This window comes from Aegilops tauschii, chromosome 5, assembly GCF_002575655.3.
Source record: "Aegilops tauschii subsp. strangulata cultivar AL8/78 chromosome 5, Aet v6.0, whole genome shotgun sequence".
Lineage (NCBI taxonomy): Eukaryota > Viridiplantae > Streptophyta > Magnoliopsida > Poales > Poaceae > Aegilops > Aegilops tauschii.
The window spans coordinates 575,049,727-575,121,815 of NC_053039.3; the positions used below are offsets into that span (position 1 = coordinate 575,049,727).

Here is a 72,089-nt window from a genome sequence, read left to right on the forward strand (position 1 = left end):
AGAGAGGAGCAGGAGTGATTAGCTAGCTAGAATGAGTTTGAAGATGATGATGTGCTACACTATGACTATGATGATTAAATAGCTAGTGTTGGTGGTAATCACTATGATGATTGTTATTAGCTAGTGTTGGTGGTGATTAGATAGCTACACCATGACTATGATGATTAAATAGTGTTGGTGGTAATGACTATGATGATTATTAGCTAGTGTTGTTGGTGATGATATGATGCAAGAGTTTTTATATTAATATGATGATGATGATGATGAGTTATTATATCATTGGGTGAAAGAACCGCAGATTAGTTTCAAGTTAATCCATGAATTGGTCACTTAGGATCCATTCACTTGAAACTAATCCGCGGATCTTTCATCTAGTGATTTAATAACTCATTATAATGTAAAAAAATCCTCTAAATTGCTACTGTCTGAAAAATAGTATAAAGCTGTATGAATACGACATAAAATAATAAAGAAATAGAATACGGAATAATAGTAGTAGCGCGGGCAGTGAGACGCGCTACTAGTAATTACCAGTACCGCAGTTTGCTGGAAGCGCTACTACTAAGTTGATATAACAGTAGCGCGGGTGTGCAGACGCTACTGCTAACCTTTAGCTGTAGCGCCGTAGCAGTAGCGCGGCTCCCCGCGCTACTGCTAGGCCAAAAACCCGCGCTACTGCTAGGCTTTTCCCTAGTAGTGCTTTTTTGTATTGTCTTCCATTAAACCTCATCATTTTTTTAGTGTTTTTTGTAATACAGTCTTCAATACTAGATACCTAATAGATGAAAAGAACAATAAAATTAACTATACGATTTTAAAACAACGAAATAGTTGGCGAAAATCACAAATCAAAGTAAAGGGCTCACAGGATCACTGGTTATTGGCGCGACGACGCTTTAAAACTCGGAGATCGGGAGATTGGCCTGGACTTTCCTCCCTGCCGGTTGCTGTGCGGTCGTTCCTACCTTGTGCCTTCGTGCTCGGCTGCTCGCCTGCTCCTACCCTCATGAATCTTGAAAATGATCTACAATGTAGGAAGTTGGAACGGAGTTGCTGGATAGGAGATTCTTGAGCAAGGAAAGGAAGGAGGATTGGAGGAACCCTATCCTGCCATGGCGAGGGCCGTCTGTGCCACACGAACAGACCAAGAGACGTCTCGGCGCTTCGCTCCTTTCGATGAATCGAATAGATTAATTGTTCTTTTCTTTTTGATTTCGATTTTGAGGGAAAGACTGCCACTATCGCTGGACGAGGCAGTTCTAGATCGGGGGGCTGCACCCGGTTGCCAGTTGCCAGGCCGAGCGTCTCACAAGCCCAATAGGTTAGATTTTTTTCAGAGGCCCAAAAGATTACATGAGTAGTAGATTTGGAGGCCCCGGAAAACGGGGGGCCCTGTGCAGGCGCACAGGTCGCACCCCCCAGGCTCGGGCCTGCATACAAGACGTTGGTCTGGTTCAAGTTAAGGCAGTTTTGCTCGTCACTGTTTGCGATAACGAGAGGCGTCTTGATCAGGAGAAAATGAAGGTTGAATTAGAATCATAATTTGCTGCTGTGCCAAAATACACAATGCATGCTTCGATAATAGAAAAAGAAGTAAAATAATTCAAACACATACACGTTTGAGCAAGGCATGCGTCAACTAGGTTGTTTCTTTTGGTTGCCACGTCCACAACAAGAATATACAAGTACATGATACCTTTTGATTGAGACTAACGGAAGAATCCTAATTGGTTACTACTTCTCATGATCAAAGCTATAGGAGATTTATGTGTTCGTGAGCTGGTTTAAATGGTGGGATTTAATGTCCTTGAGAAACATTGGATGGGGGCTTCCAGGAAATTATGTTTAATTACTTTAAGTATTTAAATTTTAATGATCGATTACTTGCTAATTTAAAGCTTGTGAGCAGATTAACTTCCTTAGGTGTTGGTCGAGAGTTAGAGATAAAGAAGTTTTTGTTCAGTCGACTTATTAGGCAAGTTGGAGTCGGCTAGCTGTACTGGTATATATAGTCATGTTACCCTCTTTGTAAAAGCAGGTTATATTTTGTAGTTTAGACAGCGTCGTGTATCGACCATGAATCGCCCGTCTTCGGGTGTCGCTGTTATTTATTTTGTATAAATTTTCGGTGTGGAAGTTACACTTGGCTCGAGGTCTATCGTTTCCGACGGGTTGCGTGCTGGTTACGTCTACTTCGGCAGGAGGTTCTTTGTGTGTCGAGGGATTGTCCGTTGGTTATCGTTACCCCATCTTCCGGGTACATGTACTGCTCGCGTAATTGGGAGATATTATCAGCTGAATTCAGAGGAGTACATTGTATTGTGAAAGATCGGGCCAAATCAGTAGCACGACGAGGTTGTGCTTTCATCAGTTGGTATTCGGACCAAAGATTGTTCACGGTAAAATTGTTTTCTTTCAGTTACGACTGATATTTTTATTTATCATGAGAAATGATTGTAGTTCGCAAATAGTGATGGCGATGGAGAAGGATCCATTGCGTGCCTTGCCTTGGTACCAATGCTTTATGCGTGTGTGTGTCAGACCAGCTAGTTGTGCCATGTTAATTAATTGCTATTCCAGTATGAATTTTGTGAGTAAGACTGTAGTTGATGCCTTGAACTTGCCGTTGATTGAACATTCAGAACCATACGAGTTTTGGTTGACGGACAAGTTTGATCAAGATCATGCATCACGTCGAAGTAGTTTCCCTTTATGCGGATATGGTGATCTAGTCGTGTGTGATGTGCTTCCTATGCATATGCATGTGTGTTCTATACTGTTGAGAAAACCCTGGACAGACTTGAGACAATTAAGTTAGCATTATGATGGTGAATTTTCTTTTGTATGGAAGGGTCGACTTATACTACTTGACTCATATACCCTGGAGCGATACAAGGCATATCACCAAAGGCGTGATCATGCTCAGGAAGCAATTGATGTGAAGGTACTCAATGACCAAGACAAAGCAGGCATGGACATTCAACATGCTGAATTTTTGGCATCGACAGTTTCTGCGGATGCATATGCTGAGAAGATAGACTTGACGCCGAGGAGGGTTTCGTTTCAGGGAGGAGAGGATGATATGGCAAACACTAGATCTATTTGTACCGTCGAGCACCATTACATAGAAGAAGTTGGTCTGGTTTAAGTTAAGGCCGTTTCGCTCGTCACTGTTTGCGATAACATGAGGCGTCTTGATCAAGAGAAAATGAAGGTTGAATTAGAATCACAATTTAATTCTTTGCCAAAATACACAATGCATGCTTGGATATTAGAAAAGGAAGAAAATAATTCCAACATATACCCTTTGATCAAAGCATGTGTCAACTTGGTTGTTTCTTTTGGTTGCCATGTCCACAACAAGACTATACTACATGGACATGATACGTTTTGATTGAGACTACCGAAAGTATCCTAATTGTTTACTACTTCTCACGATCAAGGCCACAGGAGATATATGTGTACGTGAGCAGGTCTAAATGGTGGGTTTTGCTGTCCTTGAGAAACGTTGGATGGGGGCTGCCAGGAAATTGTGTTTAATTACTTTAAGTATTGAAATTGTAAGGATTACTTGCTAAGTTAAAGCTTGTGATCATATTTACTTCCTTAGGTGTTGGTCAAGAGTTAGAGATAAAGATGTTTTTGTTTGTTTAACTTATTAGGAAAGTTCGAGTATGCTAGCTGTCTTGGTGTATATAATCCTGGTACGGTCTTTGTAAAAGCAGGTTATATTTTGGAGTTTAGAAAACGTCATGTTTCGACCATGAAGCGGCCATCTTCGGGTGCCGCTGTTATTTATTTTGTATAAATTTTCTGTGTGAAAGTTACACTTCGCTCGAGGTTTGTCTTTTCCGACGGGTTGTGTGCTGGTAACGTCTAGTTCGATTGCAGGTTCTTTCGTGTGTCGAGGGATTATTCGTTGGTTATCGTTACCCCATCTTCCGGTTACGTGTACTGCTCGCGTAATTGAGAGATTTTATCAGCTGAATTCGGAGGAGTTCATTGCATCGTGAAAGATTGGGCCAAATTAGTAGAACGACGAGGTTGGGCTTTCATCAGTTGGTATTCAAAGCAATGGTTGTTCACGGTAAAATTGTTTTCTTCCAATTACAATTGATACTTTTATTTATCATGAGGAAAGATTGTAGTTCGCAAATGGTGATGGCGATGGAGAAGGATCCATTGCGCGTCTTGCCTTGGTACCAATGCTTTATGCGTGTGCATGTCGGACCAACTAGTTGTGCCCCGTTGATGAATTGCTATTCCAGTATGAATTTGGTGAGTGAGATAGTAGGTTATGCTTTGAACTTGCCGTTGATTGAACATCCAGAACCATACGAGCTTTGGTGGAAGGACAAGTTTTATCAAGATCATGCATCGCGTCGAAGGAGTTTCACTTTATGCGGATATGGTGATCTAGTTGTGTGTGATGTGCTTCCTATGCATATGCATGTGTGTTCTATATTGTTGGGAAAATCATGGATGGACATGAGACAATTAACTTATCATTATGATGGTGAATTTTCTTTTGTACGAAAGGGTCGATTTCGCCTGAGGTCTGTCATTTCCGATGGGTTGCGTGCTGGTTACGTCTACTTGGGCGGGAGGTTCTTGTGTCGAGGGATTGTGTACTACTAGCGTAATTGGGAGATTTTATCAGCTGATTTCGGAGGAGTTCATTGTATCGTGAAAGATCGGGCCAAATCAGTAGCACGATGACGTTGTGCTTTCATCGGATGGGGACCAGAGGAGACGTTGGTCGGCTGGTTCAGCCCAACATCGGCGACGGCTCTCGATGTCATTACCCTCCTTGTAGGCGAAGCCGACGTCCCTCCTATCCAGCCTCGACCACCTCCCGGAAGAGAGCCCAAAACCCGTCTTGGATTGGGCATTGACGGCCTGCACGTAGTACCCCTTCATTGGGGCGCCATCTTGGGAGGCTTGGGTGTTCGGGGGAGAGTTGCTATGGGTGGTGGAACCTACGTGGCAGGGGCTCCAGCGGCAACAATGGCGTGGAGGTTGGCAGGTGAAGCGCTGTCGCATCTACCGCGTCGACGACAGTTGATCTTGGCAGCATGGTGCAGCCTAGTCTTGGCGATAGATGCGTCTGAATGGACGAGCGCAAGGCGGCAGCGTTGTTCGTCGCCGTGGAGGCATCGATCGATGGCCGGCCTGGTAAGGATGATGTAGATCTCTTTTCTGGAGATGGGTCAGCGGTTCGATGGTGGTGACGGCTTCTAAAACATGTGTGTGTGTGGTGCATGCATTAGATTTGCTGCACCGAGTGTAGGCTCCTCATATGTCATGCGGGCAGATCAGCGGTGACCTCAGTTCTAAATGGTGGGAGAGAGGGCACTCCATATTGTCGAGTTGTTTGGTGTAAGTGGTGGCTTCGGATGGCTTGATGTATGTTATTGTCAGATCTTTGTTGAATAATTAATAAATATGAATGTATGCACCGACTGATGGAGAGGCCGGGGATTTAAATCACATTTTCGGAAAAATGTCACTAACAGAAGGCAATTTCCGGGAACCTCCAGATGGTGGCGTGCGCTCCGCGTTCAGCTACCGGTGTTGGCCATCTTGACCTTTTCCGCGGAATATTTTGGACTTAGACTGGCCATAGTGGGAGTAACTTCAAGAGTAACATCGGTTCCAACTCAGCAAATTTGCCTATGTGACAACGAGTTAATAAGGAGATGGGTGAATTGAGTAACTTAGCTAGTTATCGTAACATCACATATCCCAAGACGATACGAGTGTATAACGTAATAAATGAAGCTTTGCACGACACCACACATATGTTACTACCCACTATAGAGGTACTACCTACGTCCTGGTTTATTGGTCTCTATTGTATTCTTTGCCATATTTTGATCTTAAATTTAACAAACAAAATGTTCATGCATGTCATAAAAAATTATATCATTGAGAACTATGTTTAGATACGAATGGAACAATATAATTTTTGTTTGACATGCACTAACATTTTATCAGTTAAATCTTTGGTCAAAGTTTAGCACAAATTACAAAGGGGGCCAATAATCTAGGACGAAGGTAGTAATAAGATAGCCTAGAGTAGCGTGTATGTTATGGCTAGTCTCACTCATAGGAGCAGACTTTGTTATCCAGATCCAAGAAGGATGCTGTGCGCCTATAAGTACCTATCTACTCTAGCTAGGAGTTCGATCTAACACAACCATCATATCCATATCCAGCCCAACAAATGGCGCCTCTCAAGGTGACTGTTGCCATGTGTGTCGTGCTGGTCCTGATGATCCAGCTGCAGGCGCCGGCGGCTGCGCAGGAGATACCATGCGACCAGTGCGGGCCGGGATGCGCCCAGGCGTGCAATGCGCAGGGCCCCTACTTCTGCAACAGCTTCTGCAACATCTTTCCCACCCTGTGCAACTACTGCTTCCTCATCCAATCCGGCTTGTGCATTCCCGAGTGCGCAAACCTCTGCAGGGTCAACTGCGAGTGATCGACCATGCAGGAACGCATCGACATGCATGGATTCGAGGGTGTCGATGAGCGTGCCTGCGTTGCCATTGTTATATTAGCTGCTCTATGTACAATAAGTCGATGCCGGTCAGGCTGCATGCATGTATTGCGTGCGAGTGCCTCGACTTAGCATTTGATACCGTGTTTAATTTGCTACTATTCCCTTCACTCAACATATTACATATTACCATGTTGTGCATCCAATGCATTTATGTTGTACGCCCACCATTTGGTTATGAAAAAGACTCGTTTGGAAAATCACATATCTACCAAGGCAAAGTTCAGGTTGCACCTACTTGTGTATAGTTCATCTGGAAAGGTCAAATGTTCTCTTGTTTGGAAGAAACAAAAAAGAGATTTTTTTTCATATAAGGATAACACGAATCTTGATGCAAACCGAATGGTTTAGATATATGGTACGCTGGTATGGGGGTACTAAAAATCCACACTCGAAGTATTCCTATATGCACATCATATAATTATCGTTTCTACCAAGTGTTTGGTTGTATAAGTAAATCAAGTAACTCCCACGATAACCCACGTAGCCCTTTTAAAGATAAAGAAGAGAATTATTCCACGATCTTTACTTGTGTTGTAGGTAAGTTACTCTTTTAGTATATATGATTCCTATTAAATCTATTAGGCTATGAAATTGTTAGAGTACCGCATGGGTTCACTCCTCTCGAACACCAATTTGGGTTACAAGAATTTATACAGGGGAATTGCTCATAGAAGTTCAAGAAACCGAGGAGGAAGTGGGGTGGAAGAAAGGTAGGAGAAGCCAGGGGAGCCGCCAATGACGTGATCCTACGCGGATTCCTTCTTCGTTGCTTCCTCCCCTATACTTGTAGCTCGTAGTAGCCGGTGATGCTCAACCAGACCCGGCTAGTGTGATATCCAAGGGCAAGCCCAAGTATATGTATGGGCTAGGGGAGGTCCCTAACACCCCCCTCCTTGAAATGCTGCTTGACCACAAGCTGACGCACCGAGGACCACCCGGTAAACATATATATGGGCTAGTAATGCATGCAGTATGTGCGGCTTCTACTAACGCACTACGTGTTGAACATCGCCCGGCACTCTTTTCACTCCTAAACAACCCGTGAAACCATTAATTATGTGTGATGAGTGCCATATATATGTTTGTTATTATAATGCACTTGTTACATTTTCTTTATAACTACTACTTTTTACTAGTAAGACATCATTGTAATGTGGTGTCTGTATATGTTGTATGTGGATCAATGTTAAAATTAGTATTTATGTATCCATGCATTTTGATGATGTGATCAAGGCGCAATATGCTGCAATAGCATCAATTTGAAATCAATTAATAGCAACTAGTCGTCAATCCGTGCATTCGCACGGGCCGGTTATGTATTATTTTCCATCAATCTATATTATGAACAACTATGCTTTTATGATATGAACCACTATAATTGAGATGTTCGTGAAGCATATAAGTTTAAAAACATAGAGATCTACAAATGGAGGTATGCATAAAGTTACACAAAATTAGAATCTAAAGCCAGAATAGTAATATGTTTTTATAACATAATATCACATTATATTTCTCAAAGTTCACTACATGAAGAGGAAATCATGCGTAAAACATATATCATAATAATATGTTTGTCGGTTTCACTTGGGAAGGATGTAGAGCCGCCTAATACACTGCTTATTTCCTCATGCATATGGTGTGATTTTTATTTTACATGTAACTATTTAAAATATATTTAAACAACACAATTCAGATAGTTGAGCAATGTGATTTTCATTTACCTAAATATTTGCCATGTACACTTAATTTAAATCAAATGACTTATGGTAATGAACTTATAAGACTCAAGCCATAGAACAGTATAATTTTTATGTGATATCTTTTAGTCAATGGATGACACACATAAAACGTGCAGGTAAACTTCTCTAACTTTGACACATATAAAAAGGATTCATTTCTTCTGGCTGCTAATACACGTGATACAGAAAATTGATGGCTAGTACTATGATCATACTACCCTACAACATCAGTCTCTGAACGGCAATGATGCAAGCTATCTTGATTCCTTTCGGATCCGATCTAGCAAGAAGCTAGCATGCTAGCTCATCCGGCAACATGCACAGGTAGAAAACTGACTTGTTTTGCCCTGAACATGCACGTACACAACCTCCTGAATATGCACTTGATCAATCCTTGCGGGTGGGGATGCAACACATGCGATCTGTTCATAAAAAAAAAACCATTAAAGGTTGGAAGAAATAAGAATTAAAAGAGTGTGCACTGGACGGCAGGTGCTGATGCCTACATCCAATTTTGATGCGGCCGTGCGTAGACGTGATTGTAGTCTGGACGGATTCTTGAGAAAGAAGCCTCCCTGTATAGGTGCATGAGATATCAAGGCCTGATTACCCAAATAGAGAGACCTAAGAGAGAGAGAGAGAGAAAGAGAGAGAGAGAAAGAGAGAGAGAGAGAGAGAGAGAGAGAAACGTGAGAGATTGAGCTAGCACAAAAACAATATGATAGGACAGTAAAAAGAAGGTGTTTCTAATAATTAGAAAAATACGTGATAGAGATACGAGAGAGACGTGAAAAAGAGAGAGATACGTGAAATTAAGCCTTCAACCGTGACCCACTTGATGTAACGTGATGATATTGCCTCCCAGTCGTGATTATGCACAGTTTAATTAGATAGATCTTTTTTTAGGTTTTTTTAGGGGCTTAATTAGATAGATCTAAATTGTAATATATTTCACAAAAAAATTAGGTTCTAATTATTCCTTTTTCGGATTACGATTAAACTAAAACCTTCGCCGATTAATATTTAAAAAAACTTATCTAGGTTCTATTTGTTCTTTTTTGGATTAAGATTAAACTAAAACCTTCGCTAATTAAAGTTAAAAAAAACTTATCCGAGTAGATCCGAACCATTATAATTCGGACCCACTAAATCAATGGCATCTATTTTCTAATTTTCTCTAATTAACGTGGAAATTTCTTGGAAATGCCTAATTAGTATTAGTAAGTATAAATATAGATACGTGATAGAGATAGGAGAGAGACGTGAAAGAGAGAGATATGTGAAATTAAGCCTTCAACCACGACCCACTTGATGTAACCTGAGGATATTGCCTCCGGGTCGTGATTATGCACAGTTTAATTAGATAGATATTTTTAGGGGCTTAATTAGATAGATCTGAATTGTAATATATTTGACAAAAAAATTAGGTTCTATTTATTCTTTTCTTGGATTACGATTAAACTAAAACCTTCGCTGATTAATGTTTAAAGAAAACCTTATCTAGGTTCTATTTGTTCTTTTTTGGATTAAGGTTAAACTAAAACATTCGCTAATTAACGTTTTAAAAAAACCTTATCCGAGTAGATCTGAACAGTTATAATTCGGACCCACTAAATCAACGGCGTCTATTTTCTAATTTTCTCTAATTAACGTGGGAATTTCTTGGAAGTGCCTAATTAGTATAAGTATAGATATAGATGGCGGGCACCAAACACCGTGGCGAGCGGTGGAAAGGGCCCGCCATTGCTGCACAAAATTTCTGTGACGGGCGGTGGTGATAGCGCTCCACTGTAGATGGGCTACCACTGGCGGGCAGTGGTGATTGCCCACCAGTGAAGATGGGCTACCACTGGCGTGCGGCCGCCCGCCACTGTTTTTTTGAAGGAGAATCAATTAATATCGCGAAGATACCAATTACACCCAGTCTCTGCACCAACAAGATGTCACAAAGACATCCAGGATGCACACAACCAAAGGAGAAAATTAAAAGAAAGGAAAAAAAGAATGATCTTGCCACAGCGGTCGGCTCCTCTCAACAGCAGCACACATACCACCACCTAATACAACAACCGAAATACATAAAAGGTCTCCAAAAACAATGCCTCCAAGAAGGAAACAGTGCACAAGTGCCGTCGTTGCCCGATCCAAAATCTTGGGTTTTCATCCTGGAGAAAGGCCGCACTCTCAAAACAATCCCTCTAGCAAGGCAATCGCCAGACACAACCAATGAAGATCAGACCTTAGGTTTTCACCGGTACTCGAGGAGTACCACCAAAACTGAAATCCGCCAGTGCTGCCACCCCCACTTATCACTGCTACTCCCGAGACTTATCTGACACCTGGCTGACTCCATCGCCACCAAGGCTCCGTCCGTCTAGTTGATCCTCCTATCACGACCACCATGACCTTCTCCATCATTTTCTCCACCATGGAAATCAAGAAGCCGACATGTCCCAAGGTATCATCAACCAATAGAGCTTCGCACCATGCCCTCAGAACCTCGTAGGCAGATATGGACGTGCACGACTAGATTCTGTCCGATCCAGATATCCTGGGCAAAATCTCCAGCACCAGTTTCGGAACACGTCGGTGACTAGATTGAGGAGGACCGATCTTGGAGGACGTTTCCATGAAGCAAAAAGAGTACGAGGACCACCACCATAAGCATCATGGTAGTAGGCCACCATGGTGTCCAGCAGCATGCAGCACACATGTCCGCAGACTTGTACGGGCAAAGATCCAAACTAGCACGGCTTGAGGACGTGCGCCGACCGCGCCGCAACACCATGCGGTCACGAGTGACCAACTTGCTGCCGACCAAGAGCAGCCCCACCGATGGACGAGGAAGATGCCGTCGGGATCTCGCGGAGCTGCCCAGATCTCAGCAGCTGCCGCGAGATGAGATGCCCGGCCGCCGCCGTCATAGGATCCCGTGCGAGCTTTGCCGATGGTCCCCTCAGGCAGCGGGAAGATGAGGGGAAGGAGAGGCGGGCTCAGGAGTCATCGACGGTGGCGTTTCCCCCATGTAGCCAGATCGGGGCGACGCGGGGCGTGTCGCCAGATAGGGGCCGCCCGCCACTGTTGGCATATTAGTAGTGGCAGAGAGGCAGTTGCGGGCGCCCCTGAGAGCCTTGCTCGCCGCTACTAGGCTTTTTGAACTAAAGATGAGGACAACACCATGACCTAAAGACGAGGACAACACCAACTGAAACTGCATATCCAAACTTCATTGAAACCTGGCAGCGGTTACCTTCCCTTCTTCTGATCCTGCTTACTACTTATTGTCAAATGCATGGTAATTATGATAAAAGGCAAACAACAAAGATGCCACATCTAATAGTTGCCAAGGCCTAAATGACTTAGTAAACGAGTAATGTTGAATAAAGCTGATAAAGGAATCCTAGTCTTTTCTTTTCTTTGCTAGGATAATGAAGGCCGACGGGGTTATATAATTGTAATTTACGAACTAGGTCATACATTATTGAATTTTTTTATAAAAGGAGTAATATTTAAAAAAAATCTTTAGGTCATGGGATGTGAGGAATGGGTAGAGGATTTTCCCCAGCTGGTTATTTTTCCCTGGAGCGGTGTAGAGAGAGTTTTGGATCTGTCTGCTTAGATGGTGTAAACTTTTTTAGCCGTGTGATTGTTTATTTGCTGGATTTTCCCAGCAATTTCTTCTCCACGGAAATTGGTAAAGCTATCCTCATAATTCAGTCACTGTATTTCTTGATTATTCTGTTATTCATTTTATTTTTACTGTTGCATATGGACTGTGTGCTTGTGAATTGTTGCAATTAGCTATGATGGGAACACACCATTTGCGCATAGATATGCTCATGTTTGCTCTCTTGATCCTGGTTATTTTTTGCTTAATGACCGACTGCTTGGTAAATTGTTGGATAGAGTTTGTTATCGTCACAATGCCAATACAGAGAGACTAGAGTGCTCCAAGTAGGCTAGCAGTTACTTTTTTTAATGCAATTGTCAGTGGTTGTTGCCCGTGTGTTGTATCAAATCTCGTAGCTAGTGTCCACTACCGGGAAAGGGCTTATAGGTGAACTCAAATTAGTGCCGGGCGAAGCCGGACACCCGCCACAACTAATTTTGAAAACCAGCAGCGGCGGGTGACAGGGCGCACCGCCAGTGCTGGTGGTGTAGCAGTGGCGGGCGCGCCCGAATGACCGCCATAGCTGGACTAGCAAAATTTGCTAGCGTGTTGAAACCTGCCACTAGCGGGCGTTGCTACCCACCCGCCACTGCTACTTCGTCTTAGAGTGGCGGTCATGGAATACACCCAGTACAAACATAGTGGGATGACCCTCTCAAATTTTTTATTTTCCATATCAAGATGTTTGCAATGCGGGCAACAAAGGTACTCGTCACTTCCACAATGCAGTCACCCACGCAAAAAAATAATAATCAAGAAGTCAGGAGTGGCGGGCATCCTGTATAGCCCGCCACAGAACTTTACCGCCTTTTTTGCTTGCCCGAAATTCAGTTAATGCCGCGAAAATAACAAACCAACTCTAAAAGTTGTCAAATTATAGAGCGGGGCTTCTGGTGACGTATATTACAGATGGAAAAAAATTCAAGTCCAAAATATGTTATAAAATTGAGTTATGTGTGTGAGGTGGCCATTTTGAAAGTCTATACACTTGGTGGGAGAGTGTCCTGTTTGCACACGTTATGCATCCGGTTATGAATTGAGTCATCAGCCATGGAGGAATCACGAACAATCTAATATCAATGAAAAATACATATGCAGGAAGCAAAATTAACAGCCTGGACCCTGGAGAGGTAAATAGAGAAGTAACCGGGGATTAATATAAGAGATGCAGGCTCATGTCCGAGGTCATTAACGCCATCGAAGGGAAGGTGCTCCTGGATGGCACAGTGCGCTGGCTGGATCGTGACGCACATGTGCCCTACTCCAAGGGGCGGGTGGAGTAAAGCCGGGGCACCAGCGCCGTTACCTTCTGGAGTTTTCTTACTTGGTCTTGTTCTGTTACAGCACTTCTCAAATGCTGGGTTTTCATGTCCAATCATGCAAAGTCCATCTGACCACACTTCGTGAGAGCAATCAATACAGACTTCGACAGAATCATAGCCATGTGCAAAAATCTGCAGGTGTCTTTTGATTTTTTTTGTGAGAGTTAAAAAGCTTTGTAGTTATTAACAGGATGATCAAGGGGATTTCTCTTCAGTGAGCATGGACACTGCTGTGGCGATCCGGACACTAGAAGCAACATACAAATCATCGGCTGAAGCTGCTGCTGTTGAATCCATGATTGCAAAATTGATTGACAAGGTACTACTGCTCTACACCCTAGGGTAATGAAAATCCCATCTATGTCACCCATTCCACAAACACACAACTGATACTTTAGATTGAGAAATTGGACACTGCAATATCCATGATAGTGAATAAACTATTATCTACATGGTGTGATGCACGAAGGTCCTTACTTGAAAAGTAAAGGCAAAGCAGTGATGCAGCGAGAATTGGGATTCTCACTTGGAGATCATTGCGAGTTATGTCAAGAGAATGGAAGTACTTCTGGAGCAGGCTTGCCTTGTATATGCTGCTTGCCCTGTATTTATCGATATTGGTCATTCATTGTCATCTGTAGTGGTCAGTGTCACTGCAGTATTACATTTCAATTTACTAGATATTTTTATTCTCAAGTAATTAACTGCATTTATGATTTGATGATGCTCAAAGGTCACATTGTTTTGACAGGTTAGGATTTCTGCGATATTTGTGTTTGTTTCATTTCTTGTCCTTCTGAGTGTTTGCGAAGTGCCTGCTCATATTGATGAGATCAAGGTCGGGTTTTTCTTCTTTAAAATGGAATTGCAACATTATGGCCACTTCCTTCCTAATAGTTTTAATTGTAGAATAATTTCAACGCGGATTCTGTTGGTGAAAACAATAAGCACCAAAATCATATGAACATCAGGTATGTTTGTAACATAATGCTCCCTCCTATGCAGATATATTCCCATGAGGATTCAAACCGGCATTATGGGACATTGGTTTTCCTACTAGGCCACTTCCTATCCAGCGTCTCCTTCCTATTTCTGGTGTCCATTTCGTCGTCGTTGGTTTTCTACTCCCTGATTGGCCTCAGGAATGAGTTCAGCTTCCTTATGTACTTTATAATCACCATCTTTATGTGCCTATTGGCGAACGAAGCGCTCATGATGATTGTTGCGTACATCTGGCTTGAGACTTACAAGTGCATCTTAACCTTGATTTGCTTATATGTGAGCTTCCATCTTGGTCTTCTTTCAAGTGGGCACACATATTGAATGAACCAACATTATTAAATAACCGTGGCTACTCAAGTTATCATGATGCTGGTGGCAGGGTATTTTCGGATCCAAGACGCAATACCAGCGCCCGTGTGGAACTATCCGATGTCCTACATTTCATTCCAGACATATGCTGTCCAGGTAAGTTATATATGGCCATCTTATGTAACCTACATAAACCCTATGCTCATCTTGCTTTTACCGGATCAGGCGTGCTAACAAGCAATGCTGCTGCAGGGCTTGGTCCAGAACGAGTCTGTCAGTACATCATTTGCAGTCGGGGCCACGAGGACGATACCCGGTGTGCAGGCTGTCCGAGGCTTGTATGGCATATCATCGTCGACGGGTGCCAAGTGGATGAATCTCCTTGTTTTGTTCCTGATGGCGATCGGCTACTGGGTCGTCTTGTATGTTTTGCTTCGTCTAGATGTGAGGAGACATGAGAGGCTTGGCAGGTGCTCCTGCTGGCCCAGCATCCACACCATTGCAGCTCCAAAGTGAGTTAGCCCTGAGCCACCGAGTGTGCTGATGTTGTAAGAAGGCTTTGTGTGTGTGTGTGTGTGTGTGTGTGTGTGTGTGTGTGTGTGTGTGTGTGTGTGTGTGTTTGGGTGTGTGACTGTTCATATGCATGTATACATGTGTGATAGCTTCCTAGGTAGGCATATCTGACGCATCCAAAGTAGAAGAGAAACATGAGGAGAATTGGGGTAACATATATACTGTATTTATCATGGTTAATTTGAGAATTGAAGAAATGAACCATGATTTGGTGATTTACTCTCTTGTCCATTCCTTTTTGGTACTCAGCATTGCTTCCTTTGTTGTCTTGTTGTCTCTCACACGTTTGATCTTCCTGGTTGGATCTGACTACATTGAAGGTCGAGTAGCGATCCTCTCTCGAAGGTGTTTTCTTCAAGTGTTGTAGATGATAGGGCTCGGCGCGTGCTGGGTTGTGCCAACATGCATTTCCATGTCAGTAGATTTGTGACATTGTAGACGATGTTGAATGTAGTTATTCATGCCTGAGATGAAGCTTGGCATAGTAGTCATTGAGCAATAACAGATTGTCTCTTCTCCTTAAATTCGTTCGTGCTTATAAATGTTGTTGGAGACGGTGGATAACTGAGTCAAGATATGAAGTGCATAAAAAAGTCAAGATATGAAAGGTTCTAACTGTGTAGGTGGAGAACAATCTCACCGGAGGATGATCTCAGAGGTGTCGGTGACATACACGATCAATAAAAGATGAGAAAATGCCATCCCAAATGAAAAATAAATCCATATATATAGACGAGGGGATCGTGACACTTCCACTTCAACCAAGAACCTAGTCTACACTAGTATAAAAGTTACGAGTTGCTGAAATCCAAACGATCTCAACCATCCGACACAATTAAAGCCAAGGACTCATGATGAATTTATTAAAAAGGTAAAAATGATGACACATGTGCAACCTAGTTTCCTGAAATCAGCAAATGATAGGAAACCTAGTGTATTGCCATACGCTTCCGCTAATCGACTATAGCGAGTTCAGTCTTTTATTTCTTCTTCTTGAGCGGAATGAGTTTGATCTTGTTGTTTGGCAGATTCCTCCGCACGCCCCTGAAAAACTTGACAAACGGATCGACAGAAGCATCACCATCTCGGTGTATGGTTTCAGTAAGCCTAAGGTTGTTGCACTTGAAACGCGCCATGCCCTTGGAATATGATTGGCGGCATTTCATCACCTCCTTTGTAGATTGGAAATCCGAGACCTGTTGAGCAGTGCAATGTTACGAGTATATTTTGGAATGGAATGCCAATATATTACGGAATGTTTCAAGTTATGGTAATTAGTTGTTGATGGAAGAAGTAGCAGCAGCACCTTGCAATGTCGCAAAGTGAGCTTCTGCAGGTTAGGCGAGTTGTACAGGTATTTGCGCAGCCCGAGGAAGTCGTCGTTGATACGGCACCCATCCAGAGAAAAGCTTGTCAGGTTCTCAAACTTGAATATAGGAAGATCCTCATGACTCCCAAAGAACAGCAACTGAAAACAAAAAACCCTACATGCACTCGTCTTATACTACTTTAAAAGAACGAAATAGCTGGCGAAAATCAAAATTCGAAGTAAAGGGCTCACAAGATCACTAGTTATTGACGAGACAACGCTTAAAAACTCGGAGATCGGGAGATTGGCCAGGACTTTCCTCCCTGCCGGCTGTTGTTCGGTCGTTCCTGCCGTATGCCTTCGTGCTCGGCTGCTCGCCTGCTCCTACCCTCCTGAATCTTGAAAAGGATCTACAACGTAGGAAGTTGGAACGGAGTTGCTGGATAGGAGATTCTTGAGCAAGGAAAGGTAGGAGGATTGGAGGAAGCCTAACCTGCCGTGGCGAGGGCCACCAGTGCCACACAGGAACAGACGAAGAGACGCCTCGTCGCTTCGCTCCTCTCCGTGAATCGAATAGATCAATCGTTGTTTTGTTTTTCTTTTTGATTTTGAGGGGAAGATTGCCACAATCGCCGGACGAGGCAGTTCCAGATCGGGGGGCTGCTCCAGGTTGCCAGTTGCCAGGCCGCCAGTTGCCAGGCCGAGCGTCTCACAAGCCCAATAGGTTAGATATTTTTCCAGAGGCCCAAAAGATTAGATGAGAAGTAGATTTGGAGGCCCCAGAAACGGGGGGTCTGTGCGGGTGCACAGGTCACACCCCCCCGGGGTCGGGCCTGAATACAAGACGTTGGTCTGGTTCAAGTTAAGGCAATTTCGCTCGTCACTGTTTGCGATAACGTGAGGCGTCTTGATCAGGGGGAAATAAAGGTTGAATTAGAATTATAATTTTCTGCTGTGCCAAAATACACAGTGCATGCTTGGATGTTGGAGAAAGAAAGAAAATAATTCCTACGCATACACGTTTGATCAAGGCATGCGTCAACTAGGTTGTTTCTTTTGGTTGCCACGTCCACAACAAGAGTATACAAGTACATGATACCTTTTGATTGAGACTAACGGAAGAATCCTAATTGGTTACTACTTCTCATGATCAAGGCCATAGGAGATTTATGTGTTCGTGCGCTGGTTTAAATGGTGAGATTTGCTGTCCTTGAGAAACATTGGATGGGGGCTTCCAGGAAATTATGTTTAATTACTTTAAGTATTTAAATTTCAATGATTACTTGCTAATTTAAAGGTTGTGAGCAGATTTACTTCCTTTGGTGTTGGTCGAGAGTGAGAGATAACGAAGTTTTTGTTTGGTCAACTTATTAGGCAAGTTTGAGTCGGCTAGCTGTACTGGTATATATAGTCATGGTACCCTCTTTGTAAAAGCAGGTTATATTTAGGATTTTAGACAACATCGTGTATCGTCAATGGAGCGGCCGTCTTCGGGTGTCGCTGTTATTTATTTTGTATAAACTTTCGGTGTGGAAGTTACACGTGGCTCGAGGTCTATCGTTTCCGACGGGTTGCGTGCTGGTTACGTCTACTTTGGCGGGAGGTTCTTCATGTGTCGAGGGATTGTCCGTTGGTTGTCCTTACCCCATCTTCCGGTTACATGTACTGCTCGCGTAATTGGGAGATTTTATCAGCCGAATTCAGAGGAGTACATTGTATCGTGAAAGATCGGGACAAATCAGTAGCACGACGAGGTTGTGCTTTCATCAGTTGGTATTCGGACCAAAGACTGTTCACGGTAAAATTGTTTTCTTTCAGTTACGATCGATATTTTTATTTATCATGAGAAAATATTGTAGTTTGCAAATGGTGATAGCGATGGAGAAGGATCTATTGCGTGCCTTGCCTTGGTACCAATGCTTTATGCGTGTGCGTGTTGGACCAGCTAGTTGTGCCATGTTAATTAATTGCTATTCCAGTATGAATTTTGTGAGTAAGACTGTAGTTGATGCCTTGAACTTGCCGTTGATTGAACATTCACAACCATATGAGTTTTGGTTGATGGACAAGTTTGATCAAGATCATGCATCCCGTCGAAGTAGTTTCCCTTTATGCGGATATGGTGATCTAGTCGTGTGTGATGTGCTTCCTATGCATATGCATGTGAGTTCTATACTGTTGGGAAAACCCTGGACAGACTTGAGACAATTAAGTTATCATTATGATGGTGAATTTTCTTTTGTATGGAAGGGTCGACTTATACTACTTGACTCATATACCCTGGAGCGATACAAGGCAGATCGCCAAAGACGTGATCATGCTCTGGAAGCAATTGATGTGAAGGTACTCAATGACCAAGAGAAAGCAGACGTGGACATTCAACATGCTGAATTTTTGGCATCGACAGTGTCTGCGGATGCATATGCTGAGATGATATACTTGACACCGAGGAGGGTTTCGTTTCAGGGAGGAGAGGATGATATGGCAAACACTAGATCTATTTGTACCGTCGACCACCATTACATACAAGAAGTTGGTCTGGTTTAAGTTAAGGCCGTTTCGCTCGTCACTGTTTGCGATAACATGAGGCGTATTGATCAGGAGAAAATGAAGGTTGAATTAGAATCACAATTTACTTCTTTGCCAAAATACACAATGCATGCTTGGATATTAGGAAAGGAAGAAAATAATTCCAACATATACCGTTTGATCAAAGCATGTGTCAACTTGGTTGTTTCTTTTGGTTGCCATGTCCACAACAAGACTATACTACATGGACATGATACCTTTTGATTGAGACTACCGAAAGTATCCTAATTGTTTACTACTTCTCAGGATCAAGGCCACAGGAGATATATGTGTAGGTGAGAAGGTCTAAATGGTGGGTTTTGCTGTCCTTGAGAAACGTTGGATGGGGGCTGCCAGGAAATTGTGTTTAATTACTTTAAGTATTGAAATTGTAAGGATTACTTGCTAAGTTAAAGCTTGTGATCATATTTACTTCCTTAGGTATTTTTCCGGAGTGTTGATTCATTTCCATTCCGACAAATTTGGGGCGCTCGATATGTCCTATTTTTAGCAAAGGTCATACCGGATTTTTCTGTGAATTTAAGCATGACTTGTGCTAGAATATGTAGGAAATATCGAGTCCCCAGATTTGCTAGAAAGAGAATTAAACGACATTTTGAGTTGACTTTAAGTCTATCGGGGCTCCATACATGACAGTCAAAAAATCGGTGAGGGAGAGTCTCCACCATATATGAGAGAAGAAGAATGCCAACTGTTGTGGTCGGGGTAGCTTCTCCTTCTTCTCTTTGTGCTAGACCTTTTTTATGCACTAGGGGAAGGAGGAGTAGCAACCATCACCGACTGTCGCAATATCAGAGAGGGAGTGCCCACCATATATGTGAGATGAGAGTTTAGGAAGGAAGACTCGACAGACCTAAATTTAACCCGTTGTATATTGATTAATAGCGATGTGTGTGTTGAGTTTCCTGGTAGTTGCCTTCGATCGATTTTCAATTAATTAATGTTTCAACTATGAACATAGGAAATGTCTGACGAAGAAAAGGATTTCGGTAAGTGCGAATACTGCGAAGACCAGCGCGGCCCGTGCGACAGGCCTCACCTAGTTGGTGGTAGGCACTTCAGCATCAAGATGGATGAGACCTTCGAAGTGGATACAGTAAGTCACAACGAGAAGTATTTTTTCGTAATTAAGCATGACTTCTGCTTCTTTTGCTTCAACTTATAATTTAATTTTATTTTTACGATTTTTACTAGCGTATCCCCTGCCATGCAAGAATGTATGTCTTGGATAAGGTTGGTTTCAGTAAAATGGAAACTATGGAGGTAAAGAGAGTTCAATTAAGGACCGGGCATGGTTATTCTTTCGCCGTAAAATTATACAATGCAGACATCTACACCTATTTTGAATGCAAAAATTGGAGAGCACTATGCAAGGCTTATGCATTTAAGCCTGATATGCTTATTATCACCTTTGATATTAGTCCAGAAGATGAAGTTGAAGGTAATATCGACATCTGGGTCGATGTGCAGACGCCTCCAGTTCTACCATTATTGGAGTTTCTCAATCATATTTATGTCTTGGATATTGTTTAAAAAAATTAGTTGACAACTAATTTCTACTGACAGCTTTCCATTCAAGCAAACATGTTCCGCGCTTAGTAGACATGACCTAGTACTGTCCCGGGGCTGAACTAAACTGCGAGGAGATAAGTCATTATGTTTCATGGCTTGAGGATCTTGATACTGTCAAGAAAAAAAATTCCTGGACATTAAAATATTACTACTCAAAACGTGCGGCCACTAGCGTGCGTATTGAACTACGGTCACATCTATTTAGGAAAGATGGTAAGATTTTTACTATTTGTCCTCAGTGCATCTTTTGCAAACATTATTTTTCAGGCTAAATTTCATTTCTAAGTATGTTACTATGATATTCTTCAATAGGGACTCCTGATGATAGTTGTGCCTCAATGGATCGAGCATAAAGTTCGCATGACAATGGTTAGCTTACGGCCAAGACATCATACATTGCACTTTAGTGCATTTAAGATTTCTCGAAGCGAGCAAGTCTTAATAGTCAAAGACTGGAGCAAAATTGTGAAGGATTGCAGCAGAGAAGTACTAGGGGGCAGCAATCAGAAGCACGGCCCACAATTAGGAGACATGTTCATCTGCATGCTCCAGTATGATGAAGCAGGAGTGCTACACATGTTCTATGCTATTTTACCTGAGAGAGAGCAGCAGGAGTGATTAGCTAGCTAGAATGAGTTTGAAGATGATGATGTGCTACACTATGACTATGATGATTAAATAGCTAGTGTTGGTGGTAATCACTATGATGATTGTTATTAGCTAGTGTTGGTGGTGATTAGATAGCTACACCATGACTATGATGATTAAATAGTGTTGGTGGTAATGACTATGATGATTATTAGCTAGTGCTGTTGGTGATGATATGATGCAAGAGTTTTTATATTAATATGATGATGATGATGATGAGTTATTATAACATTGGGTGAAAGAACCGCAGATTAGTTTCAAGTTAATCTATGAATTGGTCACTTAGGATCCATTCACTTGAAACTAATCCGCGGATCTTTCATCTAGTGATTTAATAACTCATTATAATGTAAAAACAATCTCTAAATTGCTACTGTATGAAAAATAGTATAAAGCTGTATGAATACGACATAAAATAATAAAGAAATAGAATACGAAATAATAGTAGTAGCGCGGGCAGTGAGACGCGCTACTAGTAATTACCAGTACCGCAGTTTGCTGGAAGCGCTACTACTAAGTTGATATAACAGTAGCGCGGGTGTGCAGACGCTACTGCTAACCTTTAGCTGTAGCGCCGTAGCAGTAGCGCGGCTCCCCGCGCTACTGCTAGGCCAAAAACCCGCGCTACTGCTAGGCTTTTCCCTAGTAGTGCTTTTTTGTATTGTCTTCAATTAAACCTCATCATTTTTTTAGTGTTTTTTAATACATTCTTCAATACTAGATACCTAATAGATGAAAAGAACAATAAAATTAACTATACGATTTTAAAAGAACGAAATAGTTGGCGAAAATCACAAATCAAAGTAAAGGGCTCACAGGATCACTGGTTATTGGCGCGACGACGCTTTAAAACTCGGAGATCGGGAGATTGGCCTGGACTTTCCTCCCTGCCGGTTGCTGTGCGGTCGTTCCTACCTTGTGCCTTTGTGCTCGGCTGCTCGCCTGCTCCTACCCTCATGAATCTTGAAAAGGATCTACAATGTAGGAAGTTGGAACGGAGTTGCTGGATAGGAGATTCTTGAGCAAGGAAAGGAAGGAGGATTGGAGGAACCCTATCCTGCCGTGGCGAGGGCCGCCTGTGCCACACGAACAGACCAAGAGACGTCTCGTCACTTCGCTCCTTTCGATGAATCGAATAGATTAATTGTTCTTTTCTTTTTGGTTTCGATTTTGAGGGAAAGACTGCCACTATCGCTGGACGAGGCAGTTCTAGATCGGGGGGCTGCACCAGGTTGCCAGTTGCCAGGCCGAGCGTCTCACAAGCCCAATAGGTTAGATTTTTTTCAGAGGCCCAAAAGATTACATGAGTAGTAGATTTGGAGGCCCCGGAAAACGGGGGGCCCTGTGCAGGCGCACAGGTCGCACCCCCCAGGCTCGGGCCTGCATACAAGACGTTGGTCTGGTTCAAGTGAAGGCAGTTTTGCTCATCACTGTTTGCGGTAACGAGAGGCGTCTTGATCAGGAGAAAATGAAGGTTGAATTAGAATCATAATTTGCTGCTGTGCCAAAATACACAATACATGCTTCAATATTACAAAGAGAAGTAAAATAATTCCAACACATACACGTTTGAGCAAGGCATGCGTCAACTAGGTTGTTTCTTTTCGTTGCCACGTCCACAACAAGAGTATACAAGTACATGATACCTTTTGATTGAGACTAACGGAAGAATCCTAATTGGTTACTACTTCTCATGATCAAGGCCATAGGAGATTTATGTGTTCGTGAGCTGGTTTAAATGGTGGGATTTAATGTCCGTGAGAAACATTGGATGAGGGCTTCCAGGAAATTATGTTTAATTACTTTAAGTATTTAAATTTCAATGATTACTTGCTAATTTAAAGGTTGTGAGCAGATTTACTTCCTTTGGTGTTGGTCGAGAGTGAGAGATAACGAAGTTTTTGTTTGGTCAACTTATTAGGCAAGTTTGAGTCGGCTAGCTGTACTGTGATATATAGTCATGGTACCCTCTTTGTAAAAGCAGGTTATATTTAGGATTTTAGACAAAATCGTGTATCGTCAATGGAGCGGCCGTCTTTGGGTGCCGCTGTTATTTATTTTGTATAAATTTTCGGTGTGGAAGTTACACGTGGCTCGAGGTCTATCGTTTCCGACGGGTTGCGTGCTGGTTACGTCTACTTTGGCGGGAGGTTCTTCATGTGTCGAGGGATTGTCCGTTGGTTGTCCTTACCCCATCTTCCGGTTACATGTACTGCTCGCGTAATTGGGAGATTTTATCAGCCGAATTCAGAGGAGTACATTGTATCGTGAAAGATCGGGCCAAATCAGTAGCACGACGAGGTTGTGCTTTCATCAGTTGGTATTCGGACCAAAGACTGTTCACGGTAAAATTGTTTTCTTTCAGTTACGATCGATATTTTTATTTATCATGAGAAAATATTGTAGTTTGCAAATGGTGATAGCGATGGAGAAGGATCTATTGCGTGCCTTGCCTTGGTACCAATGCTTTATGCGTGTGCGTGTCGGACCAGCTAGTTGTGCCATGTTAATTAATTGCTATTCCAGTATGAATTTTGTGAGTAAGACTGTAGTTGATGCCTTGAACTTGCCGTTGATTGAACATTCACAACCATATGAGTTTTGGTTGATGGACAAGTTTGATCAAGATCATGCATCCTGTCGAAGTAGTTTCCCTTTATGCGGATATGGTGATCTAGTCATGTGTGATGTGCTTCCTATGCATATGCATGTGAGTTCTATACTGTTGGGAAAACCCTGGACAGACTTGAGACACTTAAGTTATCATTATGATGGTGAATTTTCTTTTGTATGGAAGGGTCGACTTATACTACTTGACTCATATACCCTGGAGCGATACAAGGCAGATCGCCAAAGACGTGATCATGCTCTGGAAGCAATTGATGTGAAGGTACTCAATGACCAAGAGAAAGCAGACGTGGACATTCAACATGCTGAATTTTTGGCATCGACAGTTTCTGCGGATGCATATGCTGAGACGATATACTTGACACCGAGGAGGGTTTCGTTTCAGGGAGGAGAGGATGATATGGCAAACACTAGATCTATTTGTACCGTCGACCACCATTACATACAAGAAGTTGGTCTGGTTTAAGTTAAGGCCGTTTCGCTCGTCACTGTTTGCGATAACATGAGGCGTCTTGATCAGGAGAAAGTGAAGGTTGAATTAGAATCACAATTTACTTCTTTGCCAAAATACACAATGCATGCTTGGATATTAGAAAAGGAAGAAAATAATTCCAACATATACCGTTTGATCAAAGCATGTGTCAACTTGGTTGTTTCTTTTGGTTGCCATGTCCACAACAAGACTATACTACATGGACATGATACCTTTTGATTGAGACTACCGAAAGTATCCTAATTGTTTACTACTTCTCAGGATCAAGGCCACAGGAGATATATGTGTAGGTGAGCAGGTCTAAATGGTGGGTTTTGCTGTCCTTGAGAAACGTTGGATGGGGGCTGCCAGGAAATTGTGTTTAATTACTTTAAGTATTGAAATTGTAAGGATTACTTGCTAAGTTAAAGCTTGTGATCATATGTACTTCCTTAGGTATTTTGTCCGGAGTGTTGATTCATGTCAATTCCGACAAATTTGGGGCGCTCGATATGTCCTATTTTTAGCAAAGGTCATACCGGATTTTTCTGTGAATTTAAGCATGACTTGTGCTAGAATATGTAGGAAATATCGAGTCCCCCAGATTTGCTAGAAAGAGAATTAAACGACATTTTGAGTGGACTTTAAGTCTATCGAGGCTCCATACATGACAGTCAAAAAATCGGTGAGGGAGAGTCTCCACCATATATGAGAGAAGAAGAATGCCAACTGTTGTGGTCGGGGTAGCTTCTCCTTCTTCTCTTTGTGCTAGACCTTTTTTATGGACTAGGGGAAGGAGGAGTAGCAACCATCACCGACTGTCGCAATATCAGAGAGGGAGTGCCCACCATATATGTGAGATGAGAGTTAAGGAAGGAAGACTCGACAGACCTAAAGTTAACCCGTTGTATATTGATTAATAGCGATGTGTGTGTTGAGTTTCCTGGTAGTTGCCTTCGATCGATTTTCAATTAATTAATGTTTCAACTATGAACATAGGAAATGTCTGACGAAGAAAAGGATTTCGGTAAGTGCGAATACTACGAAGACCAGCGCGGCCCGTGCGACAGGCCTCACCTAGTTGGTGGTAGGCACTTCAGCATCAAGATGGATGAGACCTTCGAAGTGGATACAGTAAGTCACAACGAGAAGTATTTTTTCGTAATTAAGCATGACTTCTGCTTCTTTTGCTTCAACTTATAATTTTAATATTTTTTTTACGATTTTTACTAGCGTATCCCCTGCCATGCAAGAATGTATGTCTTGGATAAGGTTGGTTTCAGTAAAATGGAAACTATGGAGGTAAAGAGAGTTCAATTAAGGACCGGGCATGGTTATTCTTTCGCCGTAAAATTATACAATGCAGACATCTACACCTATTTTGAATGCAAAAATTGGAGAGCACTATGCAAGGCTTATGCATTTAAGCCTGATATGCTTATTATCACCTTTGATATTAGTCCAGAAGATGAAGTTGAAGGTAATATCGACATCTGGGTCGATGTGCAGACGCCTCCAGTTCTACCATTATTGGAGTTTCTCAATCATATTTATGTCTTGGATATTGTTTAAAAAAATTAGTTGACAACTAATTTCTACTGACAGCTTTCCATTCAAGAAAACATGTTCCGCGCTTAGTAGACATGACCTAGTACTGTCCCGGGGCTGAACTAAACTGCAAGGAGATAAGTCATTATGTTTCATGGCTTGAGGATCTTGATACTGTCAAGAAAAAAAAATTCCTGGACATTAAAATATTACTACTCAAAACGTGCGGCCACTAGCGTGCGTATTGAACTACGGTCACATCTATTTAGGAAAGATGGTAAGATTTTTACTATTTGTCCTCAGTGCATCTTTTGCAAACATTATTTTTCAGGCTAAATTTCATTTCTAAGTATGTTACTATGATATTCTTCAATAGGGACTCCTGATGATAGTTGTGCCTCAATGGATCGAGCATAAAGTTCGCATGACAATGGTTAGCTTACGGCCAAGACATCATACATTGCACTTTAGTGCATTTAAGATTTCTCAAAGCAAGCAAGTCTTAATAGTCAAAGACTGGAGCAAAATTGTGAAGGATTGCAGCAGAGAAGTACTAGGGGGCAGCAATCATAAGCACGGCCCACAATTAGGAGACATGTTCATCTGCATGCTCCAGTATGATGAAGCGGGAGTGCTACACATGTTCTATGATATTTTACCTGAGAGAGAGCAGCAAGAGTGATTAGCTAGCTAGAATGAGTTTGAAGATGATGATGTGCTACACTATGACTATGATGATTAAATAGCTAGTGTTGGTGGTAATCACTATGATGATTGTTATTAGCTAGTGTTGGTGGTGATTAGATAGCTACACCATGACTATGATGATTAAATAGTGTTGGTGGTAATGACTATGATGATTATTAGCTAGTGTTGTTGGTGATGATATGATGCAAGAGTTTTTATATTAATATGATGATGATGATGATGATGATGAGTTATTATATCATTGGGTGAAAGAACCGCAGATTAGTTTCAAGTTAATCCATGAATTGGTCACTTAGGATCCATTCACTTGAAACTAATCCGCGGATCTTTCATCTAGTGATTTAATAACTCATTATAATGTAAAAACAATCTCTAAATTGTACTATATGAAAAATAGTATAAAGCTGTATGAATACGACATAAAATAATAAAGAAATAGAATACGGAATAATAGTAGTAGCGCGGGCAGTGAGACGCGCTACTAGTAATTACCAGTACCGCAGTTTGCTGGAAGCGCTACTACTAAGTTGATATAACAGTAGCGCGGGTGTGCAGACGCTACTGCTAACCTTTAGCTGTAGCGCCGTAGCAGTAGCGCGGCTCCCCGCGCTACTGCTAGGCCAAAAACCCGCGCTACTGCTAGGCTTTTCCCTAGTAGTGCTTTTTTGTATTGTCTTCCATTACATTTTTTTAGTGTTTTTTGTAATATAGTCTTCAATACTAGATACCTAATAGATGAAAAGAACAATAAAATTAACTATACGATTTTAAGAGAACGAAATAGTTGGCGAAAATCACAAATCAAAGTAAAGGGCTCACAGGATCACTGGTTATTGGCGCGACGACGCTTTAAAACTCGGAGATCGGGAGATTGGCCTGGACTTTCCTCCCTGCCGGTTGCTGTGCGGTCGTTCCTACCTTGTGCCTTTGTGCTCGGCTGCTCGCCTGATCCTACCCTCATGAATCTTGAAAAGGATCTACAATGTAGGAAGTTGGAACGGAGTTGCTGGATAGGAGATTCTTGAGCAAGGAAAGGAAGGAGGATTGGAGGAACCCTATCCTGCCGTGGAGAGGGCCGCCTGTGCCACACGAACAGACCAAGAGACGTCTCGTCACTTCGCTCCTTTCGATGAATCGAATAGATTAATTGTTCTTTTCTTTTTGATTTCGATTTTGAGGGAAAGACTGCCACTATCGCTGGACGAGGCAGTTCTAGATCGGGGGGCTGCACCAGGTTGCCAGTTGCCAGGCCGAGCGTCTCACAAGCCCAATAGGTTAGATTTTTTTCAGAGGCCCAAAAGATTACATGAGTAGTAGATTTGGAGGCCCCGGAAAACGGGGGGCCCTGTGCAGGCGCACAGGTCGCACCCCCCAGGCTCGGGCCTGCATACAAGACGTTGGTCTGGTTCAAGTTAAGGCAGTTTTGCTCGTCACTGTTTGCGATAACGAGAGGCGTCTTGATCAGGAAAAAATGAAGGTTGAATTAGAATCATAATTTGCTGCTGTGCCAAAATACACAATGCATGCTTCGATAATAGAAAAAGAAGTAAAATACTTCCAACACATACACGTTTGAGCAAGGCATGCGTCAACTAGGTTGTTTCTTTTGGTTGCCACGTCCACAACAAGAATATACAAGTACATGATACCTTTTGATTGAGACTAACGGAAGAATCCTAATTGGTTACTACTTCTCATGATCAAGGCTATAGGAGATTTATGTGTTCGTGAGCTAGTTTAAATGGTGGGATTTAATGTCCTTGAGAAACATTGGATGGGGGCTTCCAGGAAATTATGTTTAATTACTTTTAAGTATTTAAATTTTAATGATCGATTACTTGCTAATTTAAAGCTTGTGAGCAGATTAACTTCCTTAGGTGTTGGTCGAGAGTTAGAGATAAAGAAGTTTTTGTTCAGCCGACTTATTAGGCAAGTTGGAGTCGGCTAGCTGTACTGGTATATATAGTCATGTTACCCTCTTTGTAAAAGCAGGTTATATTTTGTAGTTTAGACAGCGTCGTGTATCGACCATGAATCGCCCGTCTTCGGGTGTCGCTGTTATTTATTTTTTATAAATTTTCGGTGTGGAAGTTACACTTGGCTCGAGGTCTATCGTTTCCGACGGGTTGCGTGCTGGTTACGTCTACTTCGGCAGGAGGTTCTTTGTGTGTCGAGGGATTGTCCGTTGGTTATCGTTACCCCATCTTCCGGTTACCTGTACTGCTCGCGTAATTGGGAGATATTATCAGCTGAATTCAGAGGAGTACATTGTATTGTGAAAGATCGGGCCAAATCAGTAGCACGACGAGGTTGTGCTTTCATCAGTTGGTATTCGGACCAAAGATTGTTCACGGTAAAATTGTTTTCTTTCAGTTACGACTGATATTTTTATTTATCATGAGAAATGATTGTAGTTCGTAAATAGTGATGGCGATGGAGAAGGATCCATTGCGTGCCTTGCCTTGGTACCAATGCTTTATGCGTGTGTGTGTCAGACCAGCTAGTTGTGCCATGTTAATTAATTGCTATTCCAGTATGAATTTTGTGAGTAAGACTGTAGTTGATGCCTTGAACTTGCCGTTGATTGAACATTCAGAACCATACGAGTTTTGGTTGACGGACAAGTTTGATCAAGATCATGCATCGCGTCGAAGTAGTTTCCCTTTATGCGGATATGGTGATCTAGTCGTGTGTGATGTGCTTCCTATGCATATGCATGTGTGTTCTATACGGTTGAGAAAACCCTGGACAGACTTGAGACAATTAAGTTAGCATTATGATGGTGAATTTTCTTTTGTATGGAAGGGTCGACTTATACTACTTGACTCATATACCCTGGAGCGATACAAGGCATATCAGCAAAGGCGTGATCATGCTCAGGAAGCAATTGATGTGAAGGTACTCAATGACCAAGACAAAGCAGGCATGGACATTCAACATGCTGAATTTTTGGCATCGACAGTTTCTGCGGATGCATATGCTGAGAAGATAGACTTGACGCCGAGGAGGGTTTCGTTTCAGGGAGGAGAGGATGATATGGCAAACACTAGATCTATTTGTACCGTCGACCACCATTACATACAAGAAGTTGGTCTGGTTTAAGTTAAGGCCGTTTCGCTCGTCACTGTTTGCGATAACATGAGGCGTCTTGATCAGGAGAAAATGAAGGTTGAATTAGAATCACAATTTACTTCTTTGCCAAAATACACAATGCATGCTTGGATATTAGAAAAGGAAGAAAATAATTCCAACATATACCGTTTGATCAAAGCATGTGTCAACTTGGTTGTTTCTTTTGGTTGCCATGTCCACAACAAGACTATACTACATGGACATGATACCTTTTGATTGAGACTACAGAAAGTATCCTAATTGTTTACTCCTTCTCAGGATCAAGGCCACAGGAGATATATGTGTAGGTGAGCAGGTCTAAATGGTGGGTTTTGCTGTCCTTGAGAAACGTTGGATGGGGGCTGCCAGGAAATTGTGTTTAATTACTTTAAGTATTGAAATTGTAAGGATTACTTGCTAAGTTAAAGCTTGTGATCATATTTACTTCCTTAGGTATTTTGCCGGAGTGTTGATTCATTTTCATTCCGACAAATTTGGGGCGCTCGATATGTCCTATTTTTAGCAAAGGTCATACCGGATTTTTCTGTGAATTTAAGCATGACTTGTGCTAGAATATGTAGGAAATATCGAGTCCCCCAGATTTGCTAGAAAGAGAATTAAACGACATTTTGAGTTGACTTTATGTCTATCGGGACTCCATACATGACAGTCAAAAAATCGGTGAGGGAGAGTCTCCACCATATATGAGAGAAGAAGAAGGCCAACTGTTGTGGTCGGGGTAGCTTCTCCTTCTTCTCTTTGTGCTATACCTTTTTTATGCACTAGGGGAAGGAGGAGTAGCAACCATCACCGACTGTCGCAATATCAGAGAGGGAGTGCCCACCATATATGTGAGATGAGAGTTTAGGAAGGAAGACTCGACAGACCTAAAGTTAACCCGTTGTATATTGATTAATAGCGATGTGTGTGTTGAGTTTCCTGGTAGTTGCCTTCGATCGATTTTCAATTAATTAATGTTTCAACTATGAACATAGGAAATGTCTGACGAAGAAAAGGATTTCGGTAAGTGCGAATACTACGAAGACCAGCGCGGCCCGTGCGACAGGCCTCACCTAGTTGGTGGTAGGCACTTCAGCATCAAGATGGATGAGACCTTCGAAGTGGATACAGTAAGTCACAACGAGAAGTATTTTTTCGTAATTAAGCATGACTTCTGCTTCTTTTGCTTCAACTTATAATTTTAATTTTTTTTACTATTTTTACTAGCGTATCCCCTGCCATGCAAGAATGTATGTCTTGGATAAGGTTGGTTTCAGTAAAATGGAAACTATGAAGGTAAAGAGAGTTCAATTAAGGACCGGGCATGGTTATTCTTTCGCCGTAAAATTATACAATGCAGACATCTACACCTATTTTGAATGCAAAAATTGGAGAGCACTATGCAAGGCTTATGCATTTAAGCCTGATATGCTTATTATCACCTTTGATATTAGTCCAGAAGATGAAGTTGAAGGTAATATCGACATCTGGGTCGATGTGCAGACGCCTCCAGTTCTACCATTATTGGAGTTTCTCAATCATATTTATGTCTTGGATATTGTTTAAAAAAATTAGTTGACAACTAATTTCTACTGACAGCTTTCCATTCAAGCAAACATGTTCCGCGCTTAGTAGACATGACCTAGTACTGTCCCGGGGCTGAACTAAACTACGAGGAGATAAGTCATTATGTTTCATGGCTTGAGGATCTTGATACTGTCAAGAAAAAAAAATTCCTGGACATTAAAATATTACTACTCAAAACGTGCGGCCACTAGCGTGCGTATTGAACTACGGTCACATCTATTTAGGAAAGATGGTAAGATTTTTACTATTTGTCCTCAGTGCATCTTTTGCAAACATTATTTTTCAGGCTAAATTTCATTTCTAAGTATGTTACTATGATATTCTTCAATAGGGACTCCTGATGATAGTTGTGCCTCAATGGATCGAGCATAAAGTTCGCATGACAATGGTTAGCTTACGGCCAAGACATCATACATTGCACTTTAGTGCATTTAAGATTTCTCGAAGCGAGCAAGCCTTAATAGTCAAAGACTGGAGCAAAATTGTGAAGGATTGCAGCAGAGAAGTACTAGGGGGCAGCAATCAGAAGCACGGCCCACAATTAGGAGACATGTTCATCTGCATGCTCCAGTATGATGAAGCAGGAGTGCTACACATGTTCTATGCTATTTTACCTGAGAGAGAGCAGCAGGAGTGATTAGCTAGCTAGAATGAGTTTGAAGATGATGATGTGCTACACTATGACTATGATGATTAAATAGCTAGTGTTGGTGGTAATCACTATGATGATTGTTATTAGCTAGTGTTGGTGGTGATTAGATAGCTACACCATGACTATGATGATTAAATAGTGTTGGTGGTAATGACTATGATGATTATTAGCTAGTGTTGTTGGTGATGATATGATGCAAGAGTTTTTATATTAATATGATGATGATGATGATGAGTTATTATAACATTGGGTGAAAGAACCGCAGATTAGTTTCAAGTTAATCCATGAATTGGTCACTTAGGATCCATTCACTTGAAACTAATCCGCGGATCTTTCATCTAGTGATTTAATAACTCATTATAATGTAAAAAAAATCTCTAAATTGCTACTATCTGAAAAATAGTATAAAGCTGTATGAATACGACATAAAATAATAAAGAAATAGAATACGGAATAATAGTAGTAGCGCGGGCAGTGAGACGCGCTACTACTAATTACCAGTACCGCAGTTTGCTGGAAGCGCTACTACTAAGTTGATATAACAGTAGCGCGGGTGTGCAGACGCTACTGCTAACCTTTAGCTGTAGCGCCGTAGCAGTAGCGCGGCTCCCCGCGCTACTGCTAGGCCAAAAACCCGCGCTACTGCTAGGCTTTTCCCTAGTAGTGCTTTTTTGTATTGTCTTCCATTAAACCTCATCATTTTTTTAGTGTTTTTTGTAATACAGTCTTCAATACTAGATACCTAATAGATGAAAAGAACAATAAAATTAACTATACGATTTTAAAACAACGAAATAGTTGGCGAAAATCACAAATCAAAGTAAAGGGCTCACAGGATCACTGGTTATTGGCGCGACGACGCTTTAAAACTCGGAGATCGGGAGATTGGCCTGGACTTTCCTCCCTGCCGGTTGCTGTGCGGTCGTTCCTACCTTGTGCCTTCGTGCTCGGCTGCTCGCCTGCTCCTACCCTCATGAATCTTGAAAATGATCTACAATGTAGGAAGTTGGAACGGAGTTGCTGGATAGGAGATTCTTGAGCAAGGAAAGGAAGGAGGATTGGAGGAACCCTATCCTGCCATGGCGAGGGCCGTCTGTGCCACACGAACAGACCAAGAGACGTCTCGGCGCTTCGCTCCTTTCGATGAATCGAATAGATTAATTGTTCTTTTCTTTTTTATTTCGATTTTGAGGGAAAGACTGCCACTATCGCTGGACGAGGCAGTTCTAGATCGGGGGGCTGCACCAGGTTGCCAGTTGCCAGGCCGAGCGTCTCACAAGCCCAATAGGTTAGATTTTTTTCAGAGGCCCAAACGATTACATGAGTAGTAGATTTGGAGGCCCCGGAAAAGGGGGGGCCCTGTGCAGGCGCACAGGTCGCACCCCCAGGCTCGGGCCTGCATACAAGACGTTGGTCTGGTTCAAGTTAAGGCAGTTTTGCTCGTCACTGTTTGCGATAACGAGAGGCGTCTTGATCAGGAGAAAATGAAGGTTGAATTAGAATCATAATTTGCTGCTGTGCCAAAATACACAATGCATGCTTCGATAATAGAAAAAGAAGTAAAATAATTCCAACACATACACGTTTGAGCAAGGCATGCGTCAACTAGGTTGTTTCTTTTGGTTGCCACGTCCACAACAAGAATATAAAAGTACATGATACCTTTTGATTGAGACTAACGGAAGAATCCTAATTGGTTACTACTTCTCATGATCAAGGCTATAGGAGATTTATGTGTTCGTGAGCTGGTTTAAATGGTGGGATTTAATGTCCTTGAGAAACATTGGATGGGGGCTTCCAGGAAATTATGTTTAATTACTTTAAGTATTTAAATTTTAATGATCGATTACTTGCTAATTTAAAGCTTGTGAGCAGATTAACTTCCTTAGGTGTTGGTCGAGAGTTAGAGATAAAGACGTTTTTGTTCAGTCGACTTATTAGGCAAGTTGGAGTCGGCTAGCTGTACTGGTATATATAGTCATGTTACCCTCTTTGTAAAAGCAGGTTATATTTTGTAGTTTAGACAGCGTCGTGTATCGACCATGAATCGCCCGTCTTCGGGTGTCGCTGTTATTTATTTTGTATAAATTTTCGGTGTGGAAGTTACACTTGGCTCGAGGTCTATCGTTTCCGACGGGTTGCGTGCTGGTTACGTCTACTTCGGCAGGAGGTTCTTTGTGTGTCGAGGGATTGTCCGTTGGTTATCGTTACCCCATCTTCCGGTTACATGTACTGCTCGCGTAATTGGGAGATATTATCAGCTGAATTCAGAGGAGTACATTGTATTGTGAAAGATCGGGCCAAATCAGTAGCACGACGAGGTTGTGCTTTCATCAGTTGGTATTCGGACCAAAGATTGTTCACGGTAAAATTGTTTTCTTTCAGTTACGACTGATATTTTTATTTATCATGAGAAATGATTGTAGTTCGCAAATAGTGATGGCGATGGAGAAGGATCCATTGCGTGCCTTGCCTTGGTACCAATGCTTTATGCGTGTGTGTGTGTCAGACCAGCTAGTTGTGCCATGTTAATTAATTGCTATTCCAGTATGAATTTTGTGAGTAAGACTGTAGTTGATGCCTTGAACTTGCCTTTGATTGAACATTCAGAACCATACGAGTTTTGGTTGACGGACAAGTTTGATCAAGATCATGCATCACGTCGAAGTAGTTTCCCTTTATGCGGATATGGTGATCTAGTCGTGTGCGATGTGCTTCCTATGCATATGCATGTGTGTTCTATACTGTTGAGAAAACCCTGGACAGACTTGAGACAATTAAGTTAGCATTATGATGGTGAATTTTCTTTTGTATGGAAGGGTGGACTTATACTACTTTACTCATATACCCTGGAGCGATACAAGGCATATCACCAAAGGCGTGATCATGCTCAGGAAGCAATTGATGTGAAGGTACTCAATGACCAAGACAAAGCAGGCATGGACATTCAACATGCTGAATTTTTGGCATCGACAGTTTCTGCGGATGCATATGCTGAGAAGATAGACTTGACGCCGAGGAGGGTTTCGTTTCAGGGAGGAGAGGATGATATGGCAAACACTAGATCTATTTGTACCGTCGACCACCATTACATACAAGAAGTTGGTCTGGTTTAAGTTAAGGCCGTTTCGCTCGTCACTGTTTGCGATAACATGAGGCGTCTTGATCAAGAGAAAATGAAGGTTGAATTAGAATCACAATTTACTTCTTTGCCAAAATACACAATGCATGCTTGGATATTAGAAAAGGAAGAAAATAATTCCAACATATACCGTTTGATCAAAGCATGTGTCAACTTGGTTGTTTCTTTTGGTTGCCATGTCCACAACAAGACTATACTACATGGACATGATACGTTTTGATTGAGACTACCGAAAGTATCCTAATTGTTTACTACTTCTCACGATCAAGGCCACAGGAGATATATGTGTACGTGAGCAGGTCTAAATGGTGGGTTTTGCTGTCCTTGAGAAACGTTGGATGGGGGCTGCCAGGAAATTGTGTTTAATTACTTTAAGTATTGAAATTGTAAGGATTACTTGCTAAGTTAAAGCTTGTGATCATATTTACTTCCTTAGGTGTTGGTCAAGAGTTAGAGATAAAGATGTTTTTGTTTGTTTAACTTATTAGGAAAGTTCGAGTATGCTAGCTGTCTTGGTGTATATAATCCTGGTACGGTCTTTGTAAAAGCAGGTTATATTTTGGAGTTTAGAAAACGTCATGTTTCGACCATGAAGCGTTTCTGTGTGAAAGTTACACTTCGCTCGAGGTTTGTCTTTTCCGACGGGTTGTGTGCTGGTAACGTCTAGTTCGATTGCAGGTTCTTTCGTGTGTCGAGGGATTATTCGTTGGTTATCGTTACCCCATCTTCCGGTTACGTGTACTGCTCGCGTAATGGAGAGATTTTATCAGCTGAATTCGGAGGAGTTCATTGCATCGTGAAAGATTGGGCCAAATTAGTAGAACGACGAGGTTGGGCTTTCATCAGTTGGTATTCAAAGCAATGGTTGTTCACGGTAAAATTGTTTTCTTCCAATTACAATTGATACTTTTATTTATCATGAGGAAAGATTGTAGTTCGCAAATGGTGATGGCGATGGAGAAGGATCCATTGCGCGTCTTGCCTTGGTACCAATGCTTTATGCGTGTCCATGTCGGACCAACTAGTTGTGCCCCGTTGATGAATTGCTATTCCAGTATGAATTTGGTGAGTGAGATAGTAGGTTATGCTTTGAACTTGCCGTTGATTGAACATCCAGAACCATACGAGCTTTGGTGGAAGGACAAGTTTTATCAAGATCATGCATCGCGTCGAAGGAGTTTCACTTTATGCGGATATGGTGATCTAGTTGTGTGTGATGTGCTTCCTATGCATATGCATGTGTGTTCTATATTGTTGGGAAAATCATGGATGGACATGAGACAATTAACTTATCATTATGATGGTGAATTTTCTTTTGTACGAAAGGGTCGACTTCGCCTGAGGTCTGTCATTTCCGATGGGTTGCGTGCTGGTTACGTCTACTTGGGCGGGAGGTTCTTGTGTCGAGGGATTGTGTACTACTAGCGTAATTGGGAGATTTTATCAGCTGATTTCGGAGGAGTTCATTGTATCGTGAAAGATCGGGCCAAATCAGTAGCACGATGACGTTGTGCTTTCATCGGATGGGGACCAGAGGAGACTTTGGTCGGCTGGTTCAGCCCAACATCGGCGACGGCTCTCGATGTCATTACCCTCCTTGTAGGCGAAGCCGACGTCCCTCCTATCCAGCCTCGACCACCTCCCGGAAGAGAGCCCAAAACCCGTCTTGGATTGGGCATTGACGGCCTGCACGTAGTACCCCTTCATTGGGGCGCCATCTTGGGAGGCTTGGGTGTTCGGGGGAGAGTTGCTATGGGTGGTGGAACCTACGTGGCAGGGGCTCCAGCGGCAACAATGGCGTGGAGGTTGGCAGGTGAAGCGCTGTCGCATGTACCGCGTCGACGACAGTTGATCTTGGCAGCATGGTGCAGCCTAGTCTTGGCGATAGATGCGTCTGAATGGACGAGCGCAAGGCGGCAGCGTTGTTCGTCGCCGTGGAGGCATCGATCGATGGCCGGCCTGGTAAGGATGATGTAGATCTCTTTTCTGGAGATGGGTCAGCGGTTCGATGGTGGTGACGGCTTCTAAAACATGTGTGTGTGTGGTGCATGCATTAGATTTGCTGCACCGAGTGTAGGCTCCTCATATGTCATGCGGGCAGATCAGCGGTGACCTCAGTTCTAAATGGTGGGAGAGAGGGCACTCCATATTGTCGAGTTGTTTGTTGTAAGTGGTGGCTTCGGATGGCTTGATGTATGTTATTGTCAGATCTTTGTTGAATAATTAATAAATATGAATGTATGCACCGACTGATGGAGAGGCCGGGGATTTAAATCACATTTTCGAAAAAATGTCACTAACAGAAGGCAATTTCCGGGAACCTCCAGATGGTGGCGTGCGCTCCGCGTTCAGCTACCGGTGTTGGCCATCTTGACCTTTTCCGCGGAATATTTTGGACTTAGACTGGCCATAGTGGGAGTAACTTCAAGAGTAACATCGGTTCCAACTCAGCAAATTTGCCTATGTGACAACGAGTTAATAAGGAGATGGGTGAATTGAGTAACTTAGCTAGTTATCGTAACATCACATATCCCAAGACGATACGAGTGTATAACGTAATAAATGAAGCTTTGCACGACACCACACTTATGTTACTACCCACTATAGAGGTACTACCTACGTCCTGGTTTATTGGTCTCTATTGTATTCTTTGCCATATTTTGATCTTAAATTTAACAAACAAAATGTTCATGCATGTCATAAAAAATTATATCATTGAGAACTATGTTTAGATACGAATGGAACAATATAATTTTTGTTTGACATGCACTAACATTTTATCAGTTAAATCTTTGGTCAAAGTTTAGCACAAATTACAAAGGGGGCCAATAATCTAGGACGAAGGTAGTAATAAGATAGCCTAGAGTAGCGTGTATGTTATGGCTAGTCTCACTCATAGGAGCAGACTTTGTTATCCAGATCCAAGAAGGATGCTGTGCGCCTATAAATACCTATCTACTCTAGCTAGGAGTTCGATCTAACACAACCATCATATCCATATCCAGCCCAACAAATGGCGCCTCTCAAGGTGACTGTTGCCATGTGTGTCGTGCTGGTCCTGATGATCCAGCTGCAGGCGCCGGCGGCTGCGCAGGAGATACCATGCGACCAGTGCGGGCCGGGATGCGCCCAGGCGTGCAATGCGCAGGGCCCCTACTTCTGCAACAGCTTCTGCAACATCTTTCCCACCCTGTGCAACTACTGCTTCCTCATCCAATCCGGCTTGTGCATTCCCGAGTGCGCAAACCTCTGCAGGGTCAACTGCGAGTGATCGACCATGCAGGAACGCATCGACATGCATGGATTCGAGGGTGTCGATGAGCGTGCCTGCATTGCCATTGTTATATTAGCTGCTCTATGTACAATAAGTCGATGCCGGTCAGGCTGCATGCATGTATTGCGTGCGAGTGCCTCGACTTAGCATTTGATACCGTGTTTAATTTGCTACTATTCCCTTCACTCAACATATTACATATTACCATGTTGTGCATCCAATGCATTTATGTTGTACGCCCACCATTTGGTTATGAAAAAGACTCGTTTGGAAAATCACATATCTACCAAGGCAAAGTTCAGGTTGCACCTACTTGTGTATAGTTCATCTGGAAAGGTCAAATGTTCTCTTGTTTGGAAGAAACAAAAAAGAGATTTTTTTTTCATATAAGGATAACACGAATCTTGATGCAAACCGAATGGTTTAGATAGATGGTACGCTGGTATGGGGGTACTAAAAATCCACACTCGAAGTATTCCTATATGCACATCATATAATTATCGTTTCTACCAAGTGTTTGGTTGTATAAGTAAATCAAGTAACTCCCACGATAACCCACGTAGCCCTTTTAAAGATAAAGAAGAGAATTATTCCACGATCTTTACTTGTGTTGTAGGTAAGTTACTCTTTTAGTATATATGATTCCTATTAAATCTATTAGGCTATGAAATTGTTAGAGTACCGCATGGGTTCACTCCTCTCGAACACCAATTTGGGTTACAAGAATTTATACAGGGGAATTGCTCATAGAAGTTCAAGAAACCGAGGAGGAAGAGGGGTGGAAGAAAGGTAGGAGAAGCCAGGGGAGCCGCCAATGACGTGATCCTACGCGGATTCCTTCTTCGTTGCTTCCTCCCCTATACTTGTAGCTCGTAGTAGCCGGTGATGCTCAACCAGACCCGGCTAGTGTGATATCCAAGGGCAAGCCCAAGTATATGTATGGGCTAGGGGAGGTCCCTAACACCCCCCTCCTTGAAATGCTGCTTGACCACAAGCTGACGCACCGAGGACCACCCGGTAAACATATATATGGGCTAGTAATGCATGCAGTATGTGCGGCTTCTACTAACGCACTACGTGTTGAACATCGCCCGGCACTCTTTTCACTCCTAAACAACCCGTGAAACCATTAATTATGTGTGATGAGTGCCATATATATGTTTGTTATTATAATGCACTTGTTACATTTTCTTTATAACTACTACTTTTTACTAGTAAGACATCATTGTAATGTGGTGTCTGTATATGTTGTATGTGGGTCAATGTTAAAATTAGTATTTATGTATCCATGCATTTTGATGATGTGATCAAGGCGCAATATGCTGCAATAGCATCAATTTGAAATCAATTAATAGCAACTAGTCGTCAATCCGTGCATTCGCACGGGCCGGTTATGTATTATTTTCCATCAATCTATATTATGAACAACTATGCTTTTATGATATGAACCACTATAATTGAGATGTTCGTGAAGCATATAAGTTTAAAAACATAGAGATCTACAAATGGAGGTATGCATAAAGTTACACAAAATTAGAATCTAAAGCCAGAATAGTAATATGTTTTTATAACATAATATCACATTATATTTCTCAAAGTTCACTACATGAAGAGGAAATCATGCGTAAAACATATATCATAATAATATGTTTGTCGGTTTCACTTGGGAAGGATGTAGAGCCGCCTAATACACTGCTTATTTCCTCATGCATATGGTGTGATTTTTATTTTACATGTAACTATTTAAAATATATTTAAACAACACAATTCAGATAGTTGAGCAATGTGATTTTCATTTACCTAAATATTTGCCATGTACACTTAATTTAAATCAAATGACTTATGGTAATGAACTTATAAGACTCAAGCCATAGAACAGTATAATTTTTATGTGATATCTTTTAGTCAATGGATGACACACATAAAACGTGCAGGTAAACTTCTCTAACTTTGACACATATAAAAAGGATTCATTTCTTCTGGCTGCTAATACACGTGATACAGAAAATTGATGGCTAGTACTATGATCATACTACCCTACAACATCAGTCTCTGAACGGCAATGATGCAAGCTATCTTGATTCCTTTCGGATCCGATCTAGCAAGAAGCTAGCATGCTAGCTCATCCGGCAACATGCACAGGTAGAAAACTGACTTGTTTTGCCCTGAACATGCACGTACACAACCTCCTGAATATGCACTTGATCAATCCTTGCGGGTGGGGATGCAACACATGCGATCTGTTCATAAAAAAAAAACCATTAAAGGTTGGAAGAAATAAGAATTAAAAGAGTGTGCACTGGACGGCAGGTGCTGATGCCTACATCCAATTTTGATGCGGCCGTGCGTAGACGTGATTGTAGTCTGGACGGATTCTTGAGAAAGAAGCCTCCCTGTATAGGTGCATGAGATATCAAGGCCTGATTACCCAAATAGAGAGACCTAAGAGAGAGAGAGAGAGAAAGAGAGAGAGAGAGAGAGAGAGAGAGAGAGAGAGAGAGAGAGAAACGTGAGAGATTGAGCTAGCACAAAAACAATATGATAGGACAGTAAAAAGAAGGTGTTTCTAATAATTAGAAAAATACGTGATAGAGATACGAGAGAGACGTGAAAAAGAGAGAGATACGTGAAATTAAGCCTTCAACCGTGACCCACTTGATGTAACGTGATGATATTGCCTCCCAGTCGTGATTATGCACAGTTTAATTAGATAGATCTTTTTTTAGGTTTTTTTAGGGGCTTAATTAGATAGATCTAAATTGTAATATATTTCACAAAAAAATTAGGTTCTAATTATTCCTTTTTCGGATTACGATTAAACTAAAACCTTCGCCGATTAATATTTAAAAAAACTTATCTAGGTTCTATTTGTTCTTTTTTGGATTAAGATTAAACTAAAACCTTCGCTAATTAAAGTTAAAAAAAACTTATCCGAGTAGATCCGAACCATTATAATTCGGACCCACTAAATCAATGGCATCTATTTTCTAATTTTCTCTAATTAACGTGGAAATTTCTTGGAAATGCCTAATTAGTATTAGTAAGTATAAATATAGATACGTGATAGAGATAGGAGAGAGACGTGAAAGAGAGAGATATGTGAAATTAAGCCTTCAACCACGACCCACTTGATGTAACCTGAGGATATTGCCTCCGGGTCGTGATTATGCACAGTTTAATTAGATAGATATTTTTAGGGGCTTAATTAGATAGATCTGAATTGTAATATATTTGACAAAAAAATTAGGTTCTATTTATTCTTTTCTTGGATTACGATTAAACTAAAACCTTCGCTGATTAATGTTTAAAGAAAACCTTATTTAGGTTCTATTTGTTCTTTTTTGGATTAAGGTTAAACTAAAACATTCGCTAATTAACGTTTTAAAAAAACCTTATCCGAGTAGATCTGAACAGTTATAATTCGGACCCACTAAATCAACGGCGTCTATTTTCTAATTTTCTCTAATTAACGTGGGAATTTCTTGGAAGTGCCTAATTAGTATAAGTATAGATATAGATGGCGGGCACCAAACACCGTGGCGAGCGGTGGAAAGGGCCCGCCATTGCTGCACAAAATTTCTGTGACGGGCGGTGGTGATAGCGCTCCACTGTAGATGGGCTACCACTGGCGGGCAGTGGTGATTGCCCACCAGTGAAGATGGGCTACCACTGGCGTGCGGCCGCCCGCCACTGTTTTTTTTGAAGGAGAATCAATTAATATCGCGAAGATACCAATTACACCCAGTCTCTGCACCAACAAGATGTCACAAAGACATCCAGGATGCACACAACCAAAGGAGAAAATTAAAAGAAAGGAAAAAAAGAATGATCTTGCCACAGCGGTCGGCTCCTCTCAACAGCAGCACACATACCACCACCTAATACAACAACCGAAATACATAAAAGGTCTCCAAAAACAATGCCTCCAAGAAGGAAACAGTGCACAAGTGCCGTCGTTGCCCGATCCAAAATCTTGGGTTCTCATCCTGGAGAAAGGCCGCACTCTCAAAACAATCCCTCTAGCAAGGCAATCGCCAGACACAACCAATGAAGATCAGACCTTAGGTTTTCACCGGTACTCGAGGAGTACCACCAAAACTGAAATCCGCCAGTGCTGCCACCCCCACTTATCACTGCTACTCCCGAGACTTATCTGACACCTGGCTGACTCCATCGCCACCAAGGCTCCGTCCGTCTAGTTGATCCTCCTATCACGACCACCATGACCTTCTCCATCATTTTCTCCACCATGGAAATCAAGAAGCCGACATGTCCCAAGGTATCATCAACCAATAGAGCTTCGCACCATGCCCTCAGAACCTCGTAGGCAGATATGGACGTGCACGACTAGATTCTGTCCGATCCAGATATCCTGGGCAAAATCTCCAGCACCAGTTTCGGAACACGTCGGTGACTAGATTGAGGAGGACCGATCTTGGAGGACGTTTCCATGAAGCAAAAAGAGTACGAGGACCACCACCATAAGCATCATGGTAGTAGGCCACCATGGTGTCCAGCAGCATGCAGCACACATGTCCGCAGACTTGTACGGGCAAAGATCCAAACTAGCACGGCTTGAGGACGTGCGCCGACCGCGCCGCAACACCATGCGGTCACGAGCGACCAACTTGCTGCCGACCAAGAGCAGCCCCACCGATGGACGAGGAAGATGCCGTCGGGATCTCGCGGAGCTGCCCAGATCTCAGCAGCTGCCGCGAGATGAGATGCCCGGCCGCCGCCGTCATAGGATCCCGTGCGAGCTTTGCCGATGGTCCCCTCAGGCAGCGGGAAGATGAGGGGAAGGAGAGGCGGGCTCAGGAGTCATCGACGGTGGCGTTTCCCCCATGTAGCCAGATCGGGGCGACGCGGGGCGTGTCGCCAGATAGGGGCCGCCCGCCACTGTTGGCATATTAGTAGTGGCAGAGAGGCAGTTGCGGGCGCCCCTGAGAGCCTTGCTCGCCGCTACTAGGCTTTTTGAACTAAAGATGAGGACAACACCATGACCTAAAGACGAGGACAACACCAACTGAAACTGCATATCCAAACTTCATTGAAACCTGGCAGCGGTTACCTTCCCTTCTTCTGATCCTGCTTCATACTTATTGTCAAATGCATGGTAATTATGATAAAAGGCAAACAACAAAGATGCCACATCTAATAGTTGCCAAGGCCTAAATGACTTAGTAAACGAGTAATGTTGAATAAAGCTGATAAAGGAATCCTAGTCTTTTCTTTTCTTTGCTAGGATAATGAAGGCCGACGGGGTTATATAATTGTAATTTACGAACTAGGTCATACATTATTGAATTTTTTTATAAAAGGAGTAATATTTTAAAAAAAAATCTTTAGGTCATGGGATGTGAGGAATGGGTAGAGGATTTTCCCCAGCTGGTTATTTTTCCCTGGAGCGGTGTAGAGAGAGTTTTGGATCTGTCTGCTTAGATGGTGTAAACTTTTTTAGCCGTGTGATTGTTTATTTGCTGGATTTTCCCAGCAATTTCTTCTCCACGGAAATTGGTAAAGCTATCCTCATAATTCAGTCACTGTATTTCTTGATTATTCTGTTATTCATTTTATTTTTACTGTTGCATATGGACTGTGTGCTTGTGAATTGTTGCAATTAGCTATGATGGGAACACACCATTTGCGCATAGATATGCTCATGTTTGCTCTCTTGATCCTGGTTATTTTTTGCTTAATGACCGACTGCTTGGTAAATTGTTGGATAGAGTTTGTTATCGTCACAATGCCAATACAGAGAGACTAGAGTGCTCCAAGTAGGCTAGCAGTTACTTTTTTTAATGCAATTGTCAGTGGTTGTTGCCCGTGTGTTGTACCAAATCTCGTAGCTAGTGTCCACTACCGGGAAAGGGCTTATAGGTGAACTCAAATTAGTGCCGGGCGAAGCCGGACACCCGCCACAACTAATTTTGAAAACCAGCAGCGGCGGGTGACAGGGCGCACCGCCAGTGCTGGTGGTGTAGCAGTGGCGGGCGCGCCCGAATGACCGCCATAGCTGGACTAGCAAAATTTGCTAGCGTGTTGAAACCTGCCACTAGCGGGCGTTGCTACCCACCCGCCACTGCTACTTCGTCTTAGAGTGGCGGTCATGGAATACACCCAGTACAAACATAGTGGGATGACCCTCTCAAATTTTTTATTTTCCATATCAAGATGTTTGCAATGCGGGCAACAAAGGTACTCGTCACTTCCACAATGCAGTCACCCACGCAAAAAAATAATAATCAAGAAGTCAGGAGTGGCGGGCATCCTGTATAGCCCGCCACAGAACTTTACCGCCTTTTTTGCTTGCCCGAAATTCAGTTAATGCCGCGAAAATAACAAACCAACTCTAAAAGTTGTCAAATTATAGAGCGGGGCTTCTGGTGACGTATATTACAGATGGAAAAAAATTCAAGTCCAAAATATGTTATAAAATTGAGTTATGTGTGTGAGGTGGCCATTTTGAAAGTCTATACACTTGGTGGGAGAGTGTCCTGTTTGCACACGTTATGCATCCGGTTATGAATTGAGTCATCAGCCATGGAGGAATCACGAACAATCTAATATCAATGAAAAATACATATGCAGGAAGCAAAATTAACAGCCTGGACCCTGGAGAGGTAAATAGAGAAGTAACCGGGGATTAATATAAGAGATGCAGGCTCATGTCCGAGGTCATTAACGCCATCGAAGGGAAGGTGCTCCTGGATGGCACAGTGCGCTGGCTGGATCGTGACGCACATGTGCCCTACTCCAAGGGGCGGGTGGAGTAAAGCCGGGGCACCAGCGCCGTTACCTTCTGGAGTTTTCTTACTTGGTCTTGTTCTGTTACAGCACTTCTCAAATGCTGGGTTTTCATGTCCAATCATGCAAAGTCCATCTGACCACACTTCGTGAGAGCAATCAATACAGACTTCGACAGAATCATAGCCATGTGCAAAAATCTGCAGGTGTCTTTTGATTTTTTTGTGAGAGTTAAAAATCTTTGTAGTTATTAACAGGATGATCAAGGGGATTTCTCTTCAGTGAGCATGGACACTGCTGTGGCGATCCGGACACTAGAAGCAACATACAAATCATCGGCTGAAGCTGCTGCTGTTGAATCCATGATTGCAAAATTGATTGACAAGGTACTACTGCTCTACACCCTAGGGTAATGAAAATCCCATCTATGTCACCCATTCCACAAACACACAACTGATACTTTAGATTGAGAAATTGGACACTGCAATATCCATGATAGTGAATAAACTATTATCTACATGGTGTGATGCACGAAGGCCCTTACTTGAAAAGTAAAGGCAAAGCAGTGATGCAGCGAGAATTGGGATTCTCACTTGGAGATCATTGCGAGTTATGTCAAGAGAATGGAAGTACTTCTGGAGCAGGCTTGCCTTGTATATGCTGCTTGCCCTGTATTTATCGATATTGGTCATTCATTGTCATCTGTAGTGGTCAGTGTCACTGCAGTATTACATTTCAATTTACTAGATATTTTTATTCTCAAGTAATTAACTGCATTTATGATTTGATGATGCTCAAAGGTCACATTGTTTTGACAGGTTAGGATTTCTGCGATATTTGTGTTTGTTTCGTTTCTTGTCCTTCTGAGTGTTTGCAAAGTGCCTGCTCATATTGATGAGATCAAGGTCGGGTTTTTCTTCTTTAAAATGGAATTGCAACATTATGGCCACTTCCTTCCTAATAGTTTTAATTGTAGAATAATTTCAACGCGGATTCTGTTGGTGAAAACAATAAGCACCAAAATCATATGAACATCAGGTATGTTTGTAACATAATGCTCCCTCCTATGCAGATATATTCCCATGAGGATTCAAACCGGCATTATGGGACATTGGTTTTCCTACTAGGCCACTTCCTATCCAGCGTCTCCTTCCTATTTCTGGTGTCCATTTCGTCGTCGTTGGTTTTCTACTCCTTGATTGGCCTCAGGAATGAGTTCAGCTTCCTTATGTACTTTATAATCACCATCTTTATGTGCCTATTGGCGAACGAAGCGCTCATGATGATTGTTGCGTACATCTGGCTTGAGACTTACAAGTGCATCTTAACCTTGATTTGCTTATATGTGAGCTTCCATCTTGGTCTTCTTTCAAGTGGGCACACATATTGAATGAACCGACATTATTAAATAACCGTGGCTACTTCAAGTTATCATGATGCTGGTGGCAGGGTATTTTCGGATCAAAGACGCAATACCAGCGCCCGTGTGGAACTATCCGATGTCCTACATTTCATTCCAGACATATGCCGTCCAGGTAAGTTATATATGGCCATCTTATGTAACCTACATAAACCCTATGCTCATCTTGCTTTTACCGGATCAGGCGTGCTAACAAGCAATACTGCTGCAGGGCTTGGTCCAGAACGAGTATGTCAGTACATCATTTGCAGTCGGGGCCACGAGGACGATACCCGGCGTGCAGGCTGTCCGAGGCTTGTATGGCATATCATCGTCGACGGGTGCCAAGTGGATGAATCTCCTTGTTTTGTTCCTGATGGCGATCGGCTACTGGGTCGTCTTGTATGTTTTGCTTCGTCTAGATGTGAGGAGACATGTGAGGCTTGGCAGGTGCTCCTGCTGGCCCAGCATCCACACCATTGCAGCTCCAAAGTGAGTTAGCCCTGAGCCACCGAGTGTGCTGATGTTGTAAGAAGGCTTTGTGCGTGTGTGTGTGTGTGTGTGTGTGTGTGTGTGTGTGTGTGTGTGTGTGTGTGTGTTTGGGTGTGTGACTGTTCATATGCATGTATACATGTGTGATAGCTTCCTAGGTAGGCATATCTGACGCATCCAAAGTAGAAGAGAAACATGAGGAGAATTGGGGTAACATATATACTGTATTTATCATGGTTAATTTGAGAATTGAAGAAATGAACCATGATTTGGTGATTTACTCTCTTGTCCATTCCTTTTTGGTACTCAGCATTGCTTCCTTTGTTGTCTTGTTGTCTCTCACACGTTTGATCTTCCTGGTTGGATCTGACTACATTGAAGGTCGAGTAGCGATCCTCTCTCGAAGGTGTTTTCTTCAAGTGTTGTAGATGATAGGGCTCGGCGCGTGCTGGGTTGTGCCAACATGCATTTCCATGTCAGTAGATTTGTGACATTGTAGACGATGTTGAATGTAGTTATTCATGCCTGAGATGAAGCTTGGCATAGTAGTCATTGAGCAATAACAGATTGTCTCTTCTCCTTAAATTTGTTCGTGCTTATAAATGTTGTTGGAGACGGTGGATAACTGAGTCAAGATATGAAGTGCATAAAAAAGTCAAGATATGAAAGGTTCTAACTGTGTAGGTGGAGAACAATCTCACCGGAGGATGATCTCAGAGGTGTCGGTGACATACACGATCAATAAAAGATGAGAAAATGCCATCCCAAATGAAAAATAAATCCATATATATAGACGAGGGGATCGTGACACTTCCACTTCAACCAAGAACCTAGTCTACACTAGTATAAAAGTTACGAGTTGCTGAAATCCAAACGATCTCAACCATCCGACACAATTAAAGCCAAGGACTCATGATGAATTTATTAAAAAGGTAAAAATGATGACACATGTGCAACCTAGTTTCCTGAAATCAGCAAATGATAGGAAACCTAGTGTATTGCCATACGCTTCCGCTAATCGACTATAGCGAGTTCAGTCTTTTATTTCTTCTTCTTGAGCGGAATGAGTTTGATCTTGTTGTTTGGCAGATTCCTCCGCACGCCCCTGAAAAACTTGACAAACGGATCGACAGAAGCATCACCATCTCGGTGTATGGTTTCAGTAAGCCTAAGGTTGTTGCACTTGAAACGCGCCATGCCCTTGGAATATGATTGGCGGCATTTCATCACCTCCTTTGTAGATTGGAAATCCGAGACCTGTTGAGCAGTGCAATGTTACGAGTATATTTTGGAATGGAATGCCAATATATTACGGAATGTTTCAAGTTATGGTAATTAGTTGTTGATGGAAGAAGTAGCAGCAGCACCTTGCAATGTCGCAAAGTGAGCTTCTGCAGGTTAGGCGAGTTGTACAGGTATTTGCGCAGCCCGAGGAAGTCGTCGTTGATACGGCACCCATCCAGAGAAAAGCTTGTCAGGTTCTCAAACTTGAATATAGGAAGATCCTCATGACTCCCAAAGAACAGCAACTGAAAACAAAAAACCCTACATGCACTCGTCTTATACTACTTTAAAAGAACGAAATAGCTGGCGGAAATCAAAATTCGAAGTAAAGGGCTCACAAGATCACTAGTTATTGACGAGACGACGCTTAAAAACTCGGAGATCGGGAGATTGGCCAGGACTTTCCTCCCTGCCGGCTGTTGTTCGGTCGTTCCTGCCGTATGCCTTCGTGCTCGGCTGCTCGCCTGCTCCTACCCTCCTGAATCTTGAAAAGGATCTACAACGTAGGAAGTTGGAACGGAGTTGCTGGATAGGAGATTCTTGAGCAAGGAAAGGTAGGAGGATTGGAGGAAGCCTAACCTGCCGTGGCGAGGGCCACCAGTGCCACACAGGAACAGACGAAGAGACGCCTCGTCGCTTCGCTCCTCTCCGTGAATCGAATAGATCAATCGTTGTTTTGTTTTTCTTTTTGATTTTGAGGGAAAGATTGCCACAATCGCTGGACGAGGCAGTTCCAGATCGGGGGGCTGCTCCAGGTTGCCAGTTGCCAGGCCGCCAGTTGCCAGGCCGAGCGTCTCACAAGCCCAATAGGTTAGATATTTTTCCAGAGGCCCAAAAGATTAGATGAGAAGTAGATTTGGAGGCCCCAGAAACGGGGGGTCTGTGCGGGTGCACAGGTCACACCCCACCGGGGTCGGGCCTGAATACAAGACGTTGGTCTGGTTCAAGTTAAGGCAATTTCGCTCGTCACTGTTTGCGATAACGTGAGGCGTCTTGATCAGGGGAAAATAAAGGTTGAATTAGAATTATAATTTTCTGCTGTGCCAAAATACACAGTGCATGCTTGGATGTTGGAGAAAGAAAGAAAATAATTCCTACGCATACACGTTTGATCAAGGCATGTGTCAACTAGGTTGTTTCTTTTGGTTGCCACGTCCACAACAAGAGTATACAAGTACATGATACCTTTTGATTGAGACTAACGGAAGAATCCTAATAGGTTACTACTTCTCATGATCAAGGCCATAGGAGATTTATGTGTTCGTGAGCTGGTTTAAATGGTGAGATTTGCTGTCCTTGAGAAACATTGGATGGGGGCTTCCAGGAAATTATGTTTAATTACTTTAAGTATTTAAATTTCAATGATTACTTGCTAATTTAAAGGTTGTGAGCAGATTTACTTCCTTTGGTGTTGGTCGAGAGTGAGAGATAACGAAGTTTTTGTTTGGTCAACTTATTAGGCAAGTTTGAGTCGGCTAGCTGTACTGGTATATATAGTCATGGTACCCTCTTTGTAAAAGCAGGTTATATTTAGGATTTTAGACAACATCGTGTATCGTCAATGGAGCGGCCGTCTTCGGGTGTCGCTGTTATTTATTTTGTATAAATTTTCGGTGTGGAAGTTACACGTGGCTCGAGGTCTATCGTTTCCGACGGGTTGCGTGCTGGTTACGTCTACTTTGGCGGGAGGTTCTTCATGTGGCGAGGGATTGTCCGTTGGTTGTCCTTACCCCATCTTCCGGTTACATGTACTGCTCGCGTAATTGGGAGATTTTATCAGCCGAATTCAGAGGAATACATTGTATCGTGAAAGATCGGGCCAAATCAGTAGCACGACGAGGTTGTGCTTTCCTGAGTTGGTATTCAGACCAAAGGTTGTTCACGGTAAAATTGTTTTCTTTCAGTTACGATCGATATTTTTATTTATCATGAGAAAATATTGTAGTTTGCAAATGGTGATAGCGATGGAGAAGGATCTATTGCGTGCCTTGCCTTGGTACCAATGCTTTATGCGTGTGCGTGTCGGACCAGCTAGTTGTGCCATGTTAATTAATTGCTATTCCAGTATGAATTTTGTGAGTAAGACTGTAGTTGATGCCTTGAACTTGCCGTTGATTGAACATTCAAAACCATATGAGTTTTGGTTGATGGACAAGTTTGATCAAGATCATGCATCCCGTCGAAGTAGTTTCCCTTTATGCGGATATGGTGATCTAGTCGTGTGTGATGTGCTTCCTATGCATATGCATGTGAGTTCTATACTGTTGGGAAAACCCTGGACAGACTTGAGACAATTAAGTTATCATTATGATGGTGAATTTTCTTTGGTATGGAAGGGTCGACTTATACTACTTGACTCATATACCCTGGAGCGATACAAGGCAGATCGCCAAAGACGTGATCATGCTCTGGAAGCAATTGATGTGAAGGTACTCAATGACCAAGAGAAAGCAGACGTGGACATTCAACATGCAGAATTTTTGGCATCGACAGTTTCTGCGGATGCATATGCTGAGACGATATACTTGACACCGAGGAGGGTTTCGTTTCAGGGAGGAGAGGATGATATGGCAAACACTAGATCTATTTGTACCGTCGACCACCATTACATACAAGAAGTTGGTCTGGTTTAAGTTAAGGCCGTTTCGCTCGTCACTGTTTGCGATAACATGAGGCATATTGATCAGGAGAAAATGAAGGTTGAATTAGAATCACAATTTACTTCTTTGCCAAAATACACAATGCATGCTTGGATATTAGGAAAGGAAGAAAATAATTCCAACATATACCGTTTGATCAAAGCATGTGTCAACTTGGTTGTTTCTTTTGGTTGCCATGTCCACAACAAGACTATAATACATGGACATGATACCTTTTGATTGAGACTACCGAAAGTATCCTAATTGTTTACTCCTTCTCAGGATCAAGGCCACAGGAGATATATGTGTAGGTGAGCAGGTCTAAATGGTGGGTTTTGCTGTCCTTGAGAAACGTTGGATGGGGGCTGCCAGGAAATTGTGTTTAATTACTTTAAGTATTGAAATTGTAAGGATTACTTGCTAAGTTAAAGCTTGTGATCATATTTACTTCCTTAGGTATTTTGCCGGAGTGTTGATTCATTTCCATTCCGACAAATTTGGGGCGCTCGATATGTCCTATTTTTAGCAAAGGTCATACCGGATTTTTCTGTGAATTTAAGCATGACTTGTGCTAGAATATGTAGGAAATATCGAGTCCCCCAGATTTGCTAGAAAGAGAATTAAACGACATTTTGAGTTGACTTTATGTCTATCGGGGCTCCATACATGACAGTCAAAAAATCGGTGAGGGAGAGTCTCCACCATATATGAGAGAAGAAGAATGCCAACTGCTGTGGTCGGGGTAGCTTCTCCTTCTTCTCTTTGTGCTATACCTTTTTTATGCACTAGGGGAAGGAGGAGTAGCAACCATCACCGACTGTCGCAATATCAGAGAGGGAGTGCCCACCATATATGTGAGATGAGAGTTTAGGAAGGAAGACTTGACAGACCTAAAGTTAACCCGTTGTATATTGATTAATAGCGATGTGTGTGTTGAGTTTCCTGGTAGTTGCCTTCGATCGATTTTCAATTAATTAATGTTTCAACTATGAACATAGGAAATGTCTGGCGAAGAAAAGGATTTCGGTAAGTGCGAATACTGCGAAGACCAGCGCGGCCCGTGCGACAGGCCTCACCTAGTTGGTGGTAGGCACTTCAGCATCAAGATGGATGAGACCTTCGAAGTGGATACAGTAAGTCACAACGAGAAGTATTTTTTCGTAATTAAGCATGACTTCTGCTTCTTTTGCTTCAACTTATAATTTTAATTTTTTTTACTATTTTTACTAGCGTATCCCCTGCCATGCAAGAATGTATGTCTTGGATAAGGTTGGTTTCAGTAAAATGGAAACTATGAAGGTAAAGAGAGTTCAATTAAGGACCGGGCATGGTTATTCTTTCGCCGTAAAATTATACAATGCAGATAACTACACCTATTTTGAATGCAAAAATTGGAGAGCACTATGCAAGGCTTATGCATTTAAGCCTGATATGCTTATTATCACCTTTGATATTAGTCCAGAAGATGAAGTTGAAGGTAATATCGACATCTTGGTCGATGTGCAGACGCCTCCAGTTCTACCATTATTGGAGTTTCTCAATCATATTTATGTCTTGGATATTGTTTAAAAAAATTAGTTGACAACTAATTTCTACTGGCAGCTTTCCATTCAAGCAAACATGTCCCGCGCTTAGTAGACATGACCTAGTACTGTGCCGGGGCTGAACTAAACTACGAGGAGATAAGTCATTATGTTTCATGGCTTGAGGATCTTGATACTGTCAAGAAAAAAAATCCTGGACATTAAAATATTACTACTCAAAACGTGCGGCCACTAGCGTGCGTATTGAACTACGGTCACATCTATTTAGGAAAGATGGTAAGATTTTTACTATTTGTCCTCAGTGCATCTTTTGCAAACATTATTTTTCAGGCTAAATTTCATTTCTAAGTATGTTATTATGATATTCTTCAATAGGGACTCCTGATGATAGTTGTGCCTCAATGGATCGAGCATAAAGTTCGCATGACAATGGTTAGCTTACGGCCAAGACATCATACATTGCACTTTAGTGCATTTAAGATTTCTCGAAGCGAGCAAGTCTTAATAGTCAAAGACTGGAGCAAAATTGTGAAGGATTGCAGCAGAGAAGTACTAGGGGGCAGCAATCAGTAGCACGGCCCACAATTAGGAGACATGTTCATCTGCATGCTCCAGTATGATGAAGCAGGAGTGCTACACATGTTCTATGCTATTTTACCTGAGAGAGAGCAGTAGGAGTGATTAGCTAGCTAGAATGAGTTTGAAGATGATGATGTGCTACACTATGACTATGATGATTAAATAGCTAGTGTTGGTGGTAATCACTATGATGATTGTTATTAGCTAGTGTTGGTGGTGATTAGATAGCTACACCATGACTATGATGATTAAATAGTGTTGGTGGTAATGACTATGATGATTATTAGCTAGTGTTGTTGGTGATGATATGATGCAAGAGTTTTTATATTAATATGATGATGATGATGATGAGTTATTATAACATTGGGTGAAAGAACCGCAGATTAGTTTCAAGTTAATCCATGAATTGGTCACTTAGGATCCATTCACTTGAAACTAATCCGCGGATCTTTCATCTAGTGATTTAATAACTCATTATAATGTAAAAAAAATCTCTAAATTGCTACTGTCTGAAAAATAGTATAAAGTTGTATGAATACGACATAAAATAATAAAGAAATAGAATACGGAATAATAGTAGTAGCGCGGGCAGTGAGACGCGCTACTAGTAATTACCAGTACCGCAGTTTGCTGGAAGCGCTACTACTAAGTTGATATAACAGCAGCGCGGGTGTGCAGACGCTACTGCTAACCTTTAGCTGTAGCGCCGTAGCAGTAGCGCGGCTCCCCGCGCTACTGCTAGGCCAAAAACCCGCGCTACTGCTAGGCTTTTCCCTAGTAGTGCTTTTTTGTATTGTCTTCCATTAAACCTCATCATTTTTTTAGTGTTTTTTGTAATACAGTCTTCAATACTAGATACCTAATAGATGAAAAGAACAATAAAATTAACTATACGATTTTAAAAGAACGAAATAGTTGGCGAAAATCACAAATCAAAGTAAAGGGCTCACAGGATCACTGGTTATTGGCGCGACGACGCTTTAAAACTCGGAGATCGGGAGATTGGCCTGGACTTTCCTCCCTGCCGGTTGCTGTGCGGTTGTTCCTACCTTGTGCCTTCGTGCTCGGCTGCTCGCCTGCTCCTACCCTCATGAATCTTGAAAATGATCTACAATGTAGGAAGTTGGAACGGAGTTGCTGGATAGGAGATTCTTGAGCAAGGAAAGGAAGGAGGATTGGAGGAACCCTATCCTGCCATGGCGAGGGCCGTCTGTGCCACACGAACAGACCAAGAGACGTCTCGGCGCTTCGCTCCTTTCGATGAATCGAATAGATTAATTGTTCTTTTCTTTTTGATTTCGATTTTGAGGGAAAGACTGCCACTATCGCTGGACGAGGCAGTTCTAGATCGGGGGGCTGCACCAGGTTGCCAGTTGCCAGGCCAAGCGTCTCACAAGCCCATTAGGTTAGATTTTTTTCAGAGGCCCAAAAGATTACATGAGTAGTAGATTTGGAGGCCCCGGAAAACGGGGGGCCCTGTGCAGGCGCACAGGTCGCACCCCCCAGGCTCGGGCCTGCATACAAGACGTTGGTCTGGTTCAAGTTAAGGCAGTTTTGCTCGTCACTGTTTGCGATAACGAGAGGCGTCTTGATCAGGAGAAAATGAAGGTTGAATTAGAATCATAATTTGCTGCTGTGCCAAAATACACAATGCATGCTTCAATAATAGAAAAAGAAGTAAAATAATTCCAACACATACACGTTTGAGCAAGGCATGCGTCAACTAGGTTGTTTCTTTTGGTTGCCACGTCCACAACAAGAATATACAAGTACATGATACCTTTTGATTGAGACTAACGGAAGAATCCTAATTGGTTACTACTTATCATGATCAAGGCTATAGGAGATTTATGTGTTCGTGAGCTGGTTTAAATGGTGGGATTTAATGTCCTTGAGAAACATTGGATGGGGGCTTCCAGGAAATTATGTTTAATTACTTTAAGTATTTAAATTTTAATGATCGATTACTTGCTAATTTAAAGCTTGTGAGCAGATTAACTTCCTTAGGTGTTGGTCGAGAGTTAGAGATAAAGAAGTTTTTGTTCAGTCGACTTATTAGGCAAGTTGGAGTCGGCTAGCTGTACTGGTATATATAGTCATGTTACCCTCTTTGTATCGACCATGAATCGCCCGTCTTCGGGTGTCGCTGTTATTTATTTTGTATAAATTTTCGGTGTGGAAGTTACACTTGGCTCGAGGTCTATCGTTTCCGACGGGTTGCGTGCTGGTTACGTCTACTTCGGCAGGAGGTTCTTTGTGTGTCGAGGGATTGTCCGTTGGTTATCGTTACCCCATCTTCCGGTTACATGTACTGCTCGCGTAATTGGGAGATATTATCAGCTGAATTCAGAGGAGTACATTGTATTGTGAAAGATCGGGCCAAATCGGTAGCACGACGAGGTTGTGCTTTCATCAGTTGGTATTCGGACCAAAGATTGTTCACGGTAAAATTGTTTTCTTTCAGTTACGACTGATATTTTTATTTATCATGAGAAATGATTGTAGTTCGCAAATAGTGATGGCGATGGAGAAGGATCCATTGCGTGCCTTGCCTTGGTACCAATGCTTTATGCGTGTGTGTGTCAGACCAGCTAGTTGTCCCATGTTAATTAATTGCTATTCCAGTATGAATTTTGTGAGTAAGACTGTAGTTGATGCCTTGAACTTGCCGTTGATTGAACATTCAGAACCATACGAGTTTTGGTTGACGGACAAGTTTGATCAAGATCATGCATCACGTCGAAGTAGTTTCCCTTTATGCGGATATGGTGATCTAGTCGTGTGTGATGTGCTTCCTATGCATATGCATGTGTGTTCTATACTGTTGAGAAAACCCTGGACAGACTTGAGACAATTAAGTTAGCATTATGATGGTGAATTTTCTTTTGTATGGAAGGGTCGACTTATACTACTTGACTCATATACCCTGGAGCGATACAAGGCATATCACCAAAGGCGTGATCATGCTCAGGAAGCAATTGATGTGAAGGTACTCAATGACCAAGACAAAGCAGGCATGGACATTCAACATGCTGAATTTTTGGCATCGACAGTTTCTGCGGATGCATATGCTGAGAAGATAGACTTGACGCCGAGGAGGGTTTCGTTTCAGGGAGGAGAGGATGATATGGCAAACACTAGATCTATTTGTACCGTCGACCACCATTACATACAAGAAGTTGGTCTGGTTTAAGTTAAGGCCGTTTCGCTCGTCACTGTTTGCGATAACATGAGGCGTCTTGATCAAGAGAAAATGAAGGTTGAATTAGAATCACAATTTAATTCTTTGCCAAAATACACAATGCATGCTTGGATATTAGAAAAGGAAGAAAATAATTCCAACATATACCGTTTGATCAAAGCATGTGTCAACTTGGTTGTTTCTTTTGGTTGCCATGTCCACAACAAGACTATACTACATGGACATGATACGTTTTGATTGAGACTACCGAAAGTATCCTAATTGTTTACTACTTCTCACGATCAAGGCCACAGGAGATATATGTGTACGTGAGCAGGTCTAAATGGTGGGTTTTGCTGTCCTTGAGAAACGTTGGATGGGGGCTGCCAGGAAATTGTGTTTAATTACTTTAAGTATTGAAATTGTAAGGATTACTTGCTAAGTTAAAGCTTGTGATCATATTTACTTCCTTAGGTGTTGGTCAAGAGTTAGAGATAAAGATGTTTTTGTTTGTTTAACTTATTAGGAAAGTTCGAGTATGCTAGCTGTCTTGGTGTATGTAATCCTGGTACGGTCTTTGTAAAAGCAGGTTATATTTTGGAGTTTAGAAAACGTCATGTTTCGACCATGAAGCGGCCATCTTCGGGTGCCGCTGTTATTTATTTTGTATAAATTTTCTGTGTGAAGGTTACACTTCGCTCGAGGTTTGTCTTTTCCGACAAGTTGTGTGCTGGTAACGTCTAGTTCGATTGCAGGTTCTTTCGGGTGTCGAGGGATTATTCGTTGGTTATCGTTACCCCATCTTCCGGTTACGTGTACTGCTCGCGTAATTGAGAGATTTTATCAGCTGAATTCGGAGGAGTTCATTGCATCGTGAAAGATTGGGCCAAATTAGTAGAACGACGAGGTTGGGCTTTCATCAGTTGGTATTCAAAGCAATGGTTGTTCACGGTAAAATTGTTTTCTTCCAATTACAATTGATACTTTTATTTATCATGAGGAAAGATTGTAGTTCGCAAATGGTGATGGCGATGGAGAAGGATCCATTGCGCGTCTTGCCTTGGTACCAATGCTTTATGCGTGTGCATGTCGGACCAACTAGTTGTGCCCCGTTGATGAATTGCTATTCCAGTATGAATTTGGTGAGTGAGATAGTAGGTTATGCTTTGAACTTGCCGTTGATTGAACATCCAGAACCATACGAGCTTTGGTGGAAGGACAAGTTTTATCAAGATCATGCATCGCGTCGAAGGAGTTTCACTTTATGCGGATATGGTGATCTAGTTGTGTGTGATGTGCTTCCTATGCATATGCATGTGTGTTCTATATTGTTGGGAAAATCATGGATGGACATGAGACAATTAACTTATCATTATGATGGTGAATTTTCTTTTGTACGAAAGGGTCGATTTCGCCTGAGGTCTGTCATTTCCGATGGGTTGCGTGCTGGTTACGTCTACTTGGGCGGGAGGTTCTTGTGTCGAGGGATTGTGTACTACTAGCGTAATTGGGAGATTTTATCAGCTGATTTCGGAGGAGTTCATTGTATCGTGAAAGATCGGGCCAAATCAGTAGCACGATGACGTTGTGCTTTCATCGGATGGGGACCAGAGGAGACTTTGGTCGGCTGGTTCAGCCCAACATCGGCGACGGCTCTCGATGTCATTACCCTCCTTGTAGGCGAAGCCGACGTCCCTCCTATCCAGCCTCGACCACCTCCCGGAAGAGAGCCCAAAACCCGTCTTGGATTGGGCATTGACGGCCTGCACGTAGTACCCCTTCATTGGGGCGCCATCTTGGGAGGCTTGGGTGTTCGGGGGAGAGTTGCTATGGGTGGTGGAACCTACGTGGCAGGGGCTCCAGCGGCAACAATGGCGTGGAGGTTGGCAGGTGAAGCGCTGTTGCATCTACCGCGTCGATGACAGTTGATCTTGGCAGCATGGTGCAGCCTAGTCTTGGCGATAGATGCGTCTGAATGGACGAGCGCAAGGCGGCAGCGTTGTTCGTCGCCGTGGAGGCATCGATCGATGGCCGGCCTGGTAAGGATGATGTAGATCTCTTTTCTGGAGATGGGTCAGCGGTTCGATGGTGGTGACGGCTTCTAAAACATGTGTGTGTGTGGTGCATGCATTAGATTTGCTGCACCGAGTGTAGGCTCCTCATATGTCATGCGGGCAGATCAGCGGTGACCTCAGTTCTAAATGGTGGGAGAGAGGGCACTCCATATTGTCGAGTTGTTTGGTGTAAGTGGTGGCTTCGGATGGCTTGATGTATGTTATTGTCAGATCTTTGTTGAATAATTAATAAATATGAATGTATGCACCGACTGATGGAGAGGCCGGGGATTTAAATCACATTTTCGAAAAAATGTCACTAACAGAAGGCAATTTCCGGGAACCTCCAGATGGTGGCGTGCGCTCCGCGTTCAGCTACCGGTGTTGGCCATCTTGACCTTTTCCGCGGAATATTTTGGACTTAGACTGGCCATAGTGGGAGTAACTTCAAGAGTAACATCGGTTCCAACTCAGCAAATTTGCCTATGTGACAACGAGTTAATAAGGAGATGGGTGAATTGAGTAACTTAGCTAGTTATCGTAACATCACATATCCCAAGACGATACGAGTGTATAACGTAATAAATGAAGCTTTGCACGACACCACACATATGTTACTACCCACTATAGAGGTACTACCTACGTCCTGGTTTATTGGTCTCTATTGTATTCTTTGCCATATTTTGATCTTAAATTTAACAAACAAAATGTTCATGCATGTCATAAAAAATTATATCATTGAGAACTATGTTTAGATACGAATGGAACAATATAATTTTTGTTTGACATGCACTAACATTTTATCAGTTAAATCTTTGGTCAAAGTTTAGCACAAATTACAAAGGGGGCCAATAATCTAGGACGAAGGTAGTAATAAGATAGCCTAGAGTAGCGTGTATGTTATGGCTAGTCTCACTCATAGGAGCAGACTTTGTTATCCAGATCCAAGAAGGATGCTGTGCGCCTATAAATACCTATCTACTCTAGCTAGGAGTTCGATCTAACACAACCATCATATCCATATCCAGCCCAACAAATGGCGCCTCTCAAGGTGACTGTTGCCATGTGTGTCGTGCTGGTCCTGATGATCCAGCTGCAGGCGCCGGCGGCTGCGCAGGAGATACCATGCGACCAGTGCGGGCCGGGATGCGCCCAGGCGTGCAATGCGCAGGGCCCCTACTTCTGCAACAGCTTCTGCAACATCTTTCCCACCCTGTGCAACTACTGCTTCCTCATCCAATCCGGCTTGTGCATTCCCGAGTGCGCAAACCTCTGCAGGGTCAACTGCGAGTGATCGACCATGCAGGAACGCATCGACATGCATGGATTCAAGGGTGTCGATGAGCGTGCCTGCGTTGCCATTGTTATATTAGCTGCTCTATGTACAATAAGTCGATGCCGGTCAGGCTGCATGCATGTATTGCGTGCGAGTGCCTCGACTTAGCATTTGATACCGTGTTTAATTTGCTACTATTCCCTTCACTCAACATATTACATATTACCATGTTGTGCATCCAATGTATTTATGTTGTACGCCCACCATTTGGTTATGAAAAAGACTCGTTTGGAAAATCACATATCTACCAAGGCAAAGTTCAGGTTGCACCTACTTGTGTATAGTTCATCTGGAAAGGTCAAATGTTCTCTTGTTTGGAAGAAACAAAAAAGAGATTTTTTTCATATAAGGATAACACGAATCTTGATGCAAACTGAATGGTTTAGATATATGGTACGCTGGTATGGGGGTACTAAAAATCCACACTCGAAGTATTCCTATATGCACATCATATAATTATCGTTTCTACCAAGTGTTTGGTTGTATAAGTAAATCAAGTAACTCCCACGATAACCCACGTAGCCCTTTTAAAGATAAAGAAGAGAATTATTCCACGATCTTTACTTGTGTTGTAGGTAAGTTACTCTTTTAGTATATATGATTCCTATTAAATCTATTAGGCTATGAAATTGTTAGAGTACCGCATGGATTCACTCCTCTCGAACACCAATTTGGGTTACAAGAATTTATACAGGGGAATTGCTCATAGAAGTTCAAGAAACCGAGGAGGAAGAGGGGTGGAAGAAAGGTAGGAGAAGCCAGGGGAGCCGCCAATGACGTGATCCTACGCGGATTCCTTCTTCGTTGCTTCCTCCCCTATACTTGTAGCTCGTAGTAGCCGGTGATGCTCAACCAGACCCGGCTAGTGTGATATCCAAGGGCAAGCCCAAGTATATGTATGGGCTAGGGGAGGTCCCCAACACCCCCCTCCTTGAAATGCTGCTTGACCACAAGCTGACGCACCGAGGACCACCCGGTAAACATATATATGGGCTAGTAATGCATGCAGTATGTGCGGCTTCTACTAACGCACTACGTGTTGAACATCGCCCGGCACTCTTTTCACTCCTAAACAACCCGTGAAACCATTAATTATGTGTGATGAGTGCCATATATATGTTTGTTATTATAATGCACTTGTTACATTTTCTTTATAACTACTACTTTTTACTAGTAAGACATCATTGTAATGTGGTGTCTGTATATGTTGTATGTGGATCAATGTTAAAATTAGTATTTATGTATCCATGCATTTTGATGATGTGATCAAGGCGCAATATGCTGCAATAGCATCAATTTGAAATCAATTAATAGCAACTAGTCGTCAATCCGTGCGAATGCACGGGCCGGTTATGTATTATTTTCCATCAATCTATATTATGAACAACTATGCTTTTATGATATGAACCACTATAATTGAGATGTTCGTGAAGCATATAAGTTTAAAAACATAGAGATCTACAAATGGAGGTATGCATAAAGTTACACAAAATTAGAATCTAAAGCCAGAATAGTAATATGTTTTTATAACATAATATCACATTATATTTCTCAAAGTTCACTACATGAAGAGGAAATCATGCGTGAAACATATATCATAATAATATGTTTGTCGGTTTCACTTGGGAAGGATGTAGAGCCGCCTAATACACTGCTTATTTCCTCATGCATATGGTGTGATTTTTATTTTACATGTAACTATTTAAAATATATTTAAACAACACAATTCAGATAGTTGAGCAATGTGATTTTCATTTACCTAAATATTTGCCATGTACACTTAATTTAAATCAAATGACTTATGGTAATGAACTTATAAGACTCAAGCCATAGAACAGTATAATTTTTATGTGATATCTTTTAGTCAATGGATGACACACATAAAACGTGCAGGTAAACTTGTCTAACTTTGACACATATAAAAAGGATTCATTTCTTCTGGCTGCTAATACACGTGATACAGAAAATTGATGGCTAGTACTATGATCATACTACCCTACAACATCAGTCTCTGAACGGCAATGATGCAAGCTATCTTGATTCCTTTCGGATCCGATCTAGCAAGAAGCTAGCATGCTAGCTCATCCGGCAACATGCACAGGTAGAAAACTGACTTGTTTTGCCCTGAACATGCACGTACACAACCTCCTGAATATGCACTTGATCAATCCTTGCGGGTGGGGATGCAACACATGCGATCTGTTCATAAAAAAAAACCATTAAAGGTTGGAAGAAATAAGAATTAAAAGAGTGTGCACTGGACGGCAGGTGCTGATGCCTACATCCAATTTTGATGCGGCCGTGCGTAGACGTGATTGTAGTCTGGACGGATTCTTGAGAAAGAAGCCTCCCTGTATAGGTGCATGAGATATCAAGGCCTGATTACCCAAATAGAGAGACCTAAGAGAGAGAGAGAGAGAAAGAGAGAGAGAGAGAGAGAGAGAGAGAGAGAGAAACGTGAGAGATTGAGCTAGCACAAAAACAATATGATAGGACAGTAAAAAGAAGGTGTTTCTAATAATTAGAAAAATACGTGATAGAGATACGAGAGAGACGTGAAAAAGAGAGAGATCCGTGAAATTAAGCCTTCAACCGTGACCCACTTGATGTAACGTGATGATATTGCCTCCCAGTCGTGATTATGCACAGTTTAATTAGATAGATCTTTTTTTAGGTTTTTTTAGGGGCTTAATTAGATAGATCTAAATTGTAATATATTTCACAAAAAAATTAGGTTCTAATTATTCCTTTTTCGGATTACGATTAAACTAAAACCTTCGCCGATTAATATTTAAAAAAACTTATCTAGGTTCTATTTGTTCTTTTTTGGATTAAGATTAAACTAAAACCTTCGCTAATTAAAGTTAAAAAAACTTATCCGAGTAGATCCGAACCATTATAATTCGGACCCACTAAATCAATGGCATCTATTTTCTAATTTTCTCTAATTAACGTGGAAATTTCTTGGAAATGCCTAATTAGTATTAGTAAGTATAAATATAGATACGTGATAGAGATAGGAGAGAGACGTGAAAGAGAGAGATATGTGAAATTAAGCCTTCAACCACGACCCACTTGATGTAACCTGAGGATATTGCCTCCGGGTCGTGATTATGCACAGTTTAATTAGATAGATATTTTTAGGGGCTTAATTAGATAGATCTGAATTGTAATATATTTGACAAAAAAATTAGGTTCTATTTATTCTTTTCTTGGATTACGATTAAACTAAAACCTTCGCTGATTAATGTTTAAAGAAAACCTTATCTAGGTTCTATTTGTTCTTTTTTGGATTAAGGTTAAACTAAAACATTCGCTAATTAACGTTTTAAAAAAACCTTATCCGAGTAGATCTGAACAGTTATAATTCGGACCCACTAAATCAACGGCGTCTATTTTCTAATTTTCTCTAATTAACGTGGGAATTTCTTGGAAGTGCCTAATTAGTATAAGTATAGATATAGATGGCGGGCACCAAACACCGTGGCGAGCGGTGGAAAGGGCCCGCCATTGCTGCACAAAATTTCTGTGACGGGCGGTGGTGATAGCGCTCCACTGTAGATGGGCTACCACTGGCGGGCAGTGGTGATTGCCCACCAGTGAAGATGGGCTACCACTGGCGTGCGGCCGCCCGCCACTGTTTTTTTTGAAGGAGAATCAATTAATATCGCGAAGATACCAATTACACCCAGTCTCTGCACCAACAAGATGTCACAAAGACATCCAGGATGCACACAACCAAAGGAGAAAATTAAAAGAAAGGAAAAAAAGAATGATCTTGCCACAGCGGTCGGCTCCTCTCAACAGCAGCACACATACCACCACCTAATACAACAACCGAAATACATAAAAGGTCTCCAAAAACAATGCCTCCAAGAAGGAAACAGTGCACAAGTGCCGTCGTTGCCCGATCCAAAATCTTGGGTTTTCATCCTGGAGAAAGGCCGCACTCTCAAAACAATCCCTCTAGCAAGGCAATCGCCAGACACAACCAATGAAGATCAGACCTTAGGTTTTCACCGGTACTCGAGGAGTACCACCAAAACTGAAATCCGCCAGTGCTGCCACCCCCACTTATCACTGCTACTCCCGAGACTTATCTGACACCTGGCTGACTCCATCGCCACCAAGGCTCCGTCCGTCTAGTTGATCCTCCTATCACGACCACCATGACCTTCTCCATCATTTTCTCCACCATGGAAATCAAGAAGCCGACATGTCCCAAGGTATCATCAACCAATAGAGCTTCGCACCATGCCCTTAGAACCTCGTAGGCAGATATGGACGTGCACGACTAGATTCTGTCCGATCCAGATATCCTGGGCAAAATCTCCAGCACCAGTTTCGGAACACGTCGGTGACTAGATTGAGGAGGACCGATCTTGGAGGACGTTTCCATGAAGCAAAAAGAGTACGAGGACCACCACCATAAGCATCATGGTAGTAGGCCACCATGGTGTCCAGCAGCATGCAGCACACATGTCCGCAGACTTGTACGGGCAAAGATCCAAACTAGCACGGCTTGAGGACGTGCGCCGACCGCGCCGCAACACCATGCGGTCACGAGCGACCAACTTGCTGCCGACCAAGAGCAGCCCCACCGATGGACGAGGAAGATGCCGTCGGGATCTCGCGGAGCTGCCCAGATCTCAGCAGCTGCCGCGAGATGAGATGCCCGGCCGCCGCCGTCATAGGATCCCGTGCGAGCTTTGCCGATGGTCCCCTCAGGCAGCGGGAAGATGAGGGGAAGGAGAGGCGGGCTCAGGAGTCATCGACGGTGGCGTTTCCCCCATGTAGCCAGATCGGGGCGACGCGGGGCGTGTCGCCAGATAGGGGCCGCCCGCCACTGTTGGCATATTAGTAGTGGCAGAGAGGCAGTTGCGGGCGCCCCTGAGAGCCTTGCTCGCCGCTACTAGGCTTTTTGAACTAAAGATGAGGACAACACCATGACCTAAAGACGAGGACAACACCAACTGAAACTGCATATCCAAACTTCATTGAAACCTGGCAGCGGTTACCTTCCCTTCTTCTGATCCTGCTTACTACTTATTGTCAAATGCATGGTAATTATGATAAAAGGCAAACAACAAAGATGCCACATCTAATAGTTGCCAAGGCCTAAATGACTTAGTAAACGAGTAATGTTGAATAAAGCTGATAAAGGAATCCTAGTCTTTTCTTTTCTTTGCTAGGATAATGAAGGCCGACGGGGTTATATAATTGTAATTTACGAACTAGGTCATACATTATTGAATTTTTTATAAAAGGAGTAATATTTTAAAAAAAATCTTTAGGTCATGGGATGTGAGGAATGGGTAGAGGATTTTCCCCAGCTGGTTATTTTTCCCTGGAGCGGTGTAGAGAGAGTTTTGGATCTGTCTGCTTAGATGGTGTAAACTTTTTTAGCCGTGTGATTGTTTATTTGCTGGATTTTCCCAGCAATTTCTTCTCCACGGAAATTGGTAAAGCTATCCTCATAATTCAGTCACTGTATTTCTTGATTATTCTGTTATTCATTTTATTTTTACTGTTGCATATGGACTGTGTGCTTGTGAATTGTTGCAATTAGCAATGATGGGAACACACCATTTGCGCATAGATATGCTCATGTTTGCTCTCTTGATCCTGGTTATTTTTTGCTTAATGACCGACTGCTTGGTAAATTGTTGGATAGAGTTTGTTATCGTCACAATGCCAATACAGAGAGACTAGAGTGCTCCAAGTAGGCTAGCAGTTACTTTTTTTAATGCAATTGTCAGTGGTTGTTGCCCGTGTGTTGTATCAAATCTCGTAGCTAGTGTCCACTACCGGGAAAGGGCTTATAGGTGAACTCAAACTAGTGCCGGGCGAAGCCGGACACCCGCCACAACTAATTTTGAAAACCAGCAGCGGCGGGTGACAGGGCGCACCGCCAGTGCTGGTGGTGTAGCAGTGGCGGGCGCGCCCGAATGACCGCCATAGCTGGACTAGCAAAATTTGCTAGCGTGTTGAAACCTGCCACTAGCGGGCGTTGCTACCCACCCGCCACTGCTACTTCGTCTTAGAGTGGCGGTCATGGAATACACCCAGTACAAACATAGTGGGATGACCCTCTCAAATTTTTTATTTTCCATATCAAGATGTTTGCAATGTGGGCAACAAAGGTACTCGTCACTTCCACAATGCAGTCACCCACGCAAAAAAATAATAATCAAGAAGTCAGGAGTGGCGGGCATCCTGTATAGCCCGCCACAGAACTTTACCGCCTTTTTTGCTTGCCCGAAATTCAGTTAATGCCGCGAAAATAACAAACCAACTCTAAAAGTTGTCAAATTATAGAGCGGGGCTTCTGGTGACGTATATTACAGATGGAAAAAAAATTCAAGTCCAAAATATGTTATAAAATTGAGTTATGTGTGTGAGGTGGCCATTTTGAAAGTCTATACACTTGGTGGGAGAGTGTCCTGTTTGCACACGTTATGCATCCGGTTATGAATTGAGTCATCAGCCATGGAGGAATCACGAACAATCTAATATCAATGAAAAATACATATGCAGGAAGCAAAATTAACAGCCTGGACCCTGGAGAGGTAAATAGAGAAGTAACCGGGGATTAATATAAGAGATGCAGGCTCATGTCCGAGGTCATTAACGCCATCGAAGGGAAGGTGCTCCTGGATGGCACAGTGCGCTGGCTGGATCGTGACGCACATGTGCCCTACTCCAAGGGGCGGGTGGAGTAAAGCCGGGGCACCAGCGCCGTTACCTTCTGGAGTTTTCTTACTTGGTCTTGTTCTGTTACAGCACTTCTCAAATGCTGGGTTTTCATGTCCAATCATGCAAAGTCCATCTGACCACACTTCGTGAGAGCAATCAATACAGACTTCGACAGAATCATAGCCATGTGCAAAAATCTGCAGGTGTCTTTTGATTTTTTTTGTGAGAGTTAAAAAGCTTTGTAGTTATTAACAGGATGATCAAGGGGATTTCTCTTCAGTGAGCATGGACACTGCTGTGGCGATCCGGACACTAGAAGCAACATACAAATCATCGGCTGAAGCTGCTGCTGTTGAATCCATGATTGCAAAATTGATTGACAAGGTACTACTGCTCTACACCCTAGGGTAATGAAAATCCCATCTATGTCACCCATTCCACAAACACACAACTGATACTTTAGATTGAGAAATTGGACACTGCAATATCCATGATAGTGAATAAACTATTATCTACATGGTGTGATGCACGAAGGTCCTTACTTGAAAAGTAAAGGCAAAGCAGTGATGCAGCGAGAATTGGGATTCTCACTTGGAGATCATTGCGAGTTATGTCAAGAGAATGGAAGTACTTCTGGAGCAGGCTTGCCTTGTATATGCTGCTTGCCCTGTATTTATCGATATTGGTCATTCATTGTCATCTGTAGTGGTCAGTGTCACTGCAGTATTACATTTCAATTTACTAGATATTTTTATTCTCAAGTAATTAACTGCATTTATGATTTGATGATGCTCAAAGGTCACATTGTTTTGACAGGTTAGGATTTCTGCGATATTTGTGTTTGTTTCATTTCTTGCCCTTCTGAGTGTTTGCGAAGTGCCTGCTCATATTGATGACATCAAGGTCGGGTTTTTCTTCTTTAAAATGGAATTGCAACATTATGGCCACTTCCTTCCTAATAGTTTTAATTGTAGAATAATTTCAACGCGGATTCTGTTGGTGAAAACAATAAGCACCAAAATCATATGAACATCAGGTATGTTTGTAACATAATGCTCCCTCCTATGCAGATATATTCCCATGAGGATTCAAACCGGCATTATGGGACATTGGTTTTCCTACTAGGCCACTTCCTATCCAGCGTCTCCTTCCTATTTCTGGTGTCCATTTCGTCGTCGTTGGTTTTCTACTCCCTGATTGGCCTCAGGAATGAGTTCAGCTTCCTTATGTACTTTATAATCACCATCTTTATGTGCCTATTGGCGAACGAAGCGCTCATGATGATTGTTGCGTACATCTGGCTTGAGACTTACAAGTGCATCTTAACCTTGATTTGCTTATATGTGAGCTTCCATCTTGGTCTTCTTTCAAGTGGGCACACATATTGAATGAACCAACATTATTAAATAACCGTGGCTACTTCAAGTTATCATGATGCTGGTGGCAGGGTATTTTCGGATCAAGGCCATAGGAGATTTATGTGTTCGTGAGCTGGTTTAAATGGTGAGATTTGCTGTCCTTGAGAAACATTGGATGGGGGCTTCCAGGAAATTATGTTTAATTACTTTAAGTATTTAAATTTCAATGATTACTTGCTAATTTAAAGGTTGTGAGCAGATTTACTTCCTTTGGTGTTGGTCGAGAGTGAGAGATAACGAAGTTTTTGTTTGGTCAACTTATTAGGCAAGTTTGAGTCGGCTAGCTGTACTGGTATATATAGTCATGGTACCCTCTTTGTAAAAGCAGGTTATATTTAGGATTTTAGACAACATCGTGTATCGTCAATGGAGCGGCCGTCTTCGGGTGTCGCTGTTATTTATTTTGTATAAATTTTCGGTGTGGAAGTTACACGTGGCTCGAGGTCTATCGTTTCCGACGGGTTGCGTGCTGGTTACGTCTACTTTGGCGGGAGGTTCTTCATGTGGCGAGGGATTGTCCGTTGGTTGTCCTTACCCCATCTTCCGGTTACATGTACTGCTCGCGTAATTGGGAGATTTTATCAGCCGAATTCAGAGGAATACATTGTATCGTGAAAGATCGGGCCAAATCAGTAGCACGACGAGGTTGTGCTTTCCTGAGTTGGTATTCAGACCAAAGGTTGTTCACGGTAAAATTGTTTTCTTTCAGTTACGATCGATATTTTTATTTATCATGAGAAAATATTGTAGTTTGCAAATGGTGATAGCGATGGAGAAGGATCTATTGCGTGCCTTGCCTTGGTACCAATGCTTTATGCGTGTGCGTGTCGGACCAGCTAGTTGTGCCATGTTAATTAATTTCTATTCCAGTATGAATTTTGTGAGTAAGACTGTAGTTGATGCCTTGAACTTGCCGTTGATTGAACATTCAAAACCATATGAGTTTTGGTTGATGGACAAGTTTGATCAAGATCATGCATCCCGTCGAAGTAGTTTCCCTTTATGCGGATATGGTGATCTAGTCGTGTGTGATGTGCTTCCTATGCATATGCATGTGAGTTCTATACTGTTGGGAAAACCCTGGACAGACTTGAGACAATTAAGTTATCATTATGATGGTGAATTTTCTTTGGTATGGAAGGGTCGACTTATACTACTTGACTCATATACCCTGGAGCGATACAAGGAAGATCGCCAAAGACGTGATCATGCTCTGGAAGCAATTGATGTGAAGGTACTCAATGACCAAGAGAAAGCAGACGTGGACATTCAACATGCTGAATTTTTGGCATCGACAGTTTCTGCGGATGCATATGCTGAGACGATATACTTGACACCGAGGAGGGTTTCGTTTCAGGGAGGAGAGGATGATATGGCAAACACTAGATCTATTTGTACCGTCGACCACCATTACATACAAGAAGTTGGTCTGGTTTAAGTTAAGGCCGTTTCGCTCGTCACTGTTTGCGATAACATGAGGCATATTGATCAGGAGAAAATGAAGGTTGAATTAGAATCACAATTTACTTCTTTGCCAAAATACACAATGCATGCTTGGATATTAGGAAAGGAAGAAAATAATTCAAACATATACCGTTTGATCAAAGCATGTGTCAACTTGGTTGTTTCTTTTGGTTACCATGTCCACAACAAGACTATACTACATGGACATGATACCTTTTGATTGAGACTACCGAAAGTATCCTAATTGTTTACTACTTCTCAGGATCAAGGCCACAGGAGATATATGTGTAGGTGAGCAGGTCTAAATGGTGGGTTTTGCTGTCCTTGAGAAACGTTGGATGGGGGCTGCCAGGAAATTGTGTTTAATTACTTTAAGTATTGAAATTGTAAGGATTACTTGCTAAGTTAAAGCTTGTGATCATATTTACTTCCTTAGGTATTTTGCCGGAGTGTTGATTCATTTCAATTCCGACAAATTTGGGGCGCTCGATATGTCCTATTTTTAGCAAAGGTCATACCAGATTTTTCTGTGAATTTAAGCATGACTTGTGCTAGAATATGTAGGAAATATCGAGTCCCCAAATTTGCTAGAAAGAGAATTAAACGACATTTTGAGTTGACTTTAAGTCTATCGGGGCTCCATACATGACAGTCAAAAAATCGGTGAGGGAGAGTCTCCACCATATATGAGAGAAGAAGAATGCCAACTGTTGTGGTCGGGGTAGCTTCTCCTTCTTCTCTTTGTGCTAGACCTTTTTTATGCACTAGGGGAAGGAGGAGTAGCAACCATCACCGACTGTCGCAATATCAGAGAGGGAGTGCCCACCATATATGTGAGATGAGAGTTTAGGAAGGAAGACTCGACAGACCTAAAGTTAACCCGTTGTATATTGATTAATAGCGATGTGTGTGTTGAGTTTCCTGGTAGTTGCCTTCGATCGATTTTCAATTAATTAATGTTTCAACTTTGAACATAGGAAATGTCTGACGAAGAAAAGGATTTCGGTAAGTGCGAATACTGCGAAGACGAGCGCGGCCCGTGCGACAGGCCTCACCTAGTTGGTGGTAGGCACTTCAGCATCAAGATGGATGAGACCTTAAGTGGATACAGTAAGTCACAACGAGAAGTATTTTTTCGAAATTAAGCATGACTTCTGCTTCTTTTGCTTCAACTTATAATTTTAAATTTTTTTACTATTTTTACTAGCGTATCCCCTGCCATGCAAGAATGTATGTCTTGGATAAGGTTGGTTTCAGTAAAATGGAAACTATGGAGGTAAAGAGAGTTCAATTAAGGACCGGGCATGGTTATTCTTTCGCCGTAAAATTATACAATGCAGACATCTACACCTATTTTGAATGCAAAACTTGAAGAGCACTATGCAAGGCTTATGCATTTAAGCCTGATATGCTTATTATCACCTTTGATATTAGTCCAGAAGATGAAGTTGAAGGTAATATCGACATCTGGGTCGATGTGCAGACGCCTCCAGTTCTACCATTATTGGAGTTTCTCAATCATATTTATGTCTTGGATATTGTTTAAAAAAATTAGTTGACAACTAATTTCTACTGACAGCTTTCCATTCAAGCAAACATGTTCCGCGCTTAGTAGACATGACCTAGTACTGTTCCGGGGCTGAACTAAACTGCGAGGAGATAAGTCATTATGTTTCATGGCTTGAGGATCTTGATACTGTCAAGAAAAAAATTCCTGGACATTAAAATATTACTACTCAAAACGTGCGGCCACTAGCGTGCGTATTGAACTACGGTCACATCTATTTAGGAAAGATGGTAAGATTTTTACTATTTGTCCTCAGTGCATCTTTTGCAAACATTATTTTTCAGGCTAAATTTCATTTCTAAGTATGTTACTATGATATTCTTCAATAGGGACTCCTGATGATAGTTGTGCCTCAATGGATCGAGCATAAAGTTCGCATGACAATGGTTAGCTTACGGCCAAGACATCATACATTGCACTTTAGTGCATTTAAGATTTCTCGAAGCGAGCAAGTCTTAATAGTCAAAGACTGGAGCAAAATTGTGAAGGATTGCAGCAGAGAAGTACTAGGGGGCAGCAATCAGAAGCACGGCCCACAATTAGGAGACATGTTCATCTGCATGCTCCAGTATGATGAAGCAGGAGTGCTACACATGTTCTATGCTATTTTACCTGAGAGAGAGCAGCAGGAGTGATTAGCTAGCTAGAATGAGTTTGAAGATGATGATGTGCTACACTATGACTATGATGATTAAATAGCTAGTGTTGGTGGTAATCACTATGATGATTGTTATTAGCTAGTGTTGGTGGTGATTAGATAGCTACACCATGACTATGATGATTAAATAGTGTTGGTGGTAATGACTATGATGATTATTAGCTAGTGTTGTTGGTGATGATATGATGCAAGAGTTTTTATATTAATATGATGATGATGATGATGAGTTATTATAACATTGGGTGAAAGAACCGCAGATTAGTTTCAAGTTAATCTATGAATTGGTCACTTAGGATCCATTCACTTGAAACTAATCCGAGGATCTTTCATCTAGTGATTTAATAACTCATTATAATGTAAAAACAATCTCTAAATTTCTACTGTATGAAAAATAGTATCAAGCTGTATGAATGCGACATAAAATAATAAAAAATAGAATACGGAATAATAGTAGTAGTGCGGGCAGTGAGACGCGCTACTAGTAATTACCAGTACCGTAGTTTGCTGGAAGCGCTACTACTAAGTTGATATAACAGTAGCGCGGGTGTGCAGACGCTACTGCTAACCTTTAGCTGTAGCGCCGTAGCAGTAGCGCGGCTCCCCGCGCTACT

General features: G+C 42.2%; 2 protein-coding genes across 2 annotated transcripts; both read left to right on the forward strand.

Moving 5' to 3' along the window:
• Positions 1 to 11,139: 11,139 nt before the first annotated feature.
• On the forward strand, positions 11,140 to 15,123 carry LOC141023218 (uncharacterized). The gene is made up of 4 exons (XM_073499564.1): positions 11,140 to 11,388; positions 13,487 to 13,615; positions 14,749 to 14,763; positions 14,860 to 15,123. Exons 1-4 carry the CDS (start codon positions 11,140 to 11,142, stop codon positions 15,121 to 15,123), a joined length of 657 nt encoding a protein of 218 aa, XP_073355665.1.
• Positions 15,124 to 43,076: 27,953 nt separating this feature from the next.
• Positions 43,077 to 47,062, forward strand: LOC141023219 (uncharacterized). Its single transcript, XM_073499565.1, has 4 exons — positions 43,077 to 43,325; positions 45,425 to 45,553; positions 46,688 to 46,702; positions 46,799 to 47,062. The coding sequence occupies exons 1-4, from the start codon at positions 43,077 to 43,079 to the stop codon at positions 47,060 to 47,062; spliced, it is 657 nt and encodes a 218-aa protein (XP_073355666.1).
• Positions 47,063 to 72,089: the final 25,027 nt, after the last annotated feature.

Coding starts and splice junctions, on each gene's coding strand:
- LOC141023219 (XM_073499565.1), top strand. CDS start 43,077: ATGGACGAGGAAGATGCCGTCGGGATCTCGCGGAGCTGCCCAGATCTC. Junction 43,326..45,424: donor GGGGCCGCCCGCCACTGTTG/GCATATTAGTAG, acceptor AGTTATTAACAG/GATGATCAAGGGGATTTCTC.
- LOC141023218 (XM_073499564.1), top strand. CDS start 11,140: ATGGACGAGGAAGATGCCGTCGGGATCTCGCGGAGCTGCCCAGATCTC. Junction 11,389..13,486: donor GGGGCCGCCCGCCACTGTTG/GCATATTAGTAG, acceptor AGTTATTAACAG/GATGATCAAGGGGATTTCTC.